The 72,089-nt window shown below is 43.4% G+C and overlaps 1 protein-coding gene across 3 annotated transcripts; it reads right to left on the bottom strand.

Moving 5' to 3' along the window:
• Window positions 1-14,047: 14,047 nt before the first annotated feature.
• Window positions 14,048-41,128, bottom strand: ubac1 (UBA domain containing 1). Of its 3 annotated transcripts, none has more exons than XM_030363760.1 (10): window positions 40,700-41,127; window positions 34,723-34,843; window positions 34,541-34,614; window positions 34,292-34,402; window positions 34,081-34,183; window positions 33,748-33,856; window positions 17,354-17,627; window positions 16,985-17,071; window positions 15,890-16,028; window positions 14,048-15,099 (listed from the first exon to the last, which is right to left on the bottom strand). In XM_030363760.1, exons 1-10 carry the CDS (start codon window positions 40,835-40,837, stop codon window positions 14,984-14,986), a joined length of 1,272 nt encoding a protein of 423 aa, XP_030219620.1. In that variant the 5' UTR covers window positions 40,838-41,127; the 3' UTR covers window positions 14,048-14,983. The 3 variants fall into 3 exon arrangements, with proteins under 3 accessions (XP_030219620.1, XP_030219621.1, XP_030219622.1); XM_030363761.1 differs by having other exon boundaries at window positions 34,292-34,399; window positions 40,700-41,126; XM_030363762.1 differs by lacking the exon at window positions 14,048-15,099 and having other exon boundaries at window positions 16,969-17,071; window positions 40,700-41,128.
• Window positions 41,129-72,089: the final 30,961 nt, after the last annotated feature.

Raw genomic sequence — 72,089 nt, 5'->3', positions numbered from 1 at the left:
GTATGTTTTGGGGTGTTGGTGTATGATGGACTTCAGGCAGCTCAGTCAGGTGTCGCTTTGGTCGGCTGAAGTTGATGTTTTTCAACTTTTGTGGCTCAACCCTTTTGCGGGACATGTCCTTCCACTTGTTTGGTTGGGAAGTGCAGGCGACCTCCTCCTCGGTGCGTCTGCGCCCTGTTAACTCAACCTGGCACATGATGGCTGCAGCATGGCTGCAACAAGAAGCAAGACTGGTGCGATGGATAGATCTATTAGTAAAAGTAAGTGAATTCAGAAGCTCACAATATCTGCTGTGTGAGACTTACCCTGCCATGCATGTGCAGTTAGCTGTCAGGATGTACCCTATATCCCTGTGCACGTACACCCAGGCATCATAAGGTTTTGCCTTTAGTCCCTGTCTGACTGGGCAGGACACCTGCCCTCAAAGCGCAAAACCCTGAACTTGTGTCAAAACATTTTAAGTTTTGCACATGACCACAAAGAACATAATTATATGCGTCCGAAGATTTGTATGCACGCAAACTGTCCTTAGTGTACACACTAGGCTTCTCAATCAGATAACTGTATATGTCGGGCCATGTTATAGCTGGCCATTTGGACATATCTGCAATCCATTCCTCACTCGGAATACTATATGGGTCTGGTAATTTCTCACCAGTGCTGAGGACCAGTTTGTTCAGGTAATCGGTGCATTCTGAGCTGCTGAGGCTGTTGATGTAATTAGTCTGAGCCATCTCTGTCAAGACCTAGCTAACAAGCTGTCAGACCTGTAGTGTAAAACTATATTTACAGTGACATTGGCGTTTTTTTTTTTTTTTTTTAAATGTTGGCAGGCCGTAAAGTAGCCTCGCCGTAAACATTTTTACTTTAACTTTGTTAGCGTTAACTAACATTACGACCGTGCTCCTGATATTGGAAACATCTAAAACAACCGTCAAAACCTGGTAAGTTGAGTGAAATTCATGGACATTTCAGTAAGTGTTTTTATGATTTCTGATGCAATGAAAAACAAAGCGATTTTTCAGTAAAATTACATTTTATTGCAACTGTGTCAGGGAGAACTTACAAGCAATACGGCATCTACATTGATATCAGTTCACTCCGAAGCAGGCTTTTGCCCCCTGACTGCGCGCGCACCTAGTATTGTTTGTACACAAGAAACCCGTCTATAGACAACAAACTCAGAGTAGGTCTAACCACCTCCCGAGCAGGTTAGACCCACGGCGTATGTTGCCGCAGCAACTAACTCTCGGTTGCGCTGAACCTGCTACCTGAAACGGAAAACCCAGAGTTCCCATTAACTCAGAGCGAACAAACTCGGGGTTGCCTCAAAACCAGCTACCTGAAACAGGGCTCAGGCTTCGCATTGGAAGCACGGGCACCAGAGAAACAAATTCCCCATCCTGATCTCGTGCTGTATTTAAAGGGCGCACATATCACCGCCTATTTCTGCGCTTCATCACTCTTCTTCCGTAGTTCCGTAGCCACTTTGATCGGAATGTCACCGGCGAAAACACCGGTGACTCTGCTGCCACCCATGGCGTGAGTGGTGTATTGCATGTCATGCATTGCCCGCGACGTTCGCGTAAGCTGTGAAGACTATGAAAGGAAGCGCGTCACTCGCGTCGTTTACGCGCGTTGACTATGTAACGGGCCTATGTGTCAATCACGTGTGCAGTGCGTCTTCCGTCAACAACGTGCCATGCTTGATTGTAGCGAACAATTATTTTGTAACTGTAACTTACATATGCAATTCCTTTAATTTACATGTCAACACTTGCTATATATTATTTATGAATATATATTATATAAATTATAAATTCCAAAACGTTCCTCCTTGAACTGAACTCCGGCACATTCGGCAATCGACTTGTGTGGACTTCCTGTAAACACGGACCTACCGGTAATGCTTGTTAAACTGTCTTTTTAAATAAACTCCGGGTTTGCAAACTAAGTTGTTTGTGCTTCGTTTTATGTGTAGAGACCCTAGTCATGCTACTGCAGAGGTTTGGTGCTATTTAGTGGTTCAAAAATGCGGATTTAGAAGCGAAACACTATGCCCCAAGTCAACAACATGGACGCCAAACATTGCGCCCGGCAAACTATAATACTCGATTTTCAATGAAAAAGGTATCTGGAAGGCTTATTTGATGGGTTTTAATGCCAAAACAAAGATCCTGGGTTCAATTTGCGCCGGAATTACACTTTAAGCTTGAAAGCATGGGAATAGGTGGGAGGATGTTTGGTTGGGTATTGGATTTCCTTAAAGGGAAACTTCACCCATTTCCATTAAGCTTTGTATCGTTAGAAGCCCATTCATATTTTGAATGGTCGTGCATCATTACCTTATTTTCTGGAGAGACTGGAGCAGGCCCCCAGGACCGGCGCATACTTCCGCAATCCACCAGTGCTCAGAGGCCAAGCCTGGTATTGCAGCTGTTTAAGCTGGCTATGGACGGGGGTCCGTCATTTCATGTGGCCCAGAAGTAGACATCGCCGTCCACTCCAATACAAGTGGGGAACAGGATTGTGTCTCCGCAAAAAATGTCTAGATATCAATCAAAGGCTCATAGTTACCTTCATGCCATGTCCTAAAAAAATTAAAGTTTTTTCTTTCCAAAACGCCACCTCAAGCGTTTTATTAGCCGTTATCTCTCTGGGGAAGAGGGGTGTGCAGCTAAAAGGAGTCGTAGTGAAACAAATGGCATCCGAGAGGGCCTAGTTCAGTGCTCCGTTAACGTGTCCGATTTTTGGACTGGTTCATCTGCTGCTCAATAACTCACGGTCCTCTGCTTGCGATCATTGTGATTCATCATGTATTGATCCATTTGTTCAAAAGATCCAAAGACAAAGAAGCGGTGCATTACGGTATCAGTTCTATATTTCTGCATCCGGTACGTCACGGACTAGGCCACGTGTCATGGCCCCATAACGCGGAAGCAAATCGCTCCTGTATGTTACCCTGCGCCACTGAGCAGTTTGTATAGGAATGAATGGGCGGCCATTTTCCAGTCCGTGGTCCATCCTTTATTATGTCCATGGACTGGAGAGATCCATATCGATCTCCAACACTTCCTGTTTAAGATGACGCAATATGACGATTTTTGCGTAGAAGTAAATAGGAAGTGTAAGAGGGGAGGATTCTCGTAGGACTACAAGCACTAGTCCCACCCATGGACTTCACCAGCAGAAACTAACATCCACAGCATCTGAAGCTAAGCTAACAGAGGCTGTTGATAAAACTGAAATACAATGGCGGAAGGTACAGGATCTGACAAGATGGCACCATGCAAAATTTCAACATTTCGAAAGAAATACAAACGAGGACTAATTCACTGAGTTCACCAACTAATACTCTTCACTAGAAATGTTGTGTGAAGTGATTTTCAAGCAGTCTTGCGGTATCAGCTTGGTAGATGGAAGAGCGAGGTGTCCGATAGGCAGAGATCTAGATTAGCGGGAGTGCCCAGCGAAGCTGTGCATCGTGGTGCATGGTGGGAGTTGTTGTCTTCAATTCACAAGCGCCAAAAAGCCAATTTCAATACATATTCACGCCTCCACCGGTGAAATGCTCCTTTAAGGATAGAACTATTGAAGTGGGGGTGGGGGCAACCCAATCTAGGGTCTATCCTACAGAGAATGGAGTCCCACAAGGGAGTGTGTGCAGTCCATTACTCTTTAGTATTATGATTAATGACATTTTCTCAGAGGTTGATGCTAGTCTTGGAAGCTCTCTGTATGCAGATGATGGGGCGTTGTGGGTTAAAATCTGCAATGGTACGTTTGCTGAAAGAAGCTACAGGCAGCTGTAAGCACAGTAGAGAAATGGGGAAATAGGTGGGGCTTCCGTTTCTCAGTTGAGGAGACTCAAGTGATATGTTTTTCCAGGAAGAGGGAAAATCCAACCTTGCAAATTACACTCTATAGACAAATGGTTAAGCAAGTACAAGTAATTCGGTTTCTGGGAGTCTGGATGGATAGTAAGCTGTCCTTTGGAGAACATATCCAGAGAGGAGTGATGAGATGCAAAGAGGTAATCAATGTAATGAGGTGCTTAGCTGGAAGTAGCTGGTCGCTAGTATGAATTCCCTTAAGCAAATTTACACTGCCAAAATCAGATCAGCATTAGACTATGCATGTATTGCATATAGTTCAGCTGCAAAATCAAAACTTGCCAAATGTGATGTAATATAGGCACAGGCCATCCGGCTGTGTTGTGGGGCATTCAAGACTTCATCAGTTCCAGCTCTACGGGTGGAGGTTGGAGAATTACCATTATCTTTGAGGCGTATGCAGTTATCCATGGTATACTGGACTAATTTGCAAGGACACACACAAGATCATCCAACCAAATCAGTTCTAGAGCCATGCTGGGAGCATGGGCGTACAAAGTTAAATAGTTTTGGATGGGAAGGAGATAGCTCTTCCAGGAAGTTAGGGTTATCCAATTCAGCACACAGCTGTACAATTCCACTACCAGCAACTCCCCCTTGGCTTTTCCCCATACCTACAGTAGATCTTGAAATGCTTAAGAAATCAAAACAATGTAATGAATTTGGAGGGATGAATAGTTTGATACAACAGTATATAAGTGATAAGTATAACGGATCAATTCAAATTTTTACAGATGGGTCAAAAGATCCAGACACAGGTAAGACAGGGCAGCAGTACACATAGCACAGTTTAATGTAACAATTATCAAAAGAACATAAGATCTTTTAGCAGTATTCACAGTGGAGCTGTTAGCCATTTAATTGGGACTCTGGTGGATAGAAGAGGGACGGTTAAGTAGATACATCGTTTGCTCAGACTCAATGGAAGCTCTAATCAGCATTTCAAATGGCAAATCTACCTGTAGGCCTGATCTAGTTTATGAGGTTCTTCAAAGTTTGTTTTAAATAGAACAAATGCAAATAACGGTGAGCTTTTTATGGGTCCCATCCCATGCTGAAGTAGAAGGCAATGAGGTTCTCAACATGTTGGCTAAAAAGGCACTGAAACAGGATACAGCTGGGTGTTCCATGAAGTAAATCTGAAGTTAAAACAATAATGAAATCAGAAATCAACAAGGTGTGGCAACAATGGGATTGGGAAAATAAGGGTTGGTTCCTGCATAGAATTCAGAGGCAGGTGGTAACAAGGAGACAGGGCTACTGGAACAGAAGATGTGAGGTTATCATCACAAGACTACGCATAGGGAACACATGTCTTAACCACAATATGAACATCATAGGCAAACATGAAACAGGGATCTGTCCAAAATGTAATGGAAGAGAAACAGTGGAGCATGTTTTACTGCAATGTGAAGCATACAATTTGGAGAGAGGAGCTGTTGGAAAATGTTAAAGCTTTCGGTCAAACTAGCTTGACCGTAGAGGGTTTACTCTCCTTTTCCACACTCAGACCACCAGCATGGAAACATTTAATGACCTACCTAAAAGCAACAGGTTTATTTGAGACTATAATTTAAAAATATATATATATATTTTCATTTATTTATTTAGGGTTTGTTATCTTCTCTGTTGTTTTCTATTTATATGATTTTGTTTATTTACTTTTGTTCTTATGCATAGTTTATAATGTATAACCTCCATCAAAGCTCCAAACCAAACAGTATCGGTCTGCAAACCGCCAATAAACACGAAAGTAGAAGAGAAGAGGGCTTCCTACACGAAGGAGGTGGGTTAATACAATTAAAATTAAATTACTTAGTTCAACTGAATTCAAAAGCGAAAAGCAGACTGATGGAAGCACTGTGGACGGACTATGGCAAGGCAGACAGCAAAAACTATGGGACAAAGTGATGAAAAACTAATTTGATCCTATGCGGTATGGTCATCTCGTGTTAGGTATGACTCGGAGTGGTATATAAAAAGTGGTTTATTCCAACAAATACAAGGTAAACAAGCTTGTGTTCTGGAGGCGGTTCATGAAGCATCTCGCGAACACAGGTAAGAAAACAGTTTATATGGGGTGTGGGCGGAATGGTAAATAAGCCACGCCTACAGGTTCGTATTTACAAAGGTAAACCTTTGGTCTGTCTTGGCTTTAGCGGAAGTGGCAAAGTGGCCATGTTCTTAGTCTTTAACCTATGTACAAACTAAAACGAATATGGTGTCCATTCTGTGAAGGGCAAGGAAAAAAAAGAAAGATTACTCTGCTGGTATTCCCTTGATTGGCCATGAATGGTAGTGGGTTATGTTTTTTCATCAGTTAATTGTACACAATCATTTACAAATCTGACTTCCTTATTTTCAAAGAAAAAAACTATATATTTGACCTATTTATTGACTTCACAGTACATTTCATCAAATACAAATGGTCAGAATTCAGAGAATTCTACCACCATCATTTGAATGTAGTGACAACTGTGTGGCCATGAGAGAGGGGTACTGACCAGGGTGAAAGACTTTAATGACCAAGCTGAAAGGGGTTTATTGCATAAGTTGTTGGTTAATGGAGGACTGCTGCGTGAAAGCAGAGATTAAAACGATGCATTAGCATGTCTAACACCACCCTGCCACAACTGTCAGCCATGCTGATGTTTGCTTACTGACACATTTTCAAATATGAACAATCTGTGTTATATTAACAGAAAAACTGTACACTACTAGCTCCCGGTGATCCCTTACTGCAGGTGTCAAAGGAAGCCCTTACACTGTATAATACATCGACATTTCACGTAAAAATAGCTACAATTAATTTGGTCCTCTCAAAGCACCCCTCTAATATGTCTGTTAATTCCATAAAATAAGCTGTTATTTTTACACATTGTTGATCCACTCCCAGGTTTGTTCATATTGTTCTAACATGAATAATTTAGCTTGAACACAATACATTTACCAATACAATGTTCAGGCCAATAATTCCTTCATAAACATCTATATGTTTAAACATTAAAGTACTGTATGTAGTGGTGTGGTAAAGAGGACCAAGGAGACATTTATGGGCAAAATATAATTTGCTATAAAAACAATCTGTCTCGCTGAGCAGAATGTCACAATACTGTCAAATACTGAATTAAAAACAACGAAATGCATCGCAAAAAAAACAATCATGCCACCTACCAATTTTAAAGTGAAATAAAATAAACCTTACCAGATGTAATATCCTTGACCAGATAAAACAGTTTAATAGTAACAAATTAGTTTATAAGTCAATGTTACTCAGGAACCAATTTAGTCAGGCAGATAGGTGCATCCATACATAAGAATTGTGGGTTTATACGTACAAGCATGAAATTTGGCACAGTCATATATAATAGTCTAATGAATAATTCCAGATATGGAGCCACCGCGAAAACGTCCTATGGTAGCCATGGCTACCATAGGACGTTTTGACCGCAAATATGTTTTACCAGACAACACAAATGCTTCATTATGTTCTTATGAAATTACTCTAGATACGTATATAGGCTATCATTTCAATCACCAAATGATCACAACTTCAGGGCTTAAGTTAAAATTTTTAAAATGGGGAGATTCCCCCCTTAAGAACTCCACATAGGGGGGATTTTTTAAGTTTAGGGGGGATACTACTTGTGAGCTTGCGAGTCTTACATTTGGCCCCCAACACTAATTTAAGGGATTCTCTTCATTAAATTCCTTATACAAATGTCCTCATGTGCTATTATTTTAACAGTCGTGTACTGCACTCGGTCTTCTGCTTTATCTTTACTCAGTTGAAAAATGAAGAACAGAAGAAATCAAACACTTTGTTTTCAATGAATTCATTAACTTTTAATCCTTTTACATTTTTGCATTAGCCTACTGAAAGCTCATGGAAATAATTGCCAAGAACAGCACATGGGTCGTGTACAACTTTTGAGAGGGAGAGAGCGAGAAGGAACAAGCGTGAAGGGGTTCTCTGTGCCTGCGCCAGATCGCAGTAGTTGTAGAGGTGGTGGTTAGTTGCTTGTACGTGTTGGGAATGGAGACGTGTCCAACAGTTATCAGCTAGTGGATCCACTGCAACCTGGACCATCAAAGGCGCCGGTACAGACGGATTGGAACAAGTGTGTTTTGTGCAAAACAATCACACCAGAGCGTTTGCAATGCCAAACACAATCAAAACGGCACGATGTTGGAGTTGGTTATTCTACCATTGGCTCCAGAATCAGACGTTTCAATGAACTTCACGAATTACCGATGCCGCTAGAATTAGGACGCCTTGATGACGGAAATGGCATTGAAGCTACGTTTCATGAGAACAATGCCAGGTGGCACAATTCCTGCCATTCAAAATTCAATAATACAAAATTACAACGAGCAGAAAAAAGGAAATGCACAAAGGATTGCGACCCTGATGCTACTACATCCAAGAAATACACTCGTCAAGTCGCTCATCATGAAGTGCCAGCATCGGATGTCTGTTTTTTATGCGAAGACGCGTCGACTTCCGAATCACTCCGTGAGGCTTCAACTTTTCGTCTAGACTCCCGCGTACGAAGATGTGCATTAGAGCTGCAGGATGAGAGGCAACTTGCAAAATTGAGTGCTGGGGACATGGTCACACAAGATGCTAAATATCATCCAAGGTGTCTCGTTTCACTTGACAACAAAGCTACATCATTACAAGATAAACAGAAGATGGACACAACTGATAAAGTCAACCATGGGATTGCACTAGCCGAGTTGCTGTCATTTATCGATGAAACAAGAATGGATGAAGAGCATGCCCCTGTCTTTAAACTTGCAGATCTCGTCAAACTTTATTCTAATCGTCTAGACCAACTTGGAGTGGAGCAGCATGTCAGACCACATAGCACAGAGTTAAAAAATCGCATCCTGGCCCAATTCCCAGACCTTACGGCTCATAAGGAAGGGCGTGATATACTACTTGCATTTGATAAAGATGTAGGACCTGCCCTCCGTAAAGTCTGCAAAGAAGACTACGATGACGAAGCCATATGTCTTGCAAGGGCAGCGAAGATAGTACGGAGAGATATGTTCGTAACTGAAGCTACATTCACAGGTTCTTTTGATGAGGACTGCCAAGTAAAATCAGTACCTCAGTCACTGTTGTCTTTGGTGGCCATGATCCTCGATGGCCCCAACATCAAGTCTCAATCAGGTGATGGTTTACCCAAAGCAACCCTCAGCACAGCCCAGTTGTTGCAGTACAATAGCTCTATCCGTCGCAGAGCGGGTAGTACTACTGTGCGTCACCACAAAGACAGAGAAACCCCATTGCCCATCTACGTGGGATGGGAATCTACTGGCGCATTTCCACTGCAGGGTGCGGAACGGATCGGATCGCAAAGGTGCGGGTCGGATCGCGTTTCCACCGCCAAAAGTGGGCGTGACCCGGACTTTGCCGTACCCGTTCCGACCCCATTTTAGGGACTCCTCCGTTGCGGTACCCAAAACGAGACCAGACGCCTGAAAGGGTACCCTGGAATTCTAGCTACACCCCCCCTCCGTTGATTGGTCGACAGAATCGTCACTTCCGTGTGACGCGGGGATAAAAACAAACAAACAGTAGCCTCAAGGTATTATTCTTTACAATTAACATGTCGCGTAAAAAGCTTGCTTGGGCGAACAAGGAGGTGGAGACGTTCGTCTGCATTCTTGCGGAGGAAGACGTTGTTTACGATGTTTACGTAGCTGCCGCGGCGATCGACATCCGGCCTACCACAAAGGGTACTGTCGGCGGTGGAAACGCGACCTCGGAACTGAGCTGGGCTATACCATCCCCTCCCTACCGCCCCTTTGCGATCCGATCCGTTCCGCACCCTGCAGTGGAAACGCGGCATACTAGGGCTGTAACGATACACAAATTCACGATTCGGTTTGTATCACGATTTTTGACCCACGGTTCGATACATCCCACGATTCTTTTAAATTTAAAAAGCATTTTATTTAAACACTTAAATACCAATCAGGGACGCAGGAAGTGGGGTGCTCCGGGTGCTGCCGCACCCCCTCTACACTTGAACTCAGGCAATGCCGCGGGTTTTTTTTTTTTTTTTTCATCATGTAATCGGATGAGACATCATCCGATTACATGATGAAAAAAAAAAAAATACATACTTACATACAGCACCCCCCACTTCATATGACTTCCTGCGTCCCTGATACCAATTATCTTAATGTAACATTTAATAACAAATAATTTGGAACACTGAACAGATTTGAACCGAAAGAATACTATTAAAGTATAGCTAAATTGATAAAGAAATAACCAAAGATTGCAGTTGGAGGATGCTTTTTGCTGGTAGGCATAATAGGGCCCCTTTAACTGTTTGGTTGGTTTATTCACATATCCTTATTAGCGCTTCTTATTAGGCTATGTAGCTTAAATAATGACATAATCAGGCCGTATAGAATGCAACATGTTTGATAGCCTAACTTTCAATAGATGAGGAAAAACATGAACGTCGCAATAACGAGGCATAGTGTTACGAGTAGCATATGTGTATGCGCGAGAATGGCAGTGTGCGTATGCGTGTGTGAGTGACGCCAGCGAGTGAGTGGACGAGCGAGGAGAGCGAGCGGTAGCGCGTGTGTCTAGTGAAGAAGCGAACGAGTCCGGTAGAATAAAGTACCCATCCTGTCAATAATCCTCCACTCCCAAAGGCTGATGGTCCATTGAAGAGTGATGAGTAGGAGATCATCCAGGCATTGCACCAAGAGTATGGGTCCGTACCTTTTATATTTTAAGATGATACCATGTCTAAGAACCTGATGCAATAACATTATTGTTTTACCATGAGTAAATGTTTGATTGTTTTCTTACAATTGTAATGTACTTGCTTAACTTATAGATGGCTGGATACTGTGAAACAGAGGTATCTAGAAATTCCACAAAGTGACAGTAACTTATCATGGGCAGCCTACCATGCCAGTAAGGAGTCAGGACAAGATAATCTGCCGGCGATCACAGCACTACTTCCCCTCTTTCCGGACGACTCCAAGTCTGTTGGTATGATACGGCACTCCATGGATGTGATTAAACAAGCTGTGATGGAAGTCAACCCAGGACAGACACCAGTGATCACTGTGGATCAACCTCTCTACACCATCTCCAAACAGATACAGTGGACTTGGCCATCAACGTACGGGGAAGATCATTTCGTCATCATCTTCAGAGGATTGTATAAAGAGATGGCTGGACTAAAAGTGAATCGGAGACTGGCTGGAAGATGCTGGCTGGGTGGAAGCCTTTGTTCAGGCCAGAGTTGCTTCTCCTGAAACTGCAAATTTATTTCTGAAGGCATCTCATGTTACAAGAACCAGACATGCGCAGCAAGCAGCTTATATATCCAACTAACAAAGTCTTATGCTCATTACACAGAGTCTCTGGAGTCTGAAAGCCAACCTGAATCCTTTGATGACTGGTGTGGTCAAAGAATTCAAGATGTGCCACAGTTCCAATTCTGGCACTCTTCAACTGGCACTCCTCCTCTTAACGTTTGTCAAGTCACTGAGGACAGCAAACTTCCCCCTGTACATTGACAGCCTCACACAGCTTGCACCATGGTTTTTCAGCATGGACCACACCAACTATGCATGATGGGTGCCTGTCCACATTCGAGACATGATGAGTCTTAGCAAGTCACACCCAGAGATTGCTACTGAATTCACCAATGGCAAATTCGCAGTTCACAAGACAAAACGAGGGTTCTCATCCATGGCCATTGACCAGGCTCATGAGCAAAATTTTGCTGCTGTGAAGAGTGACGGTGGTGCTGTTGGACTCACTCAAACTCCAAATGCTCTTAGAAGATGTATGGTGGCTGGACCGGAACTGGTCAGAATGACTACCGAGTTTGAAGCACCCATGGAGGGAAGGAAAATACGGATGGATCAAGACACACGCCACCATGAGCAAACAAAGAGTTCACAGGTTATCTTTACTCAACAAGTCAAACGTCTGGTTAAAGTTATAGAAGAATTGGGAAACCCCTTCCTAGAAGAGAGTACAGACTTAGTGCGACTGGACACAAGAGACATTGCTGACCCAACTGTTGTTTCTACTGTTCAACAGGCTGAGGAGATAGGTAAGAAACAGTACAAGACCTTCGTAGCCGACCGTCTACTGGAGCGAACCGTACCTCTTACTGAGCCAATAAAGAAGAATAAACTGCCATTGTTTAGTCGATCGTCAAAGAGAGAAATCCAAGAAAAGTTTGCAAGTTACTTCGCTAAAGAGTGACTGCTCTTTATTCTCAAGACTCTACATCGCATTTCAAACACGAGATGGTGATCTGGAAGAATTTTTCCGCCATGAAAACCAAGCATATCCCCCGTCAATATCTCAGCTTGGGAAGTTACGACTGGGAACCAAATCAGATCTATTGGTGTGTCTAGAGAGTTGCGCAGAGGTCAGAGGTGATGGTCCAAAACCAGATACTGACGTCACTATCCTTGACGGGGCAGTGTTGGTCAACTTTCCGAAACCAGATGCTGCCAAAACCTTTGATTATGCACTGAAAGTATTCTTGCAAAATACATTCAAGGTCACTTGCAAAGAGCCTGTCGTGTGGATATAGTCTGGGACCAGTACTGTAACAACAGCCTGAAATCTCAAGCCAGGGACAAACGTGTGAAAGGCATTTCAAGGAGAGTTGACGGATCCACTGTTCTACCAGGAAATTGGCAGCAGTTCCTGAGAATTGATGCAAACAAAACAGAACTGTTTGCCTTCTTGACAAAACACATCTTGTATCAGATAAGCAGATAGTCACCACGAATGGTTCAGATGTGAAGTGAAATTGCAGCATTCCTTGGACCAGATAAGTCACAGGGCCTCCCGATGTTCCATGCTTACGTCGTCATTTAATACAACAGGGGAAAGAAGATAGCCTGGGATACCTGGAAAGTATTTGACGAATTGACACCAGACTTAGTTGATCTTTCCACGGGGACAGCAGACATCTCTGACATTGTGGCATTGCTTGAGCAGTTCACCATTCTTCTCTACGATTGCACCAGCAATCTCCTCAACATAGACGAAGCTCGACAGGCACTCTTGTCGAAGAAAGGACGAACCATGAAAGCTATTCCCCCTACCAGAGGAGTCCTGGTCCAACAAATCAAGAGGGCTGTGTACACGGGTGGGCACTGCTGGGGAAACATGCTCAAGGTTGTTATGGATCTGCCCTCACCTGGGGATTGGGGATGGATCGATCTCCAAAACTGGAAACCCCTGTGGTCCACGCTTCCTGAAGCCAACACTTCATCAAGGCAACTGATTTGTTGTAACTGCAAAAAGGGTTGCAAGGGACGATGCAAGTGCAAATAAGCTGGTTTGAAATGTACTGCTTTGTGCCAGTGTGGTGGAGAGAATTGTGACGTATAAACAAGATCGAACTGGAACTCTCTTGTAACTTACCTTAACAGTGCTTTATTGTTTAATAATGTCACTATCACTAATATTAAATGTTCAGAACCACCTGTTTTCATTTCATAGTGGTTTACCTAAAATAATTATATACTTACCTGTGAACTAGTTAATTTTGTTTTTCACTGGAAACATGTAGTCCTGAATTTTAGTCCTGAACAGAGGCTCAGAAAATGTTTGAGGCAGCACTTATTACGCTCCTTGGTGGGTTAATTGACATTGCTTGCAACACAAATGCAAATTGTGGTCATTTAGAGAATACAATTATGGCATATATGTGTATCTAGAGTAATTTCATTAGAACATAATGAAGCATTTGTGTCGTTAGGTAAAACATATTTGCAGTCAAAACGGCCATTTTATAAAATGGCCGCCATGGCTACCATAGGACATTTTCCTGGTGGCTCCATATCTGGAATTATTCATTAGACTATTACGTATAACTGTGCCAAATTTCATGCTTGTACGTGTAATCCCACAATTGTTAAACCTATCTGCCTGACTAATTCAACAGAAACCTGGGATGTGGTTTTATAGGACAAATAACGACAAGGCAAGTGAATTTTGGTTTTGGTTTGACAGTATTCATCTTATTGGCTCTTATAAAAAAAGAGGACCATTTCATATGTCACAACTAATTGTTTTTGCATGACTAACTATAAATCAATGTGTTACCTTGTTTCTGGTAGAAGAAGTGACGAAGCATCAAATAACGTTTAATGAAACGCTCATTTGCAAAGGTCTTATGCTTAGGTTAGGTCTTTTGAAATATAATATTCCAGCATGTGTGATGTGTTCTACAAAAGGAGATGGAGTGTCTGTTCTTCAAGTGCTGAAGTGAAAAACAGTAAAGTTCTAGATGAGAGAAACATAATTTACAAGAGCAGACAGCTCTCCTTAATACGATGTTTGTAGAAATATGACGGACGCAAATAGACAGTGTATATTCTTCTTTGAAAGGCAAAATATTAAATAAATATTTTCAAATTTGCACAAGGACAATTGTTGAAATGTTGTCAAATCGATACAAGTGTGATTTACAGTAACGAGGCAGGCAGGCCCTCAAAGCTGAACTTCTAGCGGTAATGTGTCACAAACCCATATTCAATGATCACGGACAATCACGCTTCTTTAACAAGGCCAGAGAAACTCGAATTAAGAGCATCCCTCCCTCTTCAAAAATATAACATTCATTGCTGAAGAAATTTAACAGCCAGAAACATTGAATTTTAAATGTTGCAAAACATACAAAAAAAGTTTTCAGAAGTGTAAACATTGAATTGATGCCTAAAAATCTATTAATTTCACACATGGAGAAATTATATAAAATAAATCATGTCCATCCTAACTATAAAGTTCTTATTAAAATGTAAAAACAACGTACTAAATTTCAGTTATTGAGATCTTAATAATAAAGTTCAAGGTAACATTTAATTTTAAAAGGGCTTTGTCTGTAAATGTCATAAATAGACAATATGCGTAACATTTGTCAATCCAAACCTAGGGCTTTCACTTTTCAAGGCAAACCAATACCTCCTCCCATCACACACACACACACACACACACACACACACACACACACACACACACACACACACACACACACACACACACACACACACACACACACACACACACACTATGTACGATTTAGGGTCTGGAAGATTCTGGAGATTTGGAGCATGACCGGGCCAGTCTCTGGATCATTCATCCATTGCGTGCTGTTCAGAGGATTTTCTAGCATGTCTTCGAACGCTGAAAACACACACACACACACACAAACAGGCTTCTTTAAAGACCTCTGTCTTCAAAAGGGACATTGGTGAATGTCATACACGAGTCATGTTTTAATAAAATACCGTAGGGCTGCTCGATTATGAAAAAAAAAAAAATCGAAATGATCATTTTTGAGTTTGAAAAAATCATGTATTTAGTCAGCATGTTTCTCCCAGAAAACACTTTGTAACTGAGAACTTTGAAATTTCACCTTAAATAAACACAAAATAAAATATATATACATTCGTTTTGTGATCGTTTGACGCTAAAATCGAATTGCCGATCAAAATTCGATTAATCGCCCAGCCCTACTGTACCGTCCCTCCTGTTTTCACTTAAACATCATGTACCAATATCATAGGTGAATATGAATTGGTTGAATCGATTCGGCTGAAGAGCATTTACCGTAAGTGCGCCGTCGACATGAATGTAAACATAGAAGAAAATAGCATTTAGAACTTCGGCTTTGAAGCATCAATGTGCATATTACGGAGTTTGCAAAAGTTTTGTTGAATAAGACAGTGAATTGCCATACAAGTACTTCACTCAACCATGTCCTACCACTAAGATCAAGGTGCTACTGCTATGGTTTTAATGTGTAGTGAGGGCACGCTCACACGCTTAAGGCTCTTAGGCATATTCGGCACAACGATTCGGACCAATAAGATTGCTAAGGGATGTTTTGGTGAAGCCAGAAGAGACTGTTTGTGGGTAAGACCGGTTCATGTGGAGACAGTGCCCACATTTGGTTGACTGGATTAGAGGTTACCCAGAAGAGTCTTGGGGTTGGTGAGGCCCAGCTGGACGACTGGGTTCTCCAGGATGGCCTGGAACAGGAGGCTGTTGGTGTCGATGCCCTTGTCCAGGTCCTCGGGGGAGGGCTTCCGGTCTCCCAGCAACCACTCGCACTGGAACACAGAGAAACCCCCGCAACTCGTATCACTACAGCATTGAGGCTGCTGAAATAACACAATTCATTGTTTCCTTAAAAATCCCCTTGAGTGGTCCTCTCGGTTGCTCAATCCACCTCTTCCAACCGAGTTAGCAATGCGCCCTACAGCGCAGGTTTGATTCCCACCTGTGGTGCTGGGCTACAGGTCTCTTCAACCCACGCACAAAAAGGCAAGAACAAATATCTATAAAGAAATACAAATCATCTTGGATTTGGATGTGTAACTGATGGTTGGTAACATTATGATTAAAGGGATAGTCTGTTTTTTTCCAGGTTGTTTACGATTAAATCGATTGGTTCAGGTGCTAACGTTGCCGAAAGTCTGTGTTTGGAGAAGTTTTTTTTTCTAGCCCCCGTCAGATCACACTGTACAGGTTGATGTGCATGAAACTTCAGCCCTAAAACATTAAACGTTTGTTTTCAAAGCTGTGAAAATCAGATTGGTAACTGGTGTAAGTTATGTTAGACAAAAAAAATCAGAGCAAAGTATGCTTTCCAGCAGGTTTTATTAGTCATTTTGTTGTAGCCACTCATTTCTAAAGGAAGCCTCGAAAGTGTCAGTATAAGTCCGACACCGGAACCGGAAAAGGGATTGTTTCATCCTGTTTGTAGTTTTTTATTGCAGCGGTGTTATGTGCGCTTAACACCTACAAACAGGACGAAAACAATCCCTTTTCCAATTCCGGCGGAGGACTAATACCGAATACTTTCGCTTTGCAAACAAACGTTTAATGTTGCTTTAGGACCAATGTTTCATGCCCATCGACCTGTACAGTGGGATCTGACGGGCTAGAAAAAAGAACTAAATTTGTCCAAACACAGACTAACAGCACCTGAACCGATTTATTTCATTGTAAACAACCTAAAAATAAGGCTTAAAGTGCAAAAAACCTGACTATCCATTTAACGTACGGCAGCATCCTGCTGGTTGTTGTTCACCCTCAGAGCATCCACCACCTCCTTCTCCTCAAAGCCCATCTCCATCAGGGCAATCACTGCCTGCAGGGATAAAAACAGATATACAAAAAGACACAAACACCTTTACAATTACTGTATTACTACAAAGCAGTGACAACCACCATGAGATTCCAAAAGGTCCCATTTGTTTTGTGTCAGATCACAAGGCCGGCTCTGAAGCAATAAAGTTTTAATACTGATGAGAAGATCTCCGATCACTGCTAGACAAAAATAAGAAAAATAAATTGTCATGAGAAAGAGCTAGACAGAAACCTAGAGCTAAATAGAAACTGAGTGAGAGAGAGGCAAAGAGACATCGCCAACCCTGGAGTCCGGCCTGAACTCTCGTTTCCTGCGGATCCGCTTGAAGATCTCGGTGAGCTCGTCCTGCCTGCTGCTCTCCTCTGTGGAGGCCTGGCGGATGCTCCGGAGCTGAAGCACCCCGGACAGCGAGGCGGGGCCGACGAGAGAGGGACCCGCTGGGGCCGTGGCCGCAGCCCCTGCAGCCCCTGACGTCTCGTGGCCCGGGAGAGGAGTGTCCACCGAGGGGTCGTCGACATGTTCGATCAGCCATTCCATGGCCTGGGTGACCGACATGCTGACAGTTTGGGGTGTAGAGATACTGTGATGAGACTCAAATGAGACTTAAAATCTGCTTCAATAGCTTTAATATTAATAGAAATTGTTCAAATCACCACAAATAAATAAATCATTTAGATGGGATATGCCGATACCACTTATTCACTTCCGATACCGCAGCTTTGGCTATACCGATAGCAATATAAGTCAGATACTTTGTTTTCCTCTAACGAAAAGCATAAAAAATAAAAATAATAACTAGAAATTGCATTTCCTGCAGAAAACGAGTGTGAATGCTGACGGCTGAATGACAATCACAAAGCAATGCTGAAAATGAGGAAATGCAAAATTAACAGAATATGAAAGTAATAGTAGTAGTAGCAGCTGAAGTAGAAGTAGTAGCTGAAGTAGAAGTAGTAATAGCTGAAGTAGTAGTAGTTGAAGAAGTAGTAGCTGAAGTAATAGTAGTAGTAGCTGAAGTAGTAGTTAGTAGCTGAAGTAGTAGTTAGTAGCTGAAGTAGTAGTTGTATTGATAGGAGTAGTAGCAATGGTAGTAGTAGTATTGGTAGTAGTTGTAGTAGTAGTAGTAGTAGGAGTAGTAGTAGTAGTGGTAGGAGGAGTAGTAGTAGTAGTAGTAGTAGTAGTAGTAGTAGTGGTAGGAGTAGTAGGCAGTAGAAATGTTGAATAGCTTTAATCAAGTGAGATAATTGAACACAGTTCAAAATGTTAAAATCGAATTGGAATAAAGCTGTGAGTGTGTGTGTGTGTGTGTGTGTGTGTGTGGGTGTGTGTCTTAAGAGAATGGCGGAGACATTGCGTGTGTGTATGTGTGTCTCTTTAAGAGAATGGCGAAGCCCTTGCCTGTGTGTTAATAGAAATTATTCAAATCACCACAAATAAATAAATCATTTAGAAGGGATATGCCAATACCACTGATTCACTTCCGATACCGCAGCTTTGGCCATCTACCAATAGAGTAAAACAAAGTAGCCGACTTATATTGCTAACGAAAAGAATAAAAAATAAAAATAACTAGAAGTTGCATTTCCTGCAGAAAACGAGTGTGAATGCTGACGGCTGAATGACAGGCGCCAACAATTGCTGAATAGGAAGAAATGTAAAATTAATAGAATATGAAAGTAATAGTAGTAGTAGTTAGTAGCTGAAGTAGTAGTTAGTAGCTGAAGTAGTAGTTGCAGCTGAAGTAGTAGTAGCTGAAGTAGTGGTAGCTGAAGAAGTAGTAGTAGCTGAAGTAGTAGTAGTAGTAGCTGAAGTAGTAGTAGCAATTGTAGTAGTTGTATTGATATGAGTAGTAGTATTGGTAGGAGTAGTAATGGTAGTAGTAGGAGTAGTAGTAGTAGTAGTAGTAGTAGGCAGTAGACATGTTGAATAGCTTTAATCAAGTGAGATATTTGAACACAGTTCAAAATGTTAAAATCGAATTGGAATAAAGCTGTGCGCGCGTGCGTGCGCGCGTGCGTGCGTGTGTCTTAAGAGAATGGCGGAGACATTGCGTGTGTGTACGTGTGTCTCTTTAAAGCCCAGTTCAGACCAAAGATTCACCTTGCAACGGCTTGCAACTCGCAACTCCTTGCGACGAAGACGGGCTGTGACGTTCTAAAACTGGGCCGTTCACACTGGCTGCAACACGCTGCAACGGGCTGCGACGCTAGGTGGTTTCCATAGCAACTGTGAACGCTCTGGCACAGCTGAGAGCCGCAACATCATCATTTGCGTAGGTTAGGTTAGATTAGTTTGGTTTGCAATTAGTTTTATTTTACTTGAGAGTAGGCTAGAGTTACTGTGTTTTGTCATTTTCCACTACATCTGCATTGGAGTAAATAGCTGGAGCTTACAGTTAGTTTTGATTACCCGTTGTTGGATACATTGCATTTTCCGTTAGTTGAATTTCAGTTTGATCTGTCTTTGTTCACCATCGGCTCAACTACTAATTGGAGATGGATAACTTAATTATAAACAGGCCTAATTATGTTAGTGAGAGTGAAATGGTTGCAGTTTTTGCTGTGGCTTTAATCATGAAAAGGAGAGACGGCGAGTTGTAAAGCCAAGAATATGGAGCCGCAGTTGGGTACTTCAGCGGCAGAAACAGGGTGCCTACGCCAATCTGTGTAGAGAGCTAGAAATCGGAGATATATCAGCTTTCACCAATTTTACACGCCTGTCCCCGGTCCTATTCCATCATCTGGAGGATCTGGTGAGGTCTTTAATTCAGAAGACGAACACAAATTACCGGGACTGCATTTCAACCGAATTTAATTACCGAATTAAGTTCTCCTCCCTCTCCTCGGACCAGAAGTCTGCCATCTTCTGATCTTTTTATGCTGGAGTGGACAGTACGGTACCGGGACGGAGTAAATCCGTGACGTACAAGTTGTTCTGTGCTGTGATTGGCTGAAGAGGAATAGTTAAATCGCCGCGTTCTAAAACTTGACCTTGCGATTTGACATGTTCAATCTCTGGCGACTCCTTGCAACTCCTTGCGACGCCTTGCAACTCCTTGCAACGGCTTGCAACGACCCGTTCACACCGCCCCTGCGACGTTCTAAAACCGTCTCGTTGCAAGCCGTTGCAAGGTGAATCTTTGGTCTGAACTGGGCTTAAGAGAATGGCGAAATTTTGTTGTTTAATGGTTTGAATGAAGATAAACGGTTGAAAATCAATTGAGTTACGTCTTAAAGGGTAATTCCGGTGTTAAATGGATTTGGGATATGTTTTGTATGATAACGAGTTGAAACGTTCGTTTTGGAGCACAAAAACCGCATGTAGACGCTTTCTTCAGTTGGCTGTTTTTAGCCGATTCTATCAAAACGCTATAAACTTGGAAAAATGGGGGCAGTGGTTATGGTAAAAACTAGATCACTATTTTAAACCATATAAAAGGCAAAAAGTAGCCTGACACTTCTTTGGTAGTATAATAAGGGTCTTAACATATAAAACGAGGCATTGAGAACTCTGTAAGTGTACAGATTGTTTATTAAAAAGGACATTTTATACACACAATACCATCAGTATGTGTTTGTCAATCTACCTATCGAGTCTTGAAAACAAAATGGCGTTGACGGGTGATCTACTGATGGTATTGTGTGTACAAAATGTCATTTTTAATAAACAATCTGTACACTTACAGAGTTCTCAATGCCTTGTTTTACATGTTAAGACCCTTATTATACTACCAAAGAAGTGTCGGGCTATTTATGGCCTTTTCAGTGGTTTAAAATAGCGATTTAGTTTTTACAATAATCACTGCCCCCTTTGTTCCGAGTTTATAGCGTTTTGATAGAATCAGCTAAAAACAGCCAACTGAAGAAAGCGTCTATATGCGTTTTTTTGCTCCAAAATGAACGTTTCAACTCGTTATCATACAAAACATATCCCAAATCCATTTAACACCGGAATTACCCTTTAAGACGTAACTCAATTGATTTTCAACCGTTTATCTTCATTCAAACCATTAAACAACAAAATTTCATCCATTTTACACCGGAATTACCCTTTAAACAGTTGAAGTACCAGAGGAAATAAGATGAAGGCTCCGCCATGTGGAAAAAGCTGAATAGTTTAAATAGTTGAAAGAGTTGAAAGAAACTGAATAATAGCCAGCCGCCGTTAAAGTTGAAGACCAAAAAACGTGCGGAAGAAGAATAAGAAAAATAAAGATTTCAATATCTAGAGTGTGAATGCTACAGCATTCACACTAATTATAATAATAATAATAATAATAATAATGATAATAATTAAAGCTGCAAGCAGCATTTTACGGGGGCCAAGCCTAAAACAGACCAATAAGACCCCGACAGGCCATTAAGACCCTGATGAAGACCATTAAGACCATTTTTGTTTGCATATTGTTGACGACGCTGGAATAGCCTTAGCTTTGCGAACAAACTTCCAAGACTGTACGTCAAAAGTCTGAGGAGTAATGTGTCTATAAAGTTTTCATTTGATTGCTTTAGCGCCCCCTATAGTCCTATTTTGATTAACTTTAACCTGGTTCACTTTCACCTATGCTGCTTTAAGTACACCAAGCTTGGTGATTATTGACTCAAGATAACCTCGCCTTTTTGCACCCAACATTGGATAGCATAGGATAGGATAACATAGGGTTTCATGACAGTAGGTGAAAGGGGTCAGGAAATATGGCGGTCAAAAGTATGCCTTTTCAGTTAATGGTTATAGTGCCCCCTATGGGCCAATCTGGATGCAATTTGGAGAGGTTGCTTTTCGGTTAATTGTTATAGTGCCCGCTATTGTCCGATTGTCCTGAATACAATTTGGAAAGGTTCATCTTCACCCATGTGCCTTTGACTACACCAAGTTTAATGACGATTGAGTTAAGGTAACCCCGCCTTTTGGCTTCAAGAAAAATGTGGATGATTTTAAGGCACTGGCAGCCATGTACTTTTTTCAATGTACTTCATTTTATTTGAGCAGTTAGAACTTTGGTCCCCAACAGCCACTAAGTTGGTCCCCCTCAAATCAAACATTCCGTCTAGGAACTGTGGTCATTTTAGGCCACGATCTCGATCCCACGCCCTAATTTAAAATATGTGGAATTCATCTTGTTCAGGATTTTATTCTGAACAACATTTGTGTTAGGAGTCCATCTTGAAGCTGATGCAAGCATATAAAGGTCCCATGGCATGCTACTTTATGGATGCTTTAATATAGATATTTGTTGGCCCCTAACACAGTATTCGAAGACGTTCCCAAAAAAAATTCAGCCGAGGTGTAGAATTACAGCCACTACGAGCTAGTCGCACATCGAGCTTTCCGCGAACGCGCCGTTTCGGTGTCTGCAGCTTTAATGCAAATGAGGATGAGCGCACGGGTCAAGGAGGAGGGTGGGGGTGTGGCCCTGAGCACAGGGATGCAAACACATGTATGACAAAAAAAAAGAGAGAGCTACCCGAAGTCTGAAAAAATATGACGGCATGATATCCTATTATCATGAGAAGGCCTATGCTATATGCTATATGCCTAGAAAGATAATATATTAGTTTCTCAGTTAAAGTGACTTTTTAAACTAAGTTAATTTATTTTCACACACACACAAACACACACCTCTGCATTGGATATGCGATCACAGGTACAGGTACTGGCAGTGTGGCACCTGGCACTGTCCCTGATCTTATCTGCTGCTTAGGGGGTTTCTGGAAGAGGGTTTCGGAGAAGCTGTGCAACACTTTGTGTAGTTATTGTTGTTGTCACTTTCCTCCGATGAATGTCTGCCTTACAGTGTGCATACAGGGCATGTACACCCCTGCTGGCATAATTAATTTCTTTAATGCAGAGTGTGCATTAAGCACATCCTTTTTTCTCAATTTCTTTGAAAAAGTCAGACAGTGGAAAGTTATGCTTCACAGAATTCACCTCCGTCGTGGCTTCTAATTTTAGCCATGACCACTTCCAACTGCACTTGCACCCTGCGTCCCGCTGCACAATAAGTGCATCCTTCTCCGATATTTCCCACCACTATCCTCTGGCCGGTTCGGGCCGGGACTTTGATCGAGCGTTTTTATTTTTATCATCACCTCTAATATGAGGAGAAATCTATGCCATAAACAGAAATATTATATTATTATATTATAGGCCTTTATTACACAGGTCTTCTCAATGTCGTGGAACGCTCCGTTCACTTTGGTAGTAGTCCAGTGACTTGTTAACCCCAGCGTCTTCCGTTGCTAAGCAACGTCACCTTCTTTGCGGACAATTTATTATTGCTCTGCTGATCAACACTACGAATGCTGATAACGAATAAATTGCAAAAAGGCACACCATGTGAAGTTATTTTTTTCGTTTTGGCAAGTAGCCGTGTAATAAGCGGGATCATGTATAGAACGTCGCCGGTCATTATCGAAAATAAGCCCCTTCAGGGCGATGCAAGAAGCATCGCTGCTCGTCGGTGCACTGTTCGCCCTGTCGGGGCTTATTTTCCCGATAATGACCGGCGTTCTATACATTATCACTTGCATTTATATTTAGCAGAGTAGCCCTAGTAACAAATGTGTACAAAGTTACATAAGTGTTAAAATAAATATCGGGTTGAAATCGGGCTAGGGCTCATAATTACAGTTAATGTGTCGGGTCGGGCTCGGACAGAACGTGCACGGGCTTCGGGCCGGGTCGGGCTTGATTTTCTGGGCCGATCTAAGCTCTAACGTGCGCATCCAATATTTAACCTTCAGTCGACGCAACGGCAAGGGCTGTGATTGGTCCCCTAACAAAATCATTTCCGGAATCACTTTTCTTTACTTCGAAGGCTCGAGGGGTCTCAGTCAGTCAGATTACGGAATATTGACACGCGCGCCGATCGACCCCCCCCCTACCCCCCACCGCCCAAAAAAAACTCTTCGGATCTGCACGGACCACACAGGTCCCAAAAATGTATGATAAAAAAGCGACTCGTGCCAAAAAGTGCGCCGTTTGCATGTCTGTGAGCAGCTTGCGGCCACGGTACCATGCACTCTGTTTACAGTGGATGTATCGCAATAGCGAGGCGCACACAGCCTTGGGCCGTGTTCTGTAAATATTTTAGAACACTCCGGCTGTTCCGGCGAGAGTCCTGGAGCTCTTTGTCTAAATGATATCATATTATACATAGATATATATTTCATATAATTTATATTATCACGGCCAAAAGCTGTGTGCGCCTCCAGACGATATTATGAATCTCAAACGACTGCGTCAGGTTTTCCGACGTCTCTGGTTCTTCCACTCAATATGAAGTAGACTGAACCAAGGAGAAAGGTGATTGTTGCCCACGATTGTCTCCCGCCAGAGCCCCGCTGCCCGCTGCCGAGGCAGCAGGGCTCCGGTGGGAGACAATAGCGGGCAACAATCCCTTCTCAACCATGGCTGAGATAACCCCCACTATGATTCTTGTTGGGGAAATACCAGAGAACCCGACATGTTATGCACCATACAAAGAAGTGTACAACACTGGTGTTACAGTGCGCGCACACACACACACACACACACACACACACACACACACACACACACACACACACACACACACACACACACACACACACACACACACACACACACACACACACACACACACACACACACACACACACACACACACACACACGTATTTGTACCGAACCGAGTCAACGCTCCGTTGACTTGCATGGGCCTTCACAACTTCCGGTGGTGAATAGCGTCCTCGGTTGCTAAGCGACTATTTCTCTGCTGATCAACACTACGAATGCTGGTAACAAATAAATTGTAAAAAGACACACCGTGTGAAGTTATATTTTTGACGTGTCTAGTTCACCGTCATGCAGGCTGTGTTCAGTAAAATAAATAAATAAATAAATAGCGATCCGTTTTCGGCGCATGTAGGTCTATCTGCCTAAGCCCACGTTGAAATAATTTTGATTATTACAGTTGTTGAAATCAACAGATTGATTTCACACAAATCATAAAAGCCTCTCCCTGTGTCATTGTGTGTGCGTGTATCCGAAGTGCGTGCGTGCGTGGGTGGGGGGTTCTTGATTGAGCAATTTTCGAATATTATTTGAAAAACGAGCTGTGCAAACCCAGATCACGACACTATTTCAACAACCCCTGTCTGGGAATTCAGAAATGAAAATGCCATAGCCAAGTTTATTGGTGTTTTCATTGCTGCTGATCTACGGCCATTCTCTGTTGTTGACAAACAAGCAGTTTTTTTTTAAATGTTCCCCGTAATTATGAACCGTACCGTACCGTGACTTAAAAACCGAGGTACGTACCAAACCGTGACTTTTGTGTACTGTTACACCCCTAACACACACACACGGTCGTAGCTCATTGTCTCTATCACAATGGCAAGGCTCACACAGCTTTTGGCTGTATTCTCTAAATATTCTAGACCAGTCCTGGAGCTCTATATCTAAATATAATCATATATACATAAACATAGATATCTATATCATAGAATATATACTATCCCGTCCAAAAGCTGTGCGCGCCTCCAGACAATATTATGAATCTCAAAACGACTGCATCGGGTTCTCCGACGTCACTGGTTCCTCCACTTCCACATCAATATGAAGTAGACTGAATGTCGACATGGAGGAGAAAGGGATTGTTGCCCTCGATTGTCTACTGCCAAAGCCCCGCTGCCCGCTGCTGGGGCACCACCGTCTCGGAAGTGGGCAGCGGGGCTCCGGCGGGAGGCAATCGCGGGCAATAATCCCTTCTCCTGCATTACGCGGTTCATTTACTTCAGGGAGTCAAAGTTAAAGTTCCTTTCCCCCAATTCCTTCTCCACCATGGTTGAGATAACCCCCACTACGAGTCTTGTTGTGGAAATACCAGAGACGTCAGAGAACCCGTTGAGTTATGCGCCATGACACCAACAGCAGAGCGCTTATCAAAATAACAAAGAAGTGTACAACAGTCGTAGCTCATTGACTCATTGGCGGGCCAAATTCTCCGGGCGGGCAAAGCAGAGAAGCGGAGGTAACCTGGCCCCTTATGACGACATATGGGGCCAAATTCAAAATCTGAGCGTCTGAGCTTTCATTTTTCAAAGGCGGAGCAGGATACCTAGTGCTCGTTTTAAACCCAACGCCATTTCTAGCCACTGGGGGACCATAGGCAGGCTAGCGGAACTCATATTAATGTTAGAAAACCTCATAAAGTAAATTTTCATGCCATGGGACCTTTAAGTCTTTACGTGTTTTAAACCATACCCTTTTTCAGAAATGAATGGCTCCTGGGTGCTTTTATCTTTATTGTACAGACTTCATGTCTGATTGAAGACATAGGTCCAAAGATGATGTGCTTTTTTTTCTAAGTCTAAAAAGGGAATTTTGTGTTTTTAACTAAATTCAAGATGTCTGTAAATCTATCCAAAGAAAGTCATAGGTTCTTGAGGCACATTTGTTCAGCATGAGGATGTATGCGTGTGAACAAAGTTTCATGACTGTAAGTCAAAGCAGTTACGAGATAGGTTTGTTCAAAGTTTGCATTTTTGGACTGTTGCTATAGCACCACATTTGAGCCAATCAGTGTACTATTTGCTCTTGAGTCAGCCTCTACAGCTGAAGATAGTTTTATCAAAAGCAAGCAAGCGGTTTAGGCTGTGTAAGTCAAATTTGGCGGAATAATAAAACTAACCACAATAGATTGCCTTTGCACTTTGTGCTAGGCCCCCTAATAAAATATATGGAAGAACTTTGCTCATGATTGCCAATTAGCCAGCTTAAAACATCTTACTAAAGAAAAGTTGAATGGCATAAATCAGGGGAAAGATTTGAACAGAGTTTTGACCGTTCAACAGGTAGCTCTCATGTGCATGTGACTAATTTGCCATTACGTGACATGCTGCACGCATATTTTTTTCTCTCCCCGCCAATATCCAATATCCAGCCGGAATTAGCCAGTCACTGAAGTTAACCCTGCCGCTGAAGAACCGGTTCCTGCCACTTCAAGAGTCCACGGACGCGCCTGCCACCCGAGCACCCCTGAGCCCCGAGATGCGTCGGGACGGACGGTGCGGGCAGAGACGGAACAAGAACCAGTCGCCATGGAGGCGAGCTGCGCATGCGTCGGCCACCTGTGCACCCCTGAGCCCCGAAATGTGTCCGGACGGACGGTACGGACAGAGACGGAACAAGAACCAGTCGCCATGGAGGCGGGCTGCGCATGCGTCTGCCACCGTCACCTCAAGCCAACAAGGGCCCATCTCACAGAAAGCAGATGAACCAGACACTCTGATTATAGGAGACTCAACCATCAAGGATATAACCGGTAAGAAGATCAAAACATGCAACTTCCCATATGGAATGGTTAGTGATATCAACCAGAAACTAGCCAAAATCATATTGGGAAACCCCAAAATCTCACAGATTATTGTGCATGCAGGATTTAATGATATTCAAAGAGAACAGTCAGAACTTCTGAAGAGGGATTACACTGATCTATTGGATACACTGGACAAAATACACATCAAGTCATTCATCAGTGGACCCATACCAGCAGTTGACAGGGAAAAAACAGATTCAGTCGTCTACTTGCACTGAATACATGGCTTTCCAGAGTCTGCAATGAAAGAGGAAGGGGCTTTATTGACAATTTCAACTTATTCTGGGGGCGCAAATATCTTTTCAGAGCAGATGGCCTACACCCAAACAGGTTAGGCTCAAAACTGTTAAGGGACAATCTTCTCTTCTCGCTTTCCCACAAATCTCCATGGTCTGATGCACAGGCCACAGTCAGAGCACAGGTTGAGAAGAAACAAGACTACAGCCTCCCCCACACATCTACTCTGCCACTATCTGACACAAAGATAGCAGACAGCCCACAGACCTTGAAGAGAGACAACAGCCCGCCCGACGCCATCGACACTGTGCCTTCCCCCATCGCTGACGCTGGCTTGGCGAGGAACAGCCACCCCCCTCCTCTGCATTCCCCCATCGACGATGACCTCCAGCCTCATCTCTCCCATAGCCACAACAACTCCAGCCCCAATATCTCCTCCCTTTGCGATTTTCCAGCTGAATTTAAGAAACTGGAATATGTTGGCATCAAACTTGCATCTGTGTCAATGATAGCATCGCCACGTCATGGCCACAGGCTGATAACACCAAAGAGGATGGCGCCCCAGCCCCCCCCCTGTACTGATAGTAGTCCTGAGTATTACTGAGACAAAAAAGGGTTCAGCCGTAGACACAGTATAAAGGAAGTTTCACATAATCTGCTGAACCCAAGGTTGCCTACGTCAAAACAGGGCAACTTTTGCATTCATGCTGTAACCACTAAGAGAGTAAACAAAGGGAAACTTAGACACACTGCTAACCTCACAAATCTCATATCTATTGCCTCCAAACCAAAAAGCACCTTAAAGCCTATCAACAACACCATCAGGATGGCTCTACTTAAAGGTTGGGTATGGTATTTGCGAAACGCCAGCAGATTTTGAAAATACACAACTCAAATGGTCCAACCCCCTCTCCTTCAACGCTGACTCTGACTCCACCCGTTCCAAGTACCTGGACGCGCAATCATGCTCGAGCGCGAACACAGATGCGCGAGAGCGAGCCTGGCTAGCGTAGGGTTTTCCTTCTCTTTGCTGGTGGTGGTGGTGGTGGGGATGGTGGCGTCTTGTCTGCCATGGAAATTGTCTTCTACTGCTAGGTCCAAATGTGGATTAACTAGTTCCAGTAGCTACCGCAGGATAACAACAAACAGGCGCTTGCTCTGGGTCACGAGTACTGCACGAAGGGGTCGCGCGCGGGGGAGGGGGAGTGCAGTACGACCGTTTGATGGACGTACTTACTGTCCAATGCAACTCGGTGGCTCTGGAAATCATTGGCTGAAGTTTTTCGAGCCCTGCCCGTTCCACAGATGATTGACTTGTTTAATTTTCATGTCAGTACTTCTAACTGAGTGGCTGTAAGTGGGTTATGATAAGGATTTCAAGTAATTTTGCAAAAAAAGCCCAAAAAGCGAATTCCATACCCAACCTTTAATGTTAGGTCTCTTAATAACAAATCATCTTTAGTTAATGATTTTATTACCACTTCTAAACTGGATTTTATGTTTTTAACTGAAACATGGCTGGAACAAAATAACAACGGTGCAACCGTTCTGATAGAGACAGCTCCTCCCAACTATAACTTTTTGGATGCATGTAGATTTGGAAAAAGAGGTGGAGGGGTTGCTGCTGTATTTAAAAATGTATTTATGGGGAAACAGATTTTATTTGGTGATTTTCCATCATTCGGATACCTTAGTGCTGTATTGAAATGCTCCCCCAGAGTTCTCCTATTAATTATTTACAGGCCAAATTTGTCCCATATATTCTGCAAATTTTTTCGATGACTTCACAGAATTATTGTCTAGCATCTCCACAGAATTTGACTGTCTAGTTATAACTGGTGACTTCAATTTTCATACTGATGATTTGAATGACAAGTGTGCAAAAACACTTTTTACCATTTTGGACACTTTTGAACTGTCTCAACTAGGGCTGGGCGATATGGACAAAATCTTACATCACGATATGAGTAATTTAATATCACGATATGGATATATATATCACGATATGGTATTTTTGAAGTAAATTAAAATAATAAATGGCTTAAAATAACCATACTTCACATTTGATCAGTTTTTTCTTTTATTTTGAACTTGAATTTCCATGCTTACAAAGGAGTAAGTAGCGAACAATCTGTCATTAACTGCAGTGTCATATAGTGCACACATCTTGTAAACATTGAACTGTTTTTTCAATACAAATAACATTTTTTTTTAAAGGTGTGCTTCACACCTGCCTGGCTGTCAGTCAGTGCACTGTAATATAAAATAAAAATCACAGCATCACACAAATATTTTAAATACTAATTATACACTTATAAAATAAAGTTATGTGCTGTGCAAATAGCTGGTGGTAAAAATAGAACTGTTTCTTCAATACAAATTAGATTTTTTTTCAAGTTAACAGGTGAGTCTCACACCTGCCTTGCTTCAGTCAGTGCAGTGCAATATAATTTTTATTTATTTTTTTCTCTCTCGGTATAAACGATATGGCCAAATCTCTCCAAGTAGACACTTTCATATCGTCCACGGTATGATATCGTCATATCGCCCAGCCCTAGTCTCAACATGTGAAAGAGGCTACTCATTGTAAGGGGCACACTCTAGACCAGGTTATCACAAAGGGCCTCAATGTTTCTGATCCCTCTGTGACTGATCCTTCCTTGTCTGACCACTTTTGTGTTTTCTTTAACATATCTTTTATTCCCGACATACAGACAAAATCCAATACTGTCAAAAAACGGTATATCAATGAAGATTCTAATGTACTTTTTAAAAAGGCCATCCCCTTGCTACCACCTCTCAACCCATGTTCTGCTGATGATCTTGTAGAAAACTTTAATTTGAAAATTTTGAAAGTCATAGATGTCATTGCACTTTATAAGGCTAAAACTATTTCTGGAAAGCAAAAGGCACCCTGGAGAAAAGCTGCTTCTGTAACAGCACAGAAAAAAGAATGCAGGAAGGTTGAACACATCTGGCGTAAAACAAAACTTCATATTCACCATGATATCTATAAAGAGAGCCTCCGTGCCTACAATTTAGACTTAAAAAGTGCTAGAGAAACATTTTTCTCCAATATCATTAAAACCAACACTAATAATGCAAAAACCCTATTTGCAACTGTTGACAGACTGACCAACCCCCCAACACAAATTCCACCTGATCTCCATTCCACGCAGAAATGCAATGAGTTTGCAGCTTTTTATACTGATAAAATTGAAGGCATCAGACGCACCATCAATATCTCCACTTCAAACAAAAATGTTGGACTACCACCCTGTTCAGGCAAAAGTAACGTGGCAAGGATGGCATGCTTTAATGTTATACTCTCAAAATATTGTGGAAACTGTGACACAACTAAAGCCATCCACCTGTTGCCTTGATACTTTACCTACCAACCTCTTTAAGAATGTTTTCGACTGCCTAGCAGTAGACATATTTCAGTGGTTAACAACTCTCTCCAGTCAGGCAATTTCCCAAAAGCTTTGAAAACTGCAGTTATTAAACCCCTTTTAAAAAAGCGGAGCCTAGATGCCTCTATTATTAACAACTACAGACCAATATCAAATCTATCCTTCATAAGTAAAATCATTGAGAAAGTTGTCCTCCAGCAACTTAATCACTTCCTGGCATCAACTGGTTGCTATGACACCTTCCAATCAGGATTTCGACCCCTGCACAGCACTGAAACCGCCCTTATTAAAGTTGTAAACGACATCTGTCTTAACACAGACTCTGGCAAAACTTCAATACTAATGCTACTTGACCTCAGTGCTGCATTCGACACTGTAGACCAGGGCTATTCAACCTCCTTAACAAGTGGGCCGAAAAGGAAAACCACTGGGGGTTCATGGGCCACACGGAGTAAAACTACGTGATTAAATCGCTACAAATAAATCGTACTTAAATTAGTGTTAACTTAATATATATAATACTACTACATGGAATAAACTTGTCAGACGCATTCCTTCCTTCTTGACTTTTAATCGTATCATTATAAAAGATTTTGTTCTCACATATTTTGGACACGTATTTAGAATTCAACAATGTTGTTTGAATCATCACAAAACAGAACTACTGTACATATGAGACATTTTGAGCCAGTGAGTCAGTGAGAAAGATGCACTGCCTTGTTTGCCTAGTTTGGCTCATCCTGAGACACTCATGCAGCTTCTCATAGGTCATGGTCCAACGTGCCCTTGTTCTGATGGCATTCATATGAGAAAAGCTAGACTCACACGTATCGGTTGAGCCAAACATTGTCAGAATAAGTGATGCCAGTTCCTGATTGTGGGATACTGATACTGGCTAGTATCACCGGCTACACACAGAAACCTGATTTGCATGCAACTATGTTTCTCCTTTATTTTATTCATTTTTTGCATGCAACCTCTTGCGGGCCAGAAAAAATGTAAGAGGGGCCGCATTTGGCCCACGGGCCGCTAGTTGAATAGGCCTGCTGTAGACCATACATTACTTCTGGACAGGTTAGAAAACTGCGTGGGGCTTTCAGGCACAGTCTTAAATTGGTTCAGGTCCTACCTACAAAATAGGAACTACTTTGTTTTCCATTGGCGACTTTGTATCAGAATCAACCAACGTGACACGTGGAGTCACACAAGGTTCGATCTTAGGACCCTCTTTATTCAACATCTAAATGCTCCCACTAGGGCAAATCATGCAAAATAACAATATTGACCACCATTGCTATGCTGATGACACACAAATCTATGCATCGCTATCACCAAATGACTATCGGCCCATAGATCTGCTGTGCCAGTGCATTGAGCAAGTGAAAGAATGGATGTGCCGAAATTTCCTTCAACTAAATGAGGACAAAACAGAGATAATTGTATTTGGTTCTAAAACGGAAAGGCTTAAAGTAACCCAACACCTTCACTCTCTGTCCCTGAAAACTTCAATCAAAGCCAGAAATCTAGGGGTTATCATGGATTCAGATTTACATTTCGACAGTCACATCAAATCAGTTACAAAATCGGCATACTATCACCTTAAAAATGTAGCAAGACTTAGAGGGCTCATGTCCACCGAAGACTTACAAAAACTTGTACATGCCTTTATCACTAGTAAGCTTGATTACTGCAATGGTCTCCTTACAGGTCTCCCAAAACAAACTGAGGAAGCTTCAGCTTGTTCAGAATGCTGCTGCTAGAGTTCTAACAACGACCAAAAAATTTGAACACATTACACCAGTTCTGAAATCGTTACATTGGCTTCCTGTAGGTCAGAGAATTGATTTTAAAATCATGTTGCTAACCTATATATCCCTACATGGTTTAGGCCCAAAATATTTAACTGATATGCTTCCACTACATAAGCCTTCTAGACCACTAAGATCCTCTGAGACCAATCTGTTAATTATCCCCAGAGTAAACACGAAACATGGGAAAGCAGGATTTAGTTACTATGCAACAAATAGCTGGAATAAACTCCCAGAGGATTTAAGACTTGCCCCAACTCTGAGCACCTTTAAAACAAGACTGAAGACTTTTATGTTTGCTTTAGCTTTCTGCTAAATCTTAAATACATTACATACATTAACTTTCTATTTTACCCATTTCTTTGCATATGTTTTCTTTTACTTATCTTTTATTTTATTTTATTGTATGACAATGTTTATATGTGAAGCACAGAGTCTGCCTTGTGTATGAAAAGTGCTATATAAATAAAGTTGCCTTGCCTTGCCTTGCCTTACACTCCCTCTGTTGTGAATCACTTACGAGTCGTGACTCACAGTTTGAAAACCATAGAGCTTACACCTTAGAGCTGGGAGAAGCGCACTAAACTACCCGGCCTTCTTAGTCCAGATCCTGATAATCAACATGTCTAGAAAGCCTACGTGTAAGGCCTACTACAAGAGTAAGAGTTATGAGCATTACAGAATGTATGCATTTATTTTAATTGAATTGATGATGCATATGAATCATATTCCTTTCTTTAAAGAGAGGGGGGTTGATCACTGGGGAACGGGATTTGATAAAGTGATATATCTTTGTACTCAAAAAGCTTTTAAATAGAAAAAAAGCAGAAAGACAAAATACTATCAAATCTCAACTCACTGGTTCAAGCGAAGAGCTTTGATGGCTCTGCTCTCAGGGAAACCCATTTCCGTCAGCTGATGGAGTGCCTGTTCATCCACCCGGTCCTCATCGTCCTCATCCAGCATGGCTAGAGGACACAGACAGTCACACACTGAGACCCACACCATCTAACCAAAGCAAGAGCATTTCTCCTTCCATTAAGACAAAATCCAGTAAAATACCCTGAAATTAAGGTCAATGTGGAGGTCTAGAGATGACAATTAGCAACATTTGGCATTAAAAGTCAACCAAAATGAAAGAGGTATTCTGAACCAGTCATCATGCAGAGGATTGTCCTGATTCTAGCTTTACCGTTGGCCTTTTTGAACAGTTCCACTGCGTCCGGGTTCAAGGCCAGCAGCTTCTGGGCCACCTCGATCAGAGATACCAGGATCTTCCTGAGCTCTGTTTGAAACTGGTAAAGCAAACAAACACGCAGAAAAAGTACATACAATTAGATCATCTTCAAATCATTAATGCTGTTAATCCCTTCCCAGAACTTGAGGCTGCGTATAATCCTCACGTCTCGGATGTTGTGCTGGGTGACCGTGCGGTCGGTGTGTTTAGTTGACAGGGCGGCGGTGGCTTTAAGGATAGCATCCTTGTCTGGAGCCTTGTTCTCCTGCTTCTTCTGCTGGGGGCAAACAAATAACCATATGTCATCATGAGCTCAGAGCATCACAGCAAACATAGGCTCATACTATTATACAACTGAAGACTTTCCCCAAATATCGACATTTATTTTCATAAACTGTAGTTCAAAGCTGGAAACCTTTTCATCTGCAGATATGTCGGACATCTTTGGTGGTGGAGGGGGTGGTCTTTTCTTTATCAGCAGCAAAACATCTACAAAGGCAGTTAAACGGGTCTAAGCAAGTATAGCAGTGCATGGAAAGGTTACTTGACTTCTGTAGCAACGGTGACATTAAATGACAGGGAGAAGGACCAGCATACCTCTATCTTTGATGTTTTCATCGTTGACCGTTTTAGTGTCTGTGAGGATACGCTCTGAAGCAGCATGGATAAGTTTATGGTGTGTCAGTGTTTTCGGGTCTTCTAGACTTCCGTGCACATACTGCAAGAAATACAAACAACTTCAAAATATCATAGAACCAGTCGACAAACAAAACAGAACAGCACAAAGCATGGATGGAGTCATTCATTAAAAACGGTATTACTATTGAGGTAAAGCAATAACAAAAATGCATTTAGTCTAAACCTAGCTGGCTCAGCTAGGTTTGATCATACTGTTCCAAAACATTGGATTAGACACATTTCCGAAATGTTGCATAAAGCTATAACAAACGCATTCATTCAAACAGTTAGAATTATTTATTTTTATCCACTGTTGGCTCAACGATATTTGATGGAACCGACACTGTTCCATTGAACTAGTTCTGCTGTTCGACTGTGTTGCAATTGATTTCGCCCTCCTCTTGACTCAGTTGTTTTCTATTCTTCTCTCTCTAATCATTGCTTCTGTTCACGTTCCTTGTTGTCACGTTCCAACCACGCTGCTACTTCCACTTAACAGAGGCAGCACGGTGGCCACCACTGTCACATTTCTTTCTCAGTGCATCCTTAAAGGGGCCCATTGTAACCCATCCTAACAGCATGGGGGTCCATTTCCATGACTGTTTACTACTTTCCAGGGTTCAACGATTTTGGAGGCATTGGTGCCTGTCAACAACTCCACGTCAGCTTGGACGCGAGGAACACCAATACCATCCAAGTACGCTCACATAGCCAGTTCCTCTTCTTTGATGTTATCTGTGCTTACAGGCATCATCATGTGTACTGCCTTGATCAAGGAATGTATAGGTTTGAATGACTGTCTTCTTTGCTGGACTACACCTGAGCCGGTAGTTCAGATGGATAGAATCCCTTCAGTTTTCCCGGCCCCTGTATGACCACATGTTTGCGGAGAGACCAGTGCACACCCATGTTTCCTTGGGCTGTTTACAGTCTGTGTGGCTTTCTATCACCAATTAATGTGAAGGACGCTGGGAAGGTTTTTGCTGCACACCTCGCATGTCAAGCGCTTCTCGCAATCCTTGCTCATATGCCCAATGCAGAGGCCCTTCACCATACCCAGTGAAATAAAACCATACCAATCTCTGGGTATTTGATGATGTAGGGCTATTTTAATTGCAAAGGCCTTGGTGAATTTATCAAGATGCATATTTTCCTGGATCCATGAAATAAATGGCCTTTAAAAATACAAACCTGCCTGCCTCTATGGGAATTGAACATAGGGGTTCCTATACTTATGCAAATGAAGAACATTTATTTATATACGATACATTATTCATTCACAAAGAAAAATGGTGGCCTAAAAGGTTGGATTTTTCCTCAATTAAGGCAAGGCAAGGCAAGGCAACTTTATTTATATAGCACTTTTCATACACAAGGCAGACTCAAAGTGCTTCACATATAAACATTGTTATACAATAAAATAAAATAATAGATAAGTAAAAGAAAACATATGCAAAGAAATGAGTAAAATAGAAAGTGCAATGTATTTAAGATCAGATCAACAGTCTCTCTGATATCCGCGTCGGGACTCCAACCCGACCTAAACGGAACTTGGTACTTTCTCTGGGACTCCAACCCGGATTCTAGTAACCCTTATCCTTTCTCTCTCTGGTATCAGATCATGTATCTTTCTGGTAAAAATAGAAAATTTAATTGAAAGTTAAAAAGGCTTTTTAGTAAGTAAAATTGAAAGTGCAATGTATTTAAGAAAGTGAGAAAATTATATTGAAAGTTAAAAAGGCATTTAAGTAAAATAAAGGTAAAGTATTTAAGATTTAGCAGAAAGCTAAAGCAAACATAAAAGTCTTCAATCTTGTTTTGAGGTGCTGAGAGTTGGGGCAAGTCTTAAATCCTCAGGGAGTTTATTCCAGCTATTTGTTGCATAGTAACTAAATCCTGCTTTCCCATGTTTCGTGTTTACTCTGGGGATAATTAACAGATTGGTCTCAGAAGATCTTAGTGTTCTAGAAGGCTTATGTAGTGGAAGCATATCAGTTAAATATTTTGGGCCTAAACCATGTAGGGATTTATAGGTTAGCAACATGATTTTAAAATCAATTCTCTGACCTACAGGAAGCCAATGTAACGATTTAAGAATTGGTGTAATATGTTCAAATTTTTTGGTCTTTGTTAAAACTCTAGCAGCAGCATTCTGAACAAGCTGAAGCTTCCTTAGAGTTTGTTTTGGGAGACCTGTAAGGAGACCATTGCAGTAATCAAGCTTACTAGTGATAAAGGCATGTACAAGTTTTTGTAAGTCTTCGGTGGGCATGAGCCCTCTAAGTCTTGCTACATTTTTAAGGTGATAATATGCAGATTTTGTAACTGATTTGATGTGACTTTCGAAATGTAAATCAGAATCCATGATAACCCCTAGATTTCTGGCTTTGATTGAGGTTTTCAGGGACAGAGAGTGAAGGTGTTGGGTTACTTTAAGCCTTTCCGTTTTAGCACCAAATACAATTATCTCTGTTTTATCCTCATTTAGCGGAAGGAAATTTCGGCACATCCAGTCTTTCACTTGCTCAATGCACTGGCACAGCAGATCTATGGGCCGATAGTCATTTGGTGATAGCGATACATAGATTTGCGTGTCATCAGCATAGCAATGATGGTCAATATTGTTATTATGCATGATTTGCCCTAGTGGGAGCATGTAGATGTTGAATAAAGAGGGTCCTAAGATCGAACCTTGTGGGACTCCACACATCACGTTGGTTGATTCTGATACAAAGTCGCCGATGGAAACAAAGTAGTTCCTATTTTGTAGGTAGGATCTGAACCAATTTAAGACTGTGCCTGAAAGCCCCACCCAGTTTTCTAACCTGTCCAAAAGTATTGTATGGTCTACAGTGTCGAATGCAGCATTAAGGCATCCAGATCGATTTCCAAAAGATGATTTTTTTTATTTCCTATTTTTAGTCAACTTTAGCATGGGTGCATAAACGTATTCTTTCCACTGTACCTTCATTATGCAACTTTGTTTCAGAATTCATATTCAACACAATAAAACCCACTGGTTGAATAAACCTCTCACAGATATGCCCACCCACAACTTATTCAAATACCAGTTCGAACCAATGCATTGGATTTCAGTCAATAGAGTGGCGAAGTCACGCCGCTTCCGGTTGAGCTCATGGGACCTATGAGATCGAAAAATATCAATGATATTTTCTGGTCCCAGTCTTTATATGCCCTGGATTACACATATGTTGTTTGTGGATTTAAATGATAATTTTTCATGCAAATAAAACTACAAATTTTCGTGAAGAAGTTTGATAATTTTAGATTCGACGAGAATAGAGTGCTAGGCACATCGAGATGGCACATAACTAAAACTCTCCACATGCCCCGACTTATAGTGGTTTTCACCTCTTTCTATGCTTTTATCCTCGCCTTGAAAAAAAAGTGGTGAAGTGGAGCAGAGAGATCGCCATCTCTGTGCCGAGTTCCAAGTGCGGGTGTGGTGACGTATACCATATGCGTCGAGAGCAGCGAAGAGCTGTAGTTCACAAAGCGGCCTCACATAAAACCTAAAATTATCAAAGTTCTTCACGAACATTTTTAGTTTTCTTTGCATGAAAAATTATCATTTAAATCCACAAACAACATATGTGTAATCCAGGGCATATAAAGACTGGGACCAGAAAATAATTATTTTCTCTCCATTGACACCCATTCATATTTTTCGATCTCATAGGTCCCATGAGCTCTACCGGAAGGGCTGTGACTTCGCCACTCTATAGTCTAGGGCTGTTTCCCAAAGTGAAGGCTGCAGCCTTGCTAGGACGCGTCCTTGCTAGTCGCGTCCTATGGAGACGAGAATAGAGTGCTAGCTCGAGTGCTTCCTAGGGTTTGTAACGTTCAGACTTTGTAACGACTTGGTAGTGTGGAAGCGCTTCCGCTTCCGTTTTTTAATACTGCGTGTCCGCTTGTAAACACATGTGCGCCTATGAATAAAACATGGCAGCAATCAAGCTGATCGATATTTATTTGACTTTTGTCTGTTATGAATACGGTCATGTCTCCTTCGCATGGAGCCTCTTTGGGGAAGTCACAAAAGCTTTGTTGCGGTTGATCGAATAGTCTTTATTAAAAGGAAAATCCATTCAATTTTTATAAAACTAAGTGAAATTGTCTGAGAACTTAATTCATGCATCACATTTACAGTACGGTGGATTACTATTATGCAGCGGGGAAAAGACAAAGAAAGAGATGATAAACGTGTATTTATTTAGATATATTATTTAACTGATCTGATTCATTCATTCATATATGCCTACAATCTACCAGTGCTTTGAACACATAAGTATATCATATAAAATACAATTATATACGTTCATTCAAAATTACAAACATTGCAAATGATCGGTTGTGCATTAATTTTACAACATTGGATAGTGGCACTATCCCTTCCACCGGTGAAAATGTTTGTGCGCCACCCTAAGGCGCACAAAAGCCTCCGTTTGCTGGGCTGACCCTAAAAAAAACGATTCAACATGAACAGGCCTACATAAATAATGTAATCTTGTGAGCGAGTAAATTGACATTGGTGACAGTGGTGTTTAACACCAGCTACGTCCATGCAAAATATAGCAACGTATCATTAAGTTGCAAAAACCGTTGAAAGTGGCACAGGTCTTTAGGCTTGATTATTTGCATTAACATGATGAATCTATAAAAAGCAATACGGCACAAAAAATAAATATAACTTCACTTCATTTTAACGTGCACTGCTCTGCCATTTTCAAGAACCCGCCCAGTGAACGCAGAGGATTGTGGGTAGTTTTGGCTCGTCTAGGATGCAGCGATGCATCCTTGAAAAATCTCGGAATTCTCAAAAACAAAGGACGCAAAAATGGCGCGGCTTCTCAACATTGGAACAGTGCTTGTCGGCGTTCTATGACGTAGCGTCCTTAAAAGGGCGGCCATTGAGCATGCTTCCTTGAAATTGGGAAACAGCCTAGGTGTGAACACAATGTTTAGATGGCCTTGTAGTTGGTAGGGCTACACACCTCCGGTCCGGTTGATTGACACATGTATCGCGGTGGTGGTCCTTGCTGCATAAGGTTTCGTCTAACGATCCAATTTAATTTAAGGGTATGTAAAGGGTGATAAAAGGGTATTTACAGGGTGAATAAAGGGTATATATATATATATATATATATATATATATATATATATATATATATATATATATATAGGGGGATTAATAGGGCTAGCTAAAAATATCGATTCATCAATGCACTGCAATTTATTTGTTCTCGATTCAATTTCGATTCAGAATTTTTGTGATTTCCACAAAATAAGGCATACTCAGTCAATGTAATCTAGAAGCGAGTATTGCTAAATGTACATGCCCTTTTACACTTTTCGATGTTATGATGATTACCTTTATGCTGCAAGTTTAGCTCAGGAACAGTTTTAAACAACGGTGTATTCCCATTTTGCTAGTTAAAGCACAATGAAATGGTTAATTCATTTTGAAATGGTTAATTCTAAATAATATTTAGGTATTTTTGTCATCTGCACGTACTTTGAATCGATAGCAAATCAAATAGATCAATGGAGTGGATCAATATCAAATCAAATAGAAAACGAATCGAATCAAGACCTAAATAATCGAATTGAATTGAATTGTGAGGTATCTGGCAATACCCAGCCCTAGTGATTAAAAGGAATGTATATGGTGATTAAGGGGTATTTATAGTGATTAAAGGGGCGGAGCCTCGGACCCAGTGGGAGTCAGTGTCAAAGTCACAGTCAGTGAGACCAGTCGGTACATTATAAATAGCCAGGTCTACCCGGAGACTAAATAATAATCCATCGACACCACCCTGACAGGTGACACGGAGGGCCTGTCCGACTACGATCAGGATGACAGGGCCTCACTCACATGTTTCAGACACTTCTCCTTGAGCCTCTCCACGGTGGTGTCCTCGGTCACCTCCTCCAGCCACTCCGTCCCCTCCGCGGTGCAGATGTGGACCTTCAGCACTTTGACCGCAAATATTTTCTCCTCCTGGACGAACATAGCTGCCGTTTTCGTTCCCCCGACCCACTAATGTTAGCTCCTGTCGCTAGCGTGCTAACAGCTAGCCGTCCTTCCTTTCCCAGCTTAACTGTGCGGACATGCACCTTTTAAGTCTCCACCATGCTCAGACTGCTCCGTTTACTAACCGGCGCGAATCAAACGATGTTGTCTCTGCTGGCGCAGCTGTTTTCGCCCCGTAAAGACAACCAACAACACCCAGCTAGATCCTATTTTGATGGTTAATCATTGAACTTTGAACTCTACTTGCAACTGTAACGTCGTGCCCTGGTGCATCATGGGAGCGTGAGTTTACTTCGGCTGTTTTGCAGTGTTGCCAGATTGGGCCGGGAATCTGGCCCAATTTGGCAACGTTAACCATACTAAGTACATACACAGTGTGGGTCTTATTGTGATAAAGAAAAGTGTTTTATTTGCAAACATTATTAGTGATGACTATAAGCGTAACGGAGATAACGCTTCCAAAATGTGAACATACATTCCACTCACTCAAATAGGGGAAGCTCATTTTCGGCCTGCCGTCCGTATGGGCAGGCGGGGCAGCGAACTCCCTGCGAAAGCATGCTCCCAAAAAAATAGTTCCTCAGTACATCATTGCTCCAAGTTTATTTTTAATAATGTGATTGTCACATTAACTATCTATAGTTTCTGTAGGCTTTCCAACTATTTTTGGTCTGTTGAATTTTGGATGATGGTGGTGGCGATTCTAGGTGAGTTTAACGTGTCATGCAATGTTGGGGCAGGGCAGCTCAGCGACCGCGTCCCTCCGTATGTTTCTCGCAATGCCTTGCTTCAGATCCACACACAACTTTCAGTTTTCCGTACTTGTAGAAATGTTTTTTGTACTTGAAGGATTTTAGTTTGTACTTGGAGGATATTTTTGTTTCTGAAGCATGATGTCTATGTTTGATAGGTACATTTCTTATTTGCAAAACAAAATGCATTAGTTTGTGAATGATGTTTTGTATTTGCCAACCACACTGAGTGTGTGTGTGTGAATCGTTGTGCGTGAGTATAACACGTTTTGTGTGTGTGTGAATCTTTGTGTGTGAGTAAAACATGTTTTGTGTGTGTGTGTGTGTGTGTGTGTGTGTGTGTGTGTGTGTGTGTGTGTGTGTGTGTGTGTGTGTGTGTGTGTGTGTGTGTGTGTGTGTGTGTGTGAAGTTGTGGCATGAATCTAACTCCATACAGGCTGCCTTATGGTCATATTCTAGGCCTGTTGTTGTTTTAACTCGAATTATTCCGCCAGTATCTTTTGTCTTTCGGCAGACATGGCGAGATGGTGTTGCACCTGCGATTAACACTCGAGTCTCTGTTAAAAAAAACATTTGATAGGTTACATTTTGAAGATGAATTAGCCATCAAACAACTTGGACCAGACAAACCGGATATTCGTATTAACCAACAAACGAAGGATAGAGGGAAAACGGTACAACATAACTTTCTTCCGAGCATGGTATGAGAAGAGTTTCTATGGAAGTAAATCTGTGCCATCGGGTTTTGAAAATAAAAACACATTGAATTATAAGCACTGAATATTTATGCACTGAAATAACCTATCTGAATTTTTTGCCTCTGAATTTAACTTTTTACATTTTCAATATATCCTTTATGTTTCAATGTTTAAAAATTCAACGTTAAAAAATTCAACGTTAGAATATTCAACTCAAATATTTTCAACGTCCAAAAATTCAGTCCGCCAAAGTCACCATCAAAATTCAATGTACGAAATTCAGTTTTAACATCCGGGGACCCAAGAAAGAGCAATCAATCCTAGATGCTAGATCGCGGTCAAACGAGTTGGCGCGTCATTCTCTAGTTACTGAAGCCAGTTACCTTTTTTGTTAAATACAATTCTAACTGAAAAAAGTGATACATTTGTTGATACACATTTGATTGACTTTTTACAGGCTTTGTCTATAAAGCCCCCCCTCATTTCTGTGTTTCTAAACTATCGTTTAAAGGAATTTAACATTTGCCAAAAGCTAGAGATGTTGAGCTATGACTTTAAAGGAAACTTATAAAGGAAAAGGACAGCAAGGTGGATTACTTATGTGACCAAAAAATCCTGCCACTTCGAAGCTCAACACAAGACACAACTAAATACTGACCTACACACATGCCCTGATGGCCTCTCTGAGGTGCATACACAAATTCACTGCCTGATATGGATCTAGAGTGAGATTGGAATCATCCATAAAGATGTTGCATAGTTCATATAGATCTGGATCAAGCGGTTTGGTCTGGCGAAAGATACATTCATTTTTGCACAGTTGAAAATCACCATCTTCAATTGGGGAAAGGAAGTCTCTTGTCCCATAGAGTTCAGGTAATGCAAACATCACGTTCGGCCGACCGCTGGGGACGTTAAGGTTTTTCGATGGCCTGATGGTGTGTGTGTTCCAGACCTGTGCAGTGTCATCCAACTCATCCTGTTAAAAGCAAGAATATAAAAACAGTCAATACATTAAGGAAAAACTATAAATGCATATCCAGGGCTGTTCGCTTATTTTCTTTTAAGTGGTAGCACAAAAATTCAGTAGCATAAAAATTAATTTTGTAGCACACAGTGTGATCGAAAACTTGCATAACCTTAACCCTTACATTTCACTCTAATTACCTTTGAGCATGTCATCTTGGTCTCATTTGAGATTCACAATCAATATTATATCCTTGTGTGCAGTAATAATTGTAGAAAAAATGAATAGGGCTGCACTTATTTAGACAAGAGCCTAACCTAGCAATAGCAACTTTTGCTGATTCAGAATTGTTTCCCCCCCATAGAACAATGATATTAATATCTATATCTGTATATTGTTTATCTATACACATAATTATTGTAATAATGATAAACATTTTTAGAACATTTCCTTTTAATTAAAACCAAACTTTATACATTGAACACAGCCTATTCAATTAATTTGTATACATATTTCTACAATTTAGGATAAATTAAATAGGTTGTTGTGAATGTTTTTGGAGTAGTTCTTCCATGGCTTATTTCAAAATGTGTCTATAGGCTACTGTTGACTGCTCTCAGCTCTCTGCAGCTGAAGGACAAGATGTGTCCAGCCAAAGTGGCGGGTGGACTCAATAAATTAAGACTACTTTACCCAGTTTGGCGAGAGTTAATTTTGAGCCCTCTAACTAGTGTTGTGCATCACCTATGGAAGTAAATCTGTGCCATCGGATTTTGAAAATAAAAACCCATTGAATTCTAAGCAATGAATATTTATGCATTGAAATAACGTGACTCAAAATAAAGTGTTTGTATTATTGGATAGTTTGAATAATTATGAGCTATTGCATATATAAACCCACACATGCATAATCCCATTCACAAATATATAGAAGTTTTAACAATACTTGCTACACTTTTGTAGTTGAAGTTATTTATTTAGTTTAATTGATTATTTATGTTTTTTCTTGAAGTGCCATTTTTTTTACATTACATACATTGCACATACTAAACCCCTGAAATCTTCAATATATACATTATTAAACAGCATAAACAATGTTCATGGGGTGAGTAGTGCTGTAACATCACGTGATTCTGCAGTGGGAGCATTATTTGATAGAGGCAATTGGTCTATCCACATACTGTGCAACGTGCGATGGTGTAGGTCAGGGTTAGCATGAAGGAGGCAACATGCGAGATTCTCCTCACGGTACTTTTAGTATACTATAAGCTTTTGACCATACCACGCCAGGTCTCCATGGCACTATATATATTTAACACACAGGTGGAAAGTCCGGGATTCCTGCCTACAACAAATCAGTTACTAAGTAACTCATATTAAAAAGGGAGACTTCGATCGTATAGAGTGGCGAAGTCACGCCCCTTCCGGTAGAGCTCATGGGACCTATGAGATCAAAAAATATGAATGGGTGTCAATGGAGAGAAAATAATTATTTTCTGGTCCCAGTCTTTATATGCCCTGAATTACACATATGTTGTTTGTGGATTTAAATGATAATTTTTCATGCAAAGAAAACAAAAAAGTGAAGAAGTTTGATAATTTTAGGTTTTATGTGAGGCCGCTTTGTGAACTACAGCTCTTCGCTGCTCTCGACGCATATGATATATACGTCACCACACCCGCACTTGGAACTCGGCACAGAGATGGTGATCTCTCAGCTCCACTTCACCACTTTTTTTCGAGGATAAAAGCATAGAAAGAGGTGAAAACCACTATAAGTCGGGTCATGTGGAGAGTTTTATGGGCCATCTCTATGTGCCATCTCTGTGCCGAGTTCCAAGTGCGGGTGTGGTGACGTATATCATATGCGTCGAGAGCAGCGAAGAGCTGTAGTTCACAAAGCGGCCTCACATAAAACCTAAAATTATCAAACTTCTTCACGAAAGTTTTTAGTTTTCTTTGCATGAAAAATTATCATTTAAATCACTAAACAACATATGTGTAATCCAGGGCATATAAAGACTGGGACCAGAAAATAATTATTTTCTCTCCATTGACACCCATTCATATTTTTCGATCTCATAGGTCCCATGAGCTCTACCGGAAGGGGCGTGACTTTGCCACTCTATACTGCTGTTTATTCTATTCGAGCGGAAGAGCACGCACTTCTTCACTCCACGTTATCTCGTATAACCAAACAAAAGAGGGAGGCGCGTGGCGCTACATATTATAAACCTGACTGTTACAACTGTACCCCTGAAATCTTCAATAAAGACGTTATAAACCAGCATCAAAATATGCCCGTTGACTTGCGCTAGCCTAGTCTCCAATGATAAGAACACCAAGGCTAACTTGGGAATCAGGGGCCTCATTACAGAAACTTCCTAACTCTGAAATCCTATCCTATCTTGAGATAGGAAGGCATTTAGGAGTTTTGATATTACAGAAGGAGGTGTCCTAACTTAACTTAGGAAGAAATCCTATCTTATCTTTAGTTAGGAATTTAGCCATTACAGAACTATCCTAAGTTAGGAATTTCTTAAGTTAGGATCCCTAAGTTAGGTGGCTATACACCCTGTCCTAAATTCAAAATAACTATCAATAACAGAAGAAAATGGTAGCTGCTAGTAGGTCTGTATGACAATGAAGACGAGGAAGATCACAACAGAAATGTGATGGCTAAAAGGGTACCGAGACCGCATAATGATTTGTTACATTTGTATTTAAATTTCATTTTATCGCCTGCAAAGACATTTAATTTTTGAATTTGGTGGAAGAATTACTTTACTACTTTATTACTACTTCTTCTTGTTCTCTGTACCAATACCCGCCATGACGTAGTACTAATGCTACTAGCTTGCCGTCATTAACAAAGATCCTCTACAGTCTCTTTTAACGTTATGGGTAACTCATTCTATCAATCTCATGCACACTCTGAGTGCAGAAACAGACATAACCTGACGATTGCCGATCGAAAAATCTGTTGAAAGAACAGTTAGGACTACCTAAATTAAGATAAGATAGGATGCCAAAAATAAGATAGGAAACGGCCAACAGGTTAGGAACTGCTTCTGTAATAGGAAATTAGGATTTTTCCTATCTTTGAGTCCCTAACTTAAGTTAGGATACTCATCCACGCTTTCATTTCATCCAGGCTTGACTACTGCAATGGTCTTCTCTACGGCACCACCAACAAAGTCCTCAAAAAACTTCAATATGTCCAGAACTCAGCTGCGTGCCTCCTCAATGGTACCCGCTCCAGAGAACACATCACACCTGTCCTCCGTGAACTCCATTGGCTTCCAATTAAACACAGAATCAACTACAAAATCTTACCCATCACCTACAAGGCCCTCAACAGCCTAGCGCCCCCCTACCTTGCCGACCTCCTCCATCACCAAGCCCCTTCCCGATTCCTCAGGTCAAATTCTGCCAACCTGCTACAAGTTCCACGGACTGAGCGACGGACTTGGGGTGATCAGGCCTTCTCAGTTGCTGCCCCCACCCTTTGGAATTCACTCCCCTCCCACATCAAAGTCTCTCCAACCCTCTCTTCTTTCAAATCTGCCCTCAAAACATGCCTTTTCACACTAGCCTTCCCCACCTAACTCCCACCTTATTCTTCATGTTTAACCTCTGTTTTTCTTTTATTCCTAGTCTGTCTTACATAGTTTTGATAGGGCAATATGTAAAGCATCTTAGAGTACCATATTAAGCGCTATATACATTTTATTTATTATTATTTATTATTAAGTTAGGATTCTTTCTGTAATGAGGCACCAGGCCCTATGTCCAAAATTCCGAACCACCCTTATTTTTCAATTCGACGTCCTTCTTATGTACAAGTGTCCGTTAGTATTGTCCATTGCTGAATCTTACAGAAACAACCCATACTAATGGCATATATATATATATAGAAAAATGTACTCACCGAAGCAATGTTACTGCTGCTGTTGCCGTTGGACATGGCTAAATCTGTTTTGCCTTCCCGCGTGAGAGAGTCAGGTATCCAACGACGCGCCCACTCGTTTGACCGCGATCTAGGATCGATTGCTCTTTCTTGGGTCCCCGGATGTTACTGAATTTCGTACATTGAATTTTGATGGTGACTTTGGCGGACTGAATTTTGGGACATTGAAACTATTGGAGTTGAATATTTTAACGTTGAATTTTTTAACATTGAATAATAAAGGTGAATATGATATATTGAAAATGTAAAGAGTTAAATTCAGAGGCAAAAAATTCAGATAGGTTATTTCAATGCATAAATATTCAGTGCTTATAATTCAATGTGTTTTTGTTTTCAAAACCCGATGGCACAGATTTACTTCCATACGTTTCTTGTTGTAAAAAAATTAAATTGTATAGGGTAGGCTACCTTATTTCATACCTGATTCAAACAGAGCTGTTATTGCACACATGAGATCGTCATGTGTGCAAAGTCCCTGTATAAATTATCGAAGGTCTGATAGCTTGATGGATGACTTCTCATAAGCTATGTTCGTTGGTTTGACTTTGCCAAATGTGTTCTGTATAGGCCTGGCTATAGTAGCCTATCTACGTTTTATTTCTACTTTTCATTAATGTATTTGCAATGCACTTGCTAAGCCATGTTGTCTATTGACAGAAAAAAGGCGTTCGGACATTCGGATGGAATTGTTAAGGTATTGTAGCCTATTTTATTTATTTTTTCAGCAGGTATTTGTATGTTCTTCAGCTGATTGTTAAAATAAAATATGGAGTAATAACTTCCCTATAATGTCGAATTTGTCATTTGAAATTTTTGACTTTCCAGACCTAGTTGGTGTTTCCATTGCACATAGGCTATATAAGCGTCTTAGAGTACCATATTAAGCGCTATATACATTTCATTTATTATTATTATTATTATTCTAATTAGCCCGACATATGACGAGTGTTCCGGATGGAACTTCAAAAGCTCGCAGTAACATTAGGCTATTAGTTTATTCTTAATTCTTACTCACAATTAGTTTAGTTAACATGTAGCTCAAAATATACATGTTAAAAATATATATACATTGTGGGTGTGGTCATACGCCAGTAGTTTCTGTATGGAGCCAGTTTCCTGTCATAATTCAAACCTGAAAAAAAAACTTTCAAAGGCTTGTAAGTCTGTGTTTGAAAACTCAACACCTTGTAAAAAATGTTTTGCAACACTGAAAAAAAAGTTTCAAATCTGGCACTGTTCTAACAGCGTATAACTTTGTTTCCCGGTTTTGAAACCTTGTAAATGGGATTCTGCAAACACATGTTCATACATTGAAAAAATACGTTTTGAAAGGTTGACTATTTATTTTTAAAAACTTGTAAAGGTGTTAATTTACACCATTTCTATGGCGACACATTAGTGCCATAATTCACTAATGTGATAAAAGATGCATTCGGGCGTATTATATTATTCCACACGCGTAGATATTAACTGCGAGCGCGCAAATGATCTCTGCGCGCGCACAAATTACCTCTGCGCGTGCAAAACAGCCTCTCGCGCACGCAAATTACCTCTGCGCGCGCAAAACAGCCTCTCACGCGTAACAGCCTCTCGCGAATGATGTTCTGCTCTCACGCGTATTTAGTTTTGGCACTATGGGGGAGGGAACCAAGGCAGGGCGGGCTTTCCTATGATTGGCCGTTTCTGAAGCGCGATATTTGATTGACAGCCCTCCTCTCATTCAATGGTCTCATTCATTTTGAAGTCACATTTACAGTATGGTTGATTACTATTATGCAGGGGAAAAAAGACAAAGTGTTGATAAACATGTATTTATTTGGATAGATTATTTAACTGAATTTATACCATCCTTCATTCATTCACGCCTCTCAACCAAACGCTCAAGGAGAGAGAAGAAACGGTCAAACCGCTCCCTTGACTCCACTTCTGTGATCTGCCTGCCGCTGGTAAAGGATGTCCTCCCTCACCAGAAGCAGGAAGGGATCCTCCCTCCCTCTTCTCCCTGCTCCCGCCACTGCTTCACCTGCTCCAACTGCCCCTGCTGCAACTGCCCCTGTTGCGCCCGCTGCTCCTGCCCCTGCTGCGCCCTCTGCAACTGCCCCTGTTGCGCCCGCTGCTCCTGCCCCTTCTGCGCCCGCTGCAACTGCCCCTGCTGCTGCGTTTGCTCCTGCTGTGGCTGTGGCTGTGCTGGCTCCTGCGCCTTACCCCACTCCTCTCACCTCCACCTCATCCTCCTCCTCCACTCTGACCCTAACCTGGCCTGGTTGGGAGGGAGCCCACTACCACTGGCGGTGACGGTAACGGCTGCTGACCTGCCAATTAGCTCATCCATCAAGCCAAACCAGCGCTATGTCCCTGCTGTTGGACTGCCATCCTCTGTGCCTTGACCTGAGGCAGGGCACTTACAATCCTGACAATAAAAATATAATAAACAACTAGGCTACTAGCAATCTAATATTTCCCTGTTGTACCTACCTTTGGCACAACAAGAAGGCAGTTGTCAAAAAAATATTGCTGTCATCTTGCTCTTCACCTTATATTTACTTTTACGGTTATCCCACTTTTTTTTGGCCTGCACTGGGGACAGCCGTCCTGTTAACTCCATTTGTTCAATCAAAGTGCTACACACACACACACACACACACACACACACACACACACACACACACACACACACACACACACACACACACACACACACACACACACACACACACACACACATATTATTGTCTCACTCATTGTTAAATTAAAAAAGTACTATTTCATTCATCCAAGCGTAATGATTTGTTATTCTTTAATATATTTGATACTTTGTGTATGGCTTAGTCTTAAAAGCATCATGGTTGTGTGTTCAGCTCCTGCCTCATCAGAAGAAGTTGCCTGGAAACTAAAGGCTAAATGGACTGTTGCTACTCTGCTTTCTCAATCGCTCTCTGACCACGGGTAAGTCGTGAATCAGAATTACAAGCAAAATCAAGGAAATCCAATGGTCAAGTTGCACAAAAAATAACATCTTGTATCGTCTTTGATTTCAGAACAGATGTAGTAAGGTTAAAGTTAAGGTTAAGCCACTAAAGTCAGTAGCCTAGTGCTACCCATGCTAACATGAACGTGAAGCTTTCCCTCAGACTTAAAAACGTATCTAAGTAGCTTTCAGTTGTCACCCTACCACTCCAAATGTAAAACTGACATTCACAAATATGCAACAATATTCAGAAAAGTACTTGGGAATGTTTTTTAATTTATATTTACCATTCAATATTGCAATCGCTGCTGTCAGTCCCATAAAAGATCATGACAGCGCGGCGTGTTTTGGAACTATACAGACTCACATGAATCATGACCACCCTGCCGGCGAGATCAGAGTGTCGCAACTCTTCTCTCTCTATGGCTCTGATTGAAACGTATCCCAGATATGTTCAATGTCAACATATAACACATTGTCATTAAGGCATATTTCCCTTTCGGGGAAAGTTTCATTTAACGTATTTTGTCTGAAAAACGTATTTTGTCCATGATTACGTTTTATTGAACATATCGCCAATACGTTAGTTCTCAGCCTTTTTTATCCATTTATTTACCTCTAGGATTATTTTTAGTTGAAACGTATCCCAGATATGTTAAACGTCAACATATAATGTTACGCCCCTGTAAGGGGGGTATAGAAAGAACCACGAGGACGCAGTGTTGTAGTCAAAGTCCAAAGTTGTAATGATGTTCACAATATTCAACAAAGTGCATTTCTTATGCAATTTCAAATATTAGATATACCTATTTTTTTTTTCACAATATGCAAAACTAAACAACTTTCAAAAGAACATGTAAATAAGCAGCATATTAGCTCAAAGGAACAAAGTGTGCAAAGTGTGCTTTGTTTGAGTACTAAGTACTACATTTTAAAGCTTTTCACCATGAGACATTTTTCCATAGCTATTAACAAAAAAAAAAAAGATAAACCTCTCAAAAGTATTTTTAAACTTTAACACATTTTTCAATAAAGTATTGTTTCAGCTAAAACACACTGACAATACTGTCTAACAACACTTAACCGAATACTGTGCCAGCTTATTCACACATTGGCATATATTTTACACGGTAAATTAACACAGCGCCAACACGCATTGTCAGGAAATTGCGGAAACTTTCTAACCACGCACCTGCCCGTGTGATGCTAAGATGCACGCTACAGCAGAGCGACTCCTCCGTGTTCAAGCCAACTACTTTTTCAAACAATCCATGCATGGCTATAATCTTCTCGGCATGTTCCCTAGCATTAAAACGTTAATACATAAACAATTACACAACCACCTGTAAGGATATCCCGCAACACAGTATTATGTTCCTAAGAGGCCACCGTAGCTGGAGACTGTGACGTAACAAAATGCTTAATGAAGTTAGTTGAATACTTACCCGCTAAGATGTCAGTCGCATATCATTACATGGTACCAGGTGTAAAAGTATTAAATAGTTAATGTCTGTGTGAGAAAGACGGAATGGATGTCATAAAACCACCAGAACCATTGAAGCTCACGGGAAATATTGATTATGCTTGGAAACAGTTTAAACAGGCGTTTCAACTTTATTTGACTGCAACTGGCGTCAACGACAAGAGCGGTGAGAGGCAAGTAGCATTGTTACTTACGATAGCAGGGACACAAGCGATTCAGATATTCAATTCTGGAAGTTTGATGCATACTGTAGTCCGAAGAAGAATGAAGTATACGAGAGACATGTTTTTCGTTGCCGCGTACAGCAGCAAGATGAATCGTTTGACTCGTATGTGACTGAGCTAAGGCTGAAAGTAAAATCCTGTAACTATGGCGACATGCAGTCCTCCATGCTACGCGATCAGATAGTCTTTGGAATACACAATAAAAAGGTGCGGGAACACCTGCTAAGGGAGGACAGTCTGACGTTAGAAGATGCAATCAGAATGTGCAGAGCTAGCGAACGGACTGAGAAGCAGATGAAGATTTTTGAGAAGCCATATGTTGCTACTGAAGCACCAGTGGGTGTAGACAGGGTGGTCAGAGCTCGCGCACCTCGCTCAGAGGGGGAACGTTCGAGTAATGCACGTGAAGCAGGATCAGACTACGTCATGAACTGTAGGCGCTGCGGTGGGAACATCGCTTCAGGCAATGCCCCGCATATGGGAAAGTTTGCTTGAAGTGCAGGGGAAAAAAACATTTTGCAAAAGTGTACCTATCTGCTAGTGAAAAGAAACAAATTAATATGATGGAAGAGAGTGAAGGCTATGATGAGGATGACATATTCTATACTGACATAGGGCTCGATTAATTCGAGTGTGTAGCTCACGTCGACTTTAGTTCCCGTAGTTCGGAATGGGCTCAGCCCTCCCCCCGCACAGAGCGCGCATTTACCAAAGTGATACACAAACATGGCAGCGAGTGTGACAAGTTGTATACAACAATTTATTCATATATGTATAATCTATTTTGAGGTAAACATAATTCATTTGAAATATATCTGTGTGGTTTAATAATTCGTCGATCTGTTGGTAATTCGTCGATCTGTTGGTAATGCCTCGGGGCTCCAGTAGGGGGTTTGTGCTCCTCTTCCTCATTCAATACAGGGCCCCGTTTCCTGATATCGATGGATCTTCGCTCGTAAGATGGTTCGAAAGGTGGATCTTTCGAACCATCGATAATTTCTTTGGAGCGTTTCCCGAAACTCCTCTTAACGTGAACGCGCATTCGCTGCACTCACGACGATCATAGGATTGTACCTGTCCACTGACTTCTGGTGCTGAAACGGGCTATGACGCAGGGGGAGACGCAGGAATGTCGGAGGAAAATGGGGTTAAAAAGGGTTAAAATATCTCCCCATCAAGGCCAACCGCAGAGTAGCCTACGAAAAGAATAGATTGCAATAATATGAATGCTAAAGATATTAAAACACAATTGATTAAGCCTAGGCCGACATATATATCAGTCTTAATCCTGAGCGCACGATCGGGAGGTGGAAGTTGCGCTTTAGATGCCTTCACAAGTCCAGCGGAGGGCTCCAGTTTTCGCCGGCCAAGTCATGCGCTGTGATATGTGTGACAGCTATGTTGCACAAAATTGCAGCTAAGGCTGGGGTAGCTTTGGTTGAACCGGAGAAAATTGAGGACGATGACGACGAGGAAGATCGGTGTGAGGACGGCCTCCCTCATAACTACGCGGATGGTTTTCATGCACGTCGAAGAGTGATTGAGACTTTTTTTAACCCCCTCCACCCTCCCACATGTCACTAAACATTCCCGTCAACGTGACCAATCCCCACCATATCCCAGCCTTTTGCCTGCTCCTTTGCATTTTTTTAAATATTTTTATAATTAATATTTTTATTATTTTTTTTATAATTTTATTTTTTATTTTTTTTTACATTATTTTATGCTACGTTTTATGAGTAGCCTATGTCAGTCTGCACAAATCCCCCCCACTTTCTCACACATTTTAAGTGCCCTGCCTGCTCAAACATTTCCTGGACTGTCTCTCTCAAACTAAGAACATAATGGCCCACATTAGGCTCAGATGCACGTGATACACCATTACCAATGTGTTATAATAAAACGCATCCAATGTCCGCTGGTTACGCCACTGAGGCTATAGTAGGCTAACGAGGCTCTTAGCGTCCTACGAGTACCCTGGAGCACTCGTTAGCTACTCGTGACTCGTGAGCGTTTTCTTTCGGGAAACGGTGTGAAAACTGTACGATGCTCGTACGACCCACTCTGCGATCCACTTAGGCTAAAGATGCTTTCGGGAAACGGGGCCCAGATGAGTGAAGGAAAGAGCTGCGTGTGTGTTTTTCCTCATTCTTCTCCCGTTACTATTCCCTTTTTTAAGGTAATTACCGTTTGCAAAACACTGTATATTTATGACCAGTGTTGAAAGTTTGAATGTTATGTTGGCACTTTATCAGAAGTCCTCTTATCATTAGTAATATTTGATGTTTACAGAAATATTTTATTTTATATTTCATATATTTTACATTTTATGTTATGTTACAGGTTACACTGTTTACAATGGCAGCGCCTGCCATAATGCTTTTTTATGCATATCGATTTAAATTGGATATCGGATTTTTTGGAAAAAATCTGGGATTTTTATTTTAGGCCATATCGCCCAGCCCTATACTGACACTGTCACTGTGGAAAATGAGGCCACTTCAACGTTGGAAGTTAGTGTGAACACAATAAATGCAGACAAGTGGATTGTGCCACTTACAGTGAATGGCACAGAGATTCACATGAAACTTGACACAGGAGCTATGGCAAATCTTATCACATTGAAAGACTTCAAAGCTCTGCACCACAAGCCGGTCATAAAAAACACAAAAGTGGGATTGAGAGCTTACAATGGACAAATGATTGAAACACAGGGTGTCTGCAGGTTACAAGTCCAGAATAAGCACATCAAGAGAAATCTACCGTTTGTGATAGTACCAAAAGGGAAGGACTCCCTACTGGGAGATCAAGCTTGTGAGGAAATGGGACTTGTTAAGCGTGTTCTAAACATTGCCGAGACAGAGAGAAAAGTACAGTCACCGCCGCTGAAAAATACAAGAGTCACCACATCACAAGCAGAAAGCTGGGAAGCGCAGTATCCAAACATTTTTGATGGCATAGGGGTGCTGCCATTCACATACAGCATTAAACTAAAGGATAATGCTAGACCTGTGGTGCATGCTCCACGTCGAATTCCGGTTCAATGGTCTGCGTAAGAAAGCCTAATGGTGCTCTCAGAATATGCATGGACCCAAAAGACCTCAATGAAAACATCCTCAGAGAACAATATCAAATTCCCAAGAGGGAAGAGATCCTGAGTGAGATGGCTGGGGCACAGTGGTTCACAAAGTTTGATGCGTCACATGGATTTTGGCAGTTGCAAATTGACAGTGCAAGCACAGACCTATGCACCTTCATCACGCCCTTTGGGCGCTACAGTTATCAGAGACTCCCCTTTGGTAATTCCTCAGCACCAGAAATGTTTCACTGTGCAATGGAGAATGTGTTTGAAGGACTGGAGGGGGTCAGGGTTTATATTGATGATGTCATAATATGGGCGGAGACCCCAGGACAGCTCAACAGCAGAGTGCACAGTGCGCTTTAGAGAGTCCACAAGTACGGGCTCAGATTGAACAAGGAGAAATGTCAGTTCAGCAAACAAGAACTCACGTTTCTTGGGGATCGACTGACACCGGCAGGAGTACAGCAAAATCAAACTGCTTTGATGGACAAAATCAAAGCAGTGACGGACATGCCCCAGCAAACGGACAAGAAGGCGGTACAAAGAGCATTAGGGATGGTCAACTACATGGGAAGATTCGTGCCTAATCTGGCCGCAAAGACTGTTGCTCTCCGCCAGCTCCTGCAGTCAAACAAAGAGTGGTCCTGGCACCAAACACATGACAAAGAGTGGAAAGAAATCAAGGACATTTTAAGCACAGAGCCAGTGTTGGTGTTTTTTGATCCAAGTAAGAAGACGCGAATCTCCACGGACACCTCAAAAGATGGACTGGGGGCCGTCTTGCTGCAGGATCACGATGGAGATTGGAAACCAGTGGCTTATGCTGCACGATCCATGACAGAAACAGAACAAAGATATGCGCAGATAGAAAAAGAGTGTCTGGGGATCGTCTTTGCCTGTGACAAGTTCCACTCTTATGTCTTTGGCTTGCCACACATTGAACTTGAGACCGATCACAAGCCACTCATAACTATCAGCAAGAAGCACTTAAATGAGATGACACCACGCATCCAGCGTATGGTGATGCGTCTACAGAAGTATACCTATGAACTGTCATACAAGCCGGGAAAATACCTGGTAGTGGCTGATGCTCTGTCAAGGGCCAATCCAGCACAAGGACTGAACACAGACGGCAAAGAGGAATATGAAGCCATACGAGGCCACTTGGATGCTGTGGTGGAGGCTCTACCTGTGAGCTCTACCCTGAAAGAAAAAATAGTTATGGAGAAGGCAGTTGACCGCCAGCTCCATAAAGTGATATGGCACATGCAAAATGAGTGGCAAAAGAAAGCGTGCCAGCAGTACTACTCATTCCAGGATGTATTGGCGGTAGCTGGTTGCCTGCTGCTGAAAGGTGATCAAATAGTCATCCCAACAAAGCTGCGGAAGAAGGTCCTCCAAATACTGCATAAAGGGCAATTGGGCATAGAGAAAACAAGGAGACTAGCCAGACAGACTGTTTACTGGCCAGGCATGAATTGTGACATAGCAGAGATGATCAATGACTGTGCCACTTGCCTTACTTACCATAACAGACAGCAAAGAGAACCGCTGCTCACAGACATGAGGGCAGAGCACCCCTGGGAAAAAATTGGGACAGACCCGTCCCACTTCAAAGGGAGAGAGTATCTACTGATGATCGACTACTACTCCAACTATCCTGAGATGGCTCTGCTCACGAGCACAACAGCAACGGGAGTAGTTAAGCATATGAAGTCCAGCTTTGCACGACATGGCATTCCAGGAACTGTCGTCTCGGACAATGGGCCTCAGTATGCCAGTCAGGAGTTCAAGCAGTTTGCCAGAGAGTATGGATTTGAACACGTCACAATAAGCCCACACTTCCCACAGCAAATGGCAAGGCTGAGAAGGGTGTTCAAATTGTGAAGTCTTCTGACAAAGGCAACAGAGAATGGTGAGGATCCTTATTTAGCTCTGCTCGCTTATAGAGCAGAACCTCTGGTATGCGGGAAGTCTCCGGCTGAACTACTCATGGGCAGACGACTACAGACACAGATCCCAACAGTGAAGAAACAAGTCTCCACACCTGTGCTGGAGGCCATGAAAAAACTACAAAAAAAAACAAAAGAGATACTTTGATCGCACAGCAAAAGCAATGCAACCTCTGCAGACGGGCGACAGAGTCAGAGTTTTCAACACAGAAAGACAGAACTGGCAGCGTGCTGGAACTAGGGCTGGGACGACGCGTCGACGTAATCGATGACGTCGACGCATAAATTACGAAAAATGCACGTCGATAAAAAAAAAGAAAAAAGATGGGCGGCGCCGGAGCGTAGTTGCAACGCGAGTGGCTCCTCAGACTTTCATAAGTGCAAGGCGCCACGCACTCGTTCCACTAAAGTATGGGAATTCTTTAATGTGAAAGGAAAGGATTCCGTGATATGTCGTCTTTGCAAAATGGCGATGACTTTCCATTCTAGCACCACGGCAATTTACTAGCACCTGAAGAGGCGCCACCCGGTAGAAGCTGCAGATGACCGAGCACCGTAAAATTCTAAGAATGCATTACCTTGCACTTTTATTTTGGAATTTAAAGGCAATAAACATGCATTGAAATGTTAAGGAATTCATATTTTTTTCATTCAGATATGTAAATCAACATGTATAAATTGCTATTAGTCAATGAATGGGGAGATAATCGAGAATCAAATCGAATCTAAATCGAATCGGACTGAAAAAATGAATCGTTAGATGAATCGATGCATCGAAAAAATAATCGCTAGATTAATCGTTTAAAAAATAATCGTTTATCCCAGCCCTAGCTGGAACAGTGCTAAAGAAGTGGCTCCGAGGTCCTACGCAGTCCAGACGGGCACCGGGGCTGTGGTCAGACGAAACAGGTTGCAGCTACTCAAAGCACAGGCCAGCAATGCAGTTTTTCAATAGAGGAGCACAGGGACAAACATGCACAGCAGGGAACAGTAACAGACAATCAGCCAGTGGTTTTAGAGGAGAATGCACCTGTCATGACGGAGCCAGAGGCAGCTCCAGAGAGACGGTCAGAGCGCATTAGAAAAGCCCCTGACAGACTTGATCTATAGAAGAAGGCTGTAAGCTCATTATTACACAGTTGAGCTATAATACGTTTATTGTGTTAAAGGAAATGATCAGTTAAAAAAGTTAACATTAGGTAATATGTTGAGCCTTAGTTAATACCAGGTAATGTGTAGCTTTATTGTTGAGTCATGTTCTTATGCTTAGGTTAGGCTAAAGTAATCGTGACACAGTCTGTTTGTTATGAGGCGGTGGTAAAGATCGTTCTCCTACGGTGTGCTGGCAACCTCTGGCACCAAATTATTATTTATTTACTTTGTTTAAAGAGTGCACAGTGAATCTGTTTTTGTTTACTGTATAAGGGAGATGTAAGGATATCCCGCGAGACAGTATTATGTTCCTAAGAGGCCACCGTAGCTGGAGACTGTGACGTAACGAAATGTTTAATAGTTAGTTGAATACTTTCCCGCTAAGATGTCAGTCGCATATCATTACACCAACGTTCTTACCTGTAAGGGGGGTATAGAAAGAACGAGGACGCAGTGTTGTAGTCAAAGTCCAAAGTTGTAATGGCCGAGAAGACGGCAAGCACACTATTCCCCCTACAGGCTGAATGAGGCAAAACAAAAGCAATCGAACACAGACCATAATAATAATAATAATAATAATAATACATTTAATTTAGAGGCGCCTTTCAAGACACCCAAGGTCACCTTACAGAGCATATAGTCATCATAAATCGTTTAAAAAACAAGACATTGTGGGAAAAAATCAATAAATAAATAAATAAACATAAAAAATAAAAAATCAATAAAACAAAAACAAGACAAAACAAAACAAACAAACAATCAAAACAGTGATCAGTTAGACGTTGTGTGCGAGTTTGAACAGGTGAGTTTTGAGTTGTGACTTGAAGGTTGTAATGGTGTCTGACTGTTTTATGTGTGGGGGGAGGGAGTTCCAGAGCCTGGGTGCTGAACAGCTGAATGACCGGGCACCCATTGTAGTGAGTCGTGATGTGGGGATACATAGTAGTCCAGCAGAGGTTGAGCAGAGGGAGCGGGAGGGAGTGTATTCTTGGAGGAGGTCGCAGAGGTAACTGGGGGCTAGGTTATGGAGAGCTTTGTAGGTGAGGAGTAGGGTTTTGTATTGGATGCGGTAGTGTACTGGGAGCCAGTGAAGTTGGATGAGGACAGGGGTGATGTGGTCAGATGATTTGGTGCGGGTGATGATCCGGGCGGCTGAGTTCTGAATGATCTGCAGTCTGTTGATGAGTTTGGTGGGGAGTCCGGTGAGGAGGGCGTTGCAGTAGTCTATGCGTGATGTGACAAATGAGTGAACTAGGATTTCAGTGCTGGATTGGGTCAGTGATGGGCGGAGTCTGGCGATGTTGCAGAGGTGGAAGAATGCAGTCCGGATGATGTTGTGAATATGGGGTGCGAATGAGAGGGTGTTGTCCAGGATGACGCCGAGGCTCTTGACTTTGGAGGAGAAGGGTACTGGGAATCCATCGATGATTATGAGTGGAGCTGGGGTGTGTTGTGATTTAGTGAGGGTGGATTTGGATCCGATGAGCAGGGCCTCGGTCTTGTTTCCATTGAGTTTCAGGAAGTTCCTGCTCAACCAGCTCCGGATCTCTTCTAGGCACGTGATGAGAGAGGTGGGGGGGATGGCTGCGGTGGGTTTGGTGGAGATTTAGACCTGTGTGTCGTCAGCGCAGCAGTGAAAATGGACCCCATGGTGACGGAGGAGTGTGCCCAGCGGGCACACTCCTCAGTGGTGAACAGGGGTGGACCCAAGACTGACCCCTGGGGGACACCCAGTGAGACACCTGAACACCCAGACTTGTGGTTGCTTAGTTGAACAAATTGTTGACGGCCGGTGAGGTAGGATGTAAACCAGGAGAGTGCAGGAGGATGAGAATGGTGAGTAATCCAGAGTCGGCTGCAAGGAGGAGGTCATTGGTGATTTTGACTAGGGCTGTTTCAGTGCTGTGTTTTGGACGGAAGCCGGATTGGAACGGTTCGTGGAGATTGTTTGTGTCAAGGTGGGACTGTAGTTGTGCGGCAACCACCCTTTCAAGTGTTTTGGAGATGAAAGGGAGATTGGAGATGGGCCGGTAATGGTTAAGGTCAGTTGGGTCAGCACCAGGTTTTTTCAGGATGGAAGTGATGGCAGCCAGCTTGAGAGTGGGGGGTACAGTACCAGTAGTGAGGGAGGAGTTAATTATGTTGGTGATCATGGGGGAGATGGACGGAAGACATGCTTTGACAAGGGAGGTGGGAAGAGGATCGAGCTGACAGGTGGTGGTTTTGGCTTTGCGGATGATTTCTGAAATGGTCTGTTCTGTTACTGGGGTGAAGTCAGAGAGGGAGCTGATGAGAGGTTGGCCAGAGGTGATCATCCAGGGTGGGTCATCAAAGGGGTTGCGAGATGAGGCCAGTTGTTAGTGAATGGTGTTGATTTTATAGCTGAAGAAGTCCAGGAACGCAGTGCATTGGGTGGTGGAAATGTCTGGAGGGAGGGATTTAGGAGGCTGAAGTAAGTGGCTGACTGTTGAGAAGAGGACTCTGCTGTTGCCTGTACCAGTGTTGATGAGGTTGGAGTAGTATGAGGTTTTGGCAGTGGTGAGGGCATTCTTGTAGTGATGGAGGTGGTTTGAATACATTTGGCGGTGTACAGTGAGTTGAGTCTTATTGTAGAGTCGCTCCAGTCGACGACCAGTGGCTTTGAGCTGGCGCAGATGAGGAGTGACCCAGGGAGCAGTGTGGGTGAATGAGACTGAGCGGGTTTTCAGGGGGGCCAGGGTGGTGAGGGAGGAGGAGAGGCAGTTATTGTAGTGAGTCACCAGGTCAGTCAGGGAGGAAGCTGGGGGAGGGTTGGGGTAGGAGCTGATCAGGGTGGAGAGGTCTGTGGTGTTGATAAGTTTGATGTTTCTGAAGGAGATGGTCCGTTGTTCCTTGGTTTTGTGTAGTTGGGTATGAATGTCAAAAAGTACAGCTTTGTGGTCAGAGATGGGAAATCAATGACATCAAGGTTAGTGGGAGTGATGTCAGTGCAGAAGATTAAATCCAGAATGTGACCTTTGTTATGGGTTGGGAGGTTGACATGTTGTGTTATGCCAAGACAGTCCAGAAGTGATGTGAAGTCATTAGCGAAAGTACAGAATGGGTTGTCAATGTGGATGTTGAAATCACCAAGGAGGATAACAGTGGGGGACATTGCACATACAGATGTAAGTAGTGATGAGAATTCATTGAGGAAAACGGCAGAGGGTTTTGGTGGTCTGTAAATGGTGACAATGATAGTGGGTTTGGGGCCTGAGAGTTTTACAGCTAGACATTCAAAGGAGGAGTGAATGGGAACTGTGACAGTGGTGACTTTGATGTTATCGCGATGGAGGAGAGCGAGGCCACCTCCCAATAACCCGGGGTTTACTAATAAAAGAAAAACCCGGTGGGACAGCCTCATTTAGATGGGAGAAGTCATTTGGTTGTTGCCAGGTCTCAGTGAGGCAGAGAATGTCTAGGCTCTGGTCAACAATAAAGTCATTTATCAAAAGGGCCTTATTACTGAGGGATCTGGTGTTCAGCAGACAGAGTTTCAGACAGGTGAGTGGAGTGTAGCAGGTTGCTTTGAGCAGAGGGGACAGTACACTGTGATTGACGGGACTGACCGTACGGGCTGTGCGAGGAGGGGGGCGGGGCCCAGTGGACCAGAAGGAGCGGATGTTCTATTTCATGTAGGCTACGCCGTCTAGGCTTCGCCTTATGGGCTTGTCCCGTGCGCGCGCCTGCGCGCGCTGAAAATTCAAACTATGCACCTATCAGCGTGGGCACCGCCCACATTTCCCACGGTATCGTGTCTATATAACGCGGTGTATACCGTCACTCATCCTCCCTTTTCTTTCAGCACTTGTGCTTGTCAGCAGATTAGAGAACTACCTAAGATGTCTTCAACGGAACAACGGATCTCCCAGGCCGGTGGCAGCGGCCCGGGAGAGGCCTCGGACAAACGGCCCTTTTCAGGGCCACCTAAGAGCGCTCCTGGGGCTAAGTCCTTCGCAGGACTCCTTTGCGCCTCCTGTCCCGCCTCCCTGGCACCGGGTGACGGGCACGTGGCGTGTTTTCGGTGCCTCGGCGCCGACCACGCCGCGGCTGCTATGGCGCCCTCCGTCACCTGTGTCTCATGCCGGGAGCTGTCTGAAGAAGGGATCCTCTCCAGGCACCTCTACTTCTCCCCGGCGGTGGACCTGGCTGACGCCATTGACCTGTTCAGGGCCAGCCCGGACTACCACGATGGCGTCACCAACGGCGACGCTGTCTCAATGGACGACGTCTTCGACGACTCGGCGTCCGGTGTTTCCCACTCCCGGGTTTCAACCGTCACCGCCGTGGAACGAGAGAGACCGCGCCGGATGGCCGATCTCTTCGGGGAGATCATGGCTGAGGCGGCGGCCATCAAAGGGATTCCTATGCCGGCCCCGCCTCTCGCCCCCATATCGGATGATATGCAGGGCGAGTGCTTTCGCACCCCATCGTCTTCCCGAAGGGTTACCCAGTGCCCCTTGTTCCCGCCTGTGCAGCACTTTTTTAGTGCTGCCGGTGGGGACCCTTCTACACTGAAGGCCCCGGTGAAGTCCTACACGGACTTCACCAACGTGGAAGGGTGGGCCGACACTCAGGCGAGGGGGATCCCTCGCCTGGAGCCTCCCCTGGCAGCGCTTCTCTGTCCGGGCGCTGGATGGCGCCCTAACGAAAAGCCGCTGCCCCCCGACCGCCTCCAGAAACAGATTGTCGGCCTAACGGACAGGGTGTTCGTTTGTGCCTCTCAATCTGCGGCGGCGGTCAACAACATCGCCATGCTCTCCTCCGCCATGGTCTCCTTGTCGGCTGACCGGGAGGCCTACGGCCCAGAGGAAGCCGCAAGATGGCTGGCAGTTTCCCGCTTTTCCAGCGCCATCCTCCAGCTATGCCAGCCGATAGCCGTTTCGGCCGGCCGGCATATGGCGTGGGCAACCATGATTCAGCGAATCATATGGCTCTCCCACACTGCGGTGCCGGAACGGGAGCGGGCCAGCCTGGTCCAGGGTCCACTAGCGCCGGATGGCCTATTTGGACCCCGGTTTTCCGAGGTTCTCGCGCACCAGCAGTCTGTCCGTGAGAATCGTTCCCGGTTCGGGGCGATTCTCACGGGCTCCTCCGCCGGGAGGAAGCGGGGTCCAGGCCGGGCCCAGCGTTCCAGGGGACCGCCTCCGACTCCAGCCCCGGTGCCGCAGCAGCAGCAGCAGCAGCCGCGGCCGCCGCAACCGCGGACGGGTGGAGCAGCGCCACGGACCGGGAAGTTCCGGAAGCTGGCTCCGACTTTTTCCTTCCCCAATAAAGAAAAAAATAAAGACCGTTCGACTGAACGGCAGTACATGGTACCCAAAGAGCGATATTCCTTAGGCCACCTGCGTCCTACGCTTGTGGCGCGTCCCTCCATGTTGCCTCTTTCCCCCCCTCAGCCCGGTGGCTGTAGGGTGGCGGTCGGACGGCGTGTTCACATGGCCTCTGGTTCACCTGCTTCTAAGAAGCGGCGATCCTTGGAGCCTCGTGGACGGTTCAGAGACTCGTTGCACGAGCCCATGGATGCGGCCGCTTGTACCGATCCCCTGGTTCCCCACATTAAAGGTGAGGAGACAGGTCCGCGCGCTGTGGCTACAGCCTGCGGACAGCGCATTCGCATAGGTGCGGCGGCCGGACGGCTCGCTCCCTGTTCAGCGGTCACAAGTGCAACGTCTAGACAGCTCGTTGTTTTTACAGCGGCTGGTTCTGGTACGTCTCCTACGCTCGCTGAGCCTCCTCCCTTTCATGGGAAGCCCCCCTTGGTTCACACGCAGTGTGGAGGCGGTAGGGGCAGAGGAATACGGGTTATTCCTGGACGGTCTTCCTCAGCTGTCGGCTCGCCCTCTCTCCAACCGCTATGCGTGTTGGCAAGAGCGGTGCGTTCTACCATCGTGGTTGGACACCACGTTGAGATGGGGCCATCCCATACAGTTCAAGCGTCGTCCCCCACCCTTTATGGGGTTGGTGGAGACCACGCTACGGGACCCGGCTGTGAGCACGGCTCTGGCAGCAGAGGTGGCACGTCTCTTGGTAAAGGGAGCCATCACTGTCGTTCCCCCCCACGAGTCTCGCCTAGGTTTTTATTCCCGCTACTTCCTGGTTTCCAAGAAGTCAGGGGGAATGAGACCTATTCTGGATCTTCGCGTGTTCAACAGATTCGTTGCCACGAGGAAGTTCAGAATGCTCACGGTCGGAGCATTGTTCTGGTGTGTGAGAGAGGGCGATTGGTTCACATCCCTGGATCTCAAGGATGCTTACTTCCACGTCCCTGTTCGGCAGGCGCACAGGAAGTTTCTCCGCTTTGCCTTTATGGGGATGGCGTACGAGTACCAGTGTCTGCCGTTCGGCTATTCCCTGGCTCCGCGCACCTTCTCGAAGTGTGTGGAGACGGCGTTGGAACCGCTCAGGCGTCGGGGAAAGAGGATTCTCTTCTACCTAGACGATCTGCTTATTCTGAGCAACTCAGAAGAGACCGCGAGAAGGGACACCATGCTGGTGATAAACCATCTCTCCTTCCTGGGTTTTGCCATCAACTGGGAGAAAAGCTCCCCGCTCCCCAGCCGGCAGACAGTCTACTTGGGGCTTTGCCTAGACTCAGCCACCATGACTGCGATGCTTTCGCCTCCTCGGCGAGACGCCATCCTGTCTGCGCTCTCCCGTTTTCGCAGAAACGTGACCGCACTGTCCACCATGCGCCTGTTGGGGCTGATGGCAGCTGCCCACCCCGTGGTCCCCCTGGGTCCGCTTTTTATGCGCAGACTCCAGCGGTGGTTTGCTCGCCAACGGTTGGACCCCAGGCGACACAAGCTCAGGGTGCTCCAATATACCTGGAATATTGGAAAGGACCCTCCGCCCTTCTCAAGGGTGTTCCCCTTGGCAGGGTGGCGTCCTACGTAGTGGTCTTCACGGACGCCTCGTTGACGGGTTGGGGAGGAACGTGCCTCTCTCACTCGGTCGGAGACGAGTGGCGCACGCCCCCTACAGCACACATAAATGTGTTGGAACTCGACGCTGTGAGGAAAGTGCTGTTGCATTTCTTTCACCTGGTGCGCGGCCGCCACGTTCTGATCAGGACAGACAGCGTGTCGGCGGCGGCGTACATCAACAGACAGGGGGGAGTCCGCTCCCCTGCTCTCCACCGAAAGGCGGTCGAGCTCTGGCTTTGGGCTCATCAGTACCTCCGCAGTCTGAGAGCCCTGCATATCGCGGGCGCCCAGAACTTTGGGGCGGACCTCATGTCTCGAGGCGGTCCCCGCCGAGACGAGTGGCGGTTACATCCCGACATTGTCAGACTGATCTGGCAGAGGTTCGGGACAGCGCAGGTGGACCTCTTCGCGTCCCGGGAGAACACGCACTGCAGGTGGTGGTTCTCCCTCAGCCCTCGGGATCTTCCCCCGTTGGGGGTAGATGCGTTGGCACACACACCTTGGCCGCGGGCTCTCTTGTATGCGTTTCCCCCGCTCCAGCTGATCCTTCCTCTTCTGGAACGGGTCAGACAGGAGAGACTGTCCCTGATATTAGTGGCCCCGGAGAACCGTTCAGCTCTGTGGTTTCCAGAGCTGGCTGCGCTCTCGCGGTCGGCGCCTTGGCCAGTACCATTCAGGCCGGATGCGCTTTCACAGGCCCACGGGACGGTGCACCACCCGCCCGATGTCTCGGGACGGCTGTTGGTTTGGCTCCTGAGAGGTTGATCCTGCAGGGCAAAGGTTTGCCTGAGACGGTTATCAACACTATTCAGAGTGCTCGTGCGCTTTCTACTTCTTCCCTCTATGCGGCGAAGTGGTGCGCCTTCTCTAATTGGTGTGAGACGAACCACGCTGTCCCATCTCAATGCGAGGTGGGAAGCGTGCTTTCGTTTCTGCAAAACTTATTAGAAAAAGGTTTGGCGCCACCGTTGGGCGTTAAAGCTCACTCCACACGGAGCGTGGCCGCTTCAACGGCTCTACTCAAGGGCGTTTCGGTGGAAGACATCTGCGCGGCTGCGTCTTGGTCTTCCCCCGGCCCCTTTGTCCGTTTTTACATGTTAGACATGTCCAGGGGCTCACTCGGCAACTCTGTGCTAGAGTCCGGGACCCCTTTTACGGCTTAAGAATATAGACATGTTCTTTAAAGCGGCGTGGTTGGATTTCCTCTCGCCGGCTGGCGAGTTGGTCTTGATTACCAGTCTCTTACTCTCCCACCTTTTTTCAAATGAAAAACAGGCTAGGGGGTTTTCTATTGGCTCGCCAATCGTCTGGTGGTTTTGTTTAACAGTGAGGCACTCCCGCCGTTTTTCTTCATATAAGAAACGGCCGAGAGAGTCCCATTATTGGAGAGCCGAATTCCGTAGCTCCGCCCCCGGTGGTAGCGGACCTAATGGAAACCGTGTTGCTCTGGTTTTCTTTTCCTTTTCATGGGTTCCATGAAGCACGGAATAGAACCGGTGTCTTTACAGACTCACTTTTTTCTCCCTTGATCATTGCCTTGCTTGATCTAGGAGGAATTAGTTTTTATAAAGCTGTTGTGTTTTACACTTCCTTGGCTTTTTGAGTCTTAATGTGCTCTGGTGACTTAGGTCGTTTTGATTGGGGTCCAGCAGGAGTACATTGATCAGGCACCGCTCGCAGCTTCACCTTAGCCCATAAGGCGAAGCCTAGACGGCGTAGCCTACATGAAATAGAACGATAGTTATGTTATTATAACTCTAGTTCTATGATTGTAGGCGTAGCCGTCTAGTTTCCCACCTGCTGTACCCTCCAAATGCTGAAAGAAGAGCGTGGAAGATGAGCGACGGTATACACCGCGTTATATAGACACGATACCGTGGGAAATGTGGGCGGTGCCCACGCTGATAGGTGCATAGTTTAAGGCGAAGCCTAGACGGCTACGCCTACAATCATAGAACTAGAGTTATAATAACATAACTATCGTTTTTGTTGCTGGTGTGAGTCTACTGAAAATTCCGTCCAGAGCCTCGGTGGATGTATTTTGGTCGTTTGAGAATGTCGTGGTGGGATGCAAGCTGAGGTGGGGGGGTCCTTGAGAAGATCCGTAGACGTAACATCTCCGTTACTGAGTAACGGAGCGGCAGAGATGCGCTCGTTACGTGAAAGTCAAACATAGCGCAATCCAGAGGAACAGGTTAAAAATCCATAGGTTGTGAAGTCGGAAGAAGCCAGCGGTAGATCCAGGCGATTATGGTGAAGCCACAGAGCCAGCACAGCGGAGGCAGAGGAGTGGAGCAAGCCGATTGTAGCTACGTTGGACGGCGCCGGGGGTTAGCAGCAGTCTAGCCGGCCAGCAGGTGTCATCCACCAACAGCTGCACGACTCCACGCACAAAACACAAAACAAAACACGCAGACGTTTAACGTTCAGAAATAAATAAAGAAATAAAGAAAACTGACGCAGTTACTTAACTTAACTTTGTTGTCCGATCCGAGGTCCAGAAGGGTTTCAGACAGAAGGTGTTGAAAGTAAGCAAAAGAAAGCTGATAAAAAGTTAAAAGACTAGTAAGAAAAAGAAAAAGAAAATCGCGAAAAAATAATGTTCAGAATGACGTTCCGGTGAGCAGCAGCAGCAGCAGCGTTCAAAAGGCAACAGCGTCCACCAACTGTACGACTCCACGAATAAAACACGTAAAAATAAAGAAAACTGGCGCACTTACAATAGCGAAAAGTGACTATATATAACTAGTAAACTTAGCTAAACTACTAAAGACCAAAAAAAACGACAAAATGTTCAATGCAATCGTGAGAAATATTGAAAATACTGAATAAAAACAAGCCATACAGAGCGGCGTTAGACTCGCCAGCGTCCCCGTTACTAGGCAACTGATCCCAGTAGGGCCGAGATCGTTTATTGGCCTGTGGCATGTGCCACCGCGACCACTGACATACCATGGCATATGCCGTTCTGGAACGGTAACTGCCGTTCTGAAACGGTAACTGCCGTTCTGAAACGGTAACTGCCGTCGCGACCACTGACATACCATGGCATATGCCGTTCTGAAACGGTAACTGCCGTTCTGAAACGGTAACTGCCGTCGCGACCACTGACATACCATGGCATATGCCGTTCTGGAACGGTAACTGCCGTTCTGAAACGGTAACTGCCGTCGCGACCACTGACATACCATGGCATATGCCGTTCTGGAACGGTAACTGCCGTTCTGAAACGGTAACTGCCGTTCTGAAACGGTAACTGCCGTTCTGAAACGGTAACTACCGTTCTGAAACGGTAACTACCGTTCTGAAACGGTAATGCCATGGCATATGCCTTTCTGGAACGGTAACTACCGTTCTGAAACGGTAACTGCCGTTCAGGTGGAACGGTAACTGCAGTTCCCAACAATGGTATGTGACACCAGCATAACTCCTCCGTATAATTTCAAGACAGGTATTGCCATAAATGTAAAGGTATATATATTTGGTATTTATTGACACAATATCACAACATAACGCCGTAAATAAAGGGATTTACACGTTTCTCTCGTCCGTGCTGTTGTAAGGATATTTCCGATCTGTTTGTTGTTGCTTTTGTAATGACAGATGCTTTTGAAAACAGCCGGACTTGCTCCGGTGACGGTAGTTATAGCCTAGCCTTCTAGGTGGCCAGAGAGCTATAGTCTATTGCTTTGTTCCAATATCCATACTATCCGCAGTCATTATACTTTATTTTAGTATGACTTATTTTTTATATAGTTTGAGTACGTAGTGCGTTGCAATTAAGATCAGGGCGAAAGGAAGTGTAGTGAAAGGACCCGAATGGTATACTCAAAACGGTCAAACCGATGAGTGTGGATTGATGTACACCTTTCGTGCTCCACGGCAGCGATCTTAGCTACGTAGCTGAAGAGGCGGAGCCAGGCTGAGCCAACGTCGGCGCATTTTCTTTAATAGGTCCATGCATTTTCCACGTATCCTGCATTAATGGAGTCATTTTGTAGTTGTATTAGCTTTATAACTACTATGTGTAAAGATCACCGTTCAAAGCGAGATGTTTATTGCGGTTGCGATCCTAGTTTCCGGTTAGTGCACCAGAGCCAGGTCCCTATAGGGGTGGCACTGTAGGCTATGGCTAGACAGTCATCCATTTTTCCACTCGTGTTTTATCAAGATGTTCTAGTAGCGTAGCCTATAATAAAGCCTACTGTATGACTGCTTCAGCTCATAACTATTCAATAGGCCAAATATTAAGTTTTGCATTTGTTCTTATTGGTGTTTAACCAAATATTTTAAGTAGGCCTATAGGTTCCTATCATTTAACCCGGATCCAGTGTCATAAACCTTTCTATATCGACATGATCCAGTGGTATCATGGCATACAGGCCAAAAGTTTTTCCGCTGGCAAGCCAATTATGTTAATCGGAAGTTCCATTTCCTACTGGAACCACCGTTTTCCCGCTGGCATGCCACTCATGTAAAATGGTATTACCAGTTTCTACTGGCACCTACCGTTTTTCCGCTGGCATGCCACTCATGGAAAATGGTAATTACCAGTTTCTACTGGCACCTACCGTTTTTCCGCTGGCATGCCACTCATGTAAAATGGTATTACCAGTTTCTACTGGCACCTACCGTTTTTCCGCTGGCATGCCACTCATGGAAAATGGTAATTACCAGTTTCTACTGGCACCTACCGTTTTTCCGCTGGCATGCCACTCATGGAAAATGGTAATTACCAGTTTCTACTGGCACCTACCGTTTTTCCGCTGGCATGCCACTCATGGAAAATGGTAATTACCAGTTTCTACTGGCACCTACCGTTTTTATAAGAATGATTGTGTAGCTGTGAATCATGATGTGTGTAACGGGCAAATACCACAGGAAAGGAATATCTACTGGCAAACGGTAGGTGCCAGTAGAAACTGGTAATTACCATTTTCCATGAGTGGCATGCCAGCGGAAAAACGGTAGGTGCCAGTAGAAACTGGTAATACCATTTTCCATGAGTGGCAAGCCAGCGGAAAAACGGTAGGTGCCAGTAGAAACTGGTAATTACCATTTTCCATGAGTGGCATGCCAGCGGAAAAACGGTAGGTGCCAGTAGAAACTGGTAATACCATTTTCCATGAGTGGCATGCCAGCGGAAAAACGGTAGGTGCCAGTAGAAACTGGCAACGCACTACGTACTCAAACTATATACAAAATAAGTCATACTAAAATAAAGTATAATGACTGCGGATAGTATGGATATTGGAACAAAGCAATAGACTATAGCTCTATGGCCACCTAGAAGGCTAGGCTATAACTACCGTCACCGGAGCAAGTCCGGCTGTTTTCAAAAGCATCGGTCATTACAAAAGCAACAACAAACAGATCGGAAATATCCTTACAACAGCACGGACAAGAGAAACGTGTAAATCCCTTTATTTACGGCGTTATGTTGTGATATTGTGTCAATAAATACCATACATATATACCTTTACATTTATGGCAATACCTGTCTTGAAATTATACGGAGGAGTTATGCTGGTGTCACATACCATTGTTGGGAACTGCAGTTACCGTTCCACCTGAACGGCAGTTACCGTTTCAGAACGGTAGTTACCGTTCCAGAAAGGCATATGCCATGGCATTACCGTTTCAGAACGGTAGTTACCGTTTCAGAACGGCAGTTACCGTTCCAGAACGGCATATGCCGTGGCATTACCGTTTCAGAACGGTACCGTTTCAGAACGGTAGTTACCGTTTCAGAACGGCAGTTACCGTTCCAGAACGGCATATGCCATGGTATGTCAGTGGTCGCGGTGGCACATGCCACAGGCCATTAAACGATCTCGGCGTCTCTCACTGATCGAGAGATTGAACTCAAAATGAGGTGGAATAAAGAAACACTGCAACAATTTTCCTAATTTAGATCTTCAGAATAATGTTGTAGCAAATAAACAATAATGCATTTTTTAGATAAACATGGAAATAAACAAAAACATATTTTACCAGCATCACATTATAACTGAAAAGGGCAGAGCAATGGGTAACAGATAATGACAGTGAAAAAAGTCTGTTTTTGCATTTTTAAGCATTTTTTTTGTTATTTACTGCATTAAGCATTTTAAACATTTTACTACAACACATATTTAAAACCATTACACACTCCCCTACAACTCAGATATCGTCCCCGACATGTAATATCTAAAGCAGTTAACCAATGGCTACAATGCTATTAGATTATTCTGACAACAGTCTTCATCCAAGCACATTCATTTTATTCAACAGTCCATGAGCGTTTGTAGCATGTGTTCATGTGTTCCCACTCAGCGGTCTCAACAGTCCATCAATGTGTGTAATGCATGTGTGAATGCGTTATCACTCGGCTCAGTCCAAAAGTCAATGAGTGAATGAAGTGTATGTGATGAATGTGTTAGCACTCGGCTCAGTCCAAAAAGTCCATGAGTATATGAGTGTCTGTATGTGTGATGCTCTTCATTTAGTAACCAGGAAAAACAGCTGGCTGGAAGTTGGCATGCTGTACTGGAGTCGGCCATCCATGTGTTGCTTGCATGGTCCCATAGTGTGTTGGCAGGTACCAGTAGATGGCGTTACTTGGACATGCAGTGCTGTAACAACCGGGATTGCCCAGCTGGTCGTATGTGAAAACCCTAGGCGCTCGTCTTTCTCTCACAGGTCGGTGGTATTGTTCATTTGCACTGTTGTTTTCACTTTGACTTTCAGGTGACTGTATTTCAGGCTCTCTCTCTTCCAAGGCAACTTCCTCTTGAACGAGCTCCTCTTCACTTGATGCTTCCTCGCCTCCTGTTAGTGTATCTTCACTATTTGGATCCAGCTGAGGAATGACTTGTCGCTCGATTTCAGAGTCCTGTTTTGTGTGCACCTGAGGCATATAGTATCCATAGTCATCATGATCACTCTCATCACTTTCTTCTTCATTAGATTGTTGTCTGTCTTTATTGCTCTGGGCCCCGTTTCCCGATATCGATGGATCTTCGCTCGTAAGATGGTTCGAAAGGTGGATCTTTCGAAC

Source organism: Gadus morhua, chromosome 8, assembly GCF_902167405.1.
Source record: "Gadus morhua chromosome 8, gadMor3.0, whole genome shotgun sequence".
In the NCBI taxonomy this organism is placed as follows: Eukaryota; Metazoa; Chordata; class Actinopteri; order Gadiformes; family Gadidae; genus Gadus; species Gadus morhua.
This window is presented reverse-complemented; position numbering and strand designations above follow the sequence as displayed.

What these genes read in the sequence shown, in the direction of transcription:
- ubac1 (XM_030363760.1), bottom strand. Translation starts at nt 40,837, where the DNA reads ATGTTCGTCCAGGAGGAGAAAATATTTGCGGTCAAAGTGCTGAAGGTC. An exon ending in AGGAGAAGTGTCTGAAACAT is followed by an intron (nt 34,844 to 40,699) that starts GTGAGTGAGGCC and finishes TATTTCTTGCAG; the next exon opens with TATGTGCACGGAAGTCTAGA. An exon ending in ACAACCAGCAGGATGCTGCC is followed by an intron (nt 16,029 to 16,984) that starts GTACGTTAAATG and finishes TCTGTGTTCCAG; the next exon opens with TGCGAGTGGTTGCTGGGAGA.